This window comes from Gossypium raimondii, chromosome 13 (assembly GCF_025698545.1).
Source record: "Gossypium raimondii isolate GPD5lz chromosome 13, ASM2569854v1, whole genome shotgun sequence".
Classification (NCBI taxonomy): Eukaryota; Viridiplantae; Streptophyta; class Magnoliopsida; order Malvales; family Malvaceae; genus Gossypium; species Gossypium raimondii.
Genome location: NC_068577.1, coordinates 35,830,868 through 35,902,956, shown reverse-complemented (window position 1 = coordinate 35,902,956; position 72,089 = coordinate 35,830,868). Strand labels below are relative to the sequence as shown.

Sequence of the window (72,089 nt, the reverse complement as noted above, 5' to 3'; positions counted from 1 at the left end):
TGTCAGGCGAGGTTGACCAGAAAACCATTTCACCAAAATAGGTGTGGATGTATTTCTGTAAAATACTTAGTTTTCTTATCTTTTTATAAAAACAATGAAAATAAACCATTTTTTTTAGTTTAGGTTAAACTATATCATTAGTCAATAAATTATGGATAAGTTTTCATTTTAATCACTTAACTAAAAAAGTTACAATTTAATCACTAAACTTTTTGAAATTGTTTTTTCAATCACCCTATTGTTAAGTGACACTTTTTAGTTTGAATAATACTAATTTTAGTACTTAGTTTTTATACTTTCTATCAATTTGACTTTGATTATATATAAACTAATAAAATTGAAATTCTTTTACAAAATTTAAAAACTCTAAAAATTAAAATTAAAGTAAATAAAAATTTTAAAATTGATAAAGTGAGAAAATGAGATACAATACCCATTTTTAAAAAATAGAAAAAAAACATTAAGAAATATTATTGCTTTTCTTTTACCCTTTTGTTTCTTACCATGACTTTTTTAAAAAATTAGAATATAATTTTTATTTACAGTTTGGGTTTTGAAAATTAATTTAAATGAATTGAAATTTTGAATTGAATCTGAAAAAGAAAATTTTATATTTTTTTCTAAAAAGTGGTATCAAATTCTATTTCACAAGCTTATATAATATCAATTTTGGATGTTCTTTAAGGCATGGAACTTGACTAGAAGATGTTACTAATTTGGTTTAGAAACATTGAAGAAACATGTAATGATTTAACTTTTTGTTGTGTTTTGTTTTTATTTGTTATTGAATTCTATTGAATGATAAGTTTTTTTTATTTCCCATATATATTAGTTTTTCAACAATAATATTTTATAGATTTTATTTATCTACAACTTTTATATAGAATTTTCTATTTTTAAAATAATTTTAAGTTTTTTATAATTTTATATAGAACTAGGGTCAAATTTGACAAAAAATATAAAAGTTAAGGACTAAAATTATTATACCAATTAAAAAGTTCCACTTAACTACTGAGTAAACACAAAAATAATTTTAGAAAATTAAGTAACCAAAGTGTAATTTTTTAATTAATCGATCAAAACAACATCGTACTCATAGTTTAATGACTAATGATGTAATTTACCCTTTAATTAATCTAAATCTCCCCATTGTTTCTTTTGCAAAGTTAGTGTTTTGTATTGTTGAACAATTTTAAGAATAATATAAGATATTAGGAAAACATCATTTTGAAAATGGTTAGACAATTTTAAACATTTTGATTAAGGAAAGGGAGGAAGTGATAAACTTCATTAATCTATTCTTGCGTTTTAACATGTCTTTAGCATTTTTATAGGAAATCTTATAATGATTTAGTGAAATGTTGGCTGAAGTTGACATTTGTGTTCAATTATTTTCTTAGGGAAGTATAGAATTTGATGTACGATTATTTTCAGAGAAAAAAGTTTGTTGTTACTTTGTTGTTCCTATTTGGTATTCTTGATAATTAATACCCATTTCTCTCTTCAATTATTTCATCAGGTTTCTGAAAATGATTTTCTTATGCTTAATGCTTCATGCTTGTTTACGGTGATGATTGTTTATCTTTCATATCCTCTTTTATTTGAAATTATTTGGATTAATGTGTATTTTCGAAGAAATTTCAAATTTGAGAGGTCTACTTTAAACTATAATTGTTAAAGCTAAGGTTGTCCAACAATGCTTGTTCAGTTACTTGATCAATTAAATACATGGTCAGTCAAGATACGGGACAGTCTGGGCATATTTATATGTTGGCCTTTTTTACTTGAGCCTTATTGGATACTGTTTCAATAAACAAATGGGCTTCTTGTACATTCTTATTCTAGTCGTTAAAGTTGAAATTGAAGTGGTGTGTATTTGTGAAGAGTTTAAAGTGTGTTGAAGAGTTTAAGTTCGATTTGGATTATGGTAAGAGTTTTTCTCAATCTCAATGACATGTTTCATGGTTGATTTAAGGAGATTAATTTTAATTTATATTGAATAATTATTGGAGATAATTTAAGAAGTTATATTCAGATTCAAATTGAGGGTTTTACTTTATCAAAGACTGTATGGAGAAGATGTCGAATTTAGCCTATAAATAGGTTGTTGTGCACACACATTTGGAGGTAGGTTTGGAGTGGTTTTGATTTGTTATTTGGTTTTTTTTTACTTGGTATTTTTGCACCCTTGTGTTAGGTTTTTATTAGAGAGTTTATATTTGATGTAAGTGAGGTTTTGAGGGTGAGTGATTTGTAACAATTAGGGTCGATGTTGAGGCTACAATTACTTCTTTGTATAAGGGTAGATTGGGTTTAAACCAATAAGTGATTTGGAAGTTTTTTGAATATGAACCATTCGCTGGATTAGACTCCACAGAGTAGCATTGTTTCCGAATTGCGTTAACAAATGACTGTGTGCAAAATCCCTCTTTACTTCTCTATTTTTTGTTTCTATTTTTTTTAATCTGATCAATACTGTGACTAAACATGACATTAAATAATCAAACTAAACTTGCAGCAAACTAATGTGTTTTTTCAAGTGGTATCAGAGTAGGCTTTAAGAGTTATTTGAAGGTCATCATGTGTTTGGTTTGCAACTATAGAATCCATTAGGGAAGGTAGTTCAATTGCTCGATTCCCATTGTTACTTGATTCGGAAAATTATGCATATTGGAAGGCTAATATGAGGGTGTTCATCATGTCTAGTAATGAAGTTGTAACAACCCATTTTCGAATGGTGTTGAAAACAGTGGTTTCGGGACCACAATTTCGACGAGTAAGTCAGTAACTATTATCTATTTAATTTTTACAAGTTAAAAATAATGTTATAGTACAGCATGATTTAATTGATTTTATTAAATTAGTCAGTTAGTTAAGGTACAAGTGGTATGCACCGAAAGTCAGTGGTTTTCGAAAATGAGGTGTCAAGACCTCGTTTTCATAGACCAAGCTCGTAAATATTTAATATTAGTATAAGTGGATTGAAGTTTGGTCCATTAATTTTGATGTTTGGATTGTTAATTAATGAAAAAGAATTAAATCGTAAAAGTGATAAAAGTTCAATCACTATGAATTTTTAATTAAACGAAGGACAAATTGGGCAATTGGACCTTATTATGTATGCCAAACGGTGGTGAAATCCAATTGTTATCCATTAACTTTTTTTATTTATTTTAATATTATTTAAATATATTTAATTAAATAAACTATGATTAATTAATTTTTAATTAAAGATATATATATTAAATAAAAAAAGGAAAACAACCATTTTTTTCCTTCATTTGCTCATCTTCTTCACGAAGCGAAAGAAAACAAAGTTCTTGGAGCTTTGGACGTTTGGTCCTTCAATTTGGTAAGATTTCAAGTATGTTTTTTTTGTAATTTTTATATTTTTAAGATCATTGCAACTAGGTCAAGCTAACTTGTACCTTCGTTTTTTAAATTGTCAATGTTTGGAAAACATGCCATTGATAATTTTGGAACTTTTTAGTTGCTAATGGTTTAGTTTGATGCTTGATGTTGAAATAGGACTATTTTGTAAAATGATTTTGTATAGATTTTAAGCTTAAGGATTAAATTTAAAATATGTTAAATTTGGCATAGTTTTCTTGTAAAATATCAGTATTAGACGGTTGATTGTGGATGTTTAAGAATTTGGCTATATGAGTTTATGGGTTAATTGTGAAAATAAGCTTATTTTGATATTAGGGACTAAATTGAATAAAAAGTAAAAGTTTAGGGCAATTGTGAAAATTTTAATAAATAAGTCATATGCATTAAATGGATTATTATTAAGTATTTGGGCTGATAATTGAAATAAAATACTTTTTAGATCAAGAGTCGATAGATAATTGTGGAAAAGAAAATTTATTATTAGTCTCTCGCCATTGCAATTTTTATTGTTTAGCCTGGTAAGTTCATACGGTATGGTTGTGTTAAATTGCTATGCATTTAAAATTATATTTGTAAATATGTTTAATTGAAATTCTAGTTGTTTACAATTCGGTACAAAAGTTACGATAGAAGATTAAATTGAATGTAATTGAAGATAGTATAATTTAATAAATTAAGGAATTGACTTTGAATTAGACCTAAATAGGATATGTTATTTGATAAAGTGACGATTTGATAAAAATAAGCTGAATTGATTCCATTTAAATTGGTTGTATGCGAAGAGAATTGAATTGAATGAATTTGAAAATATTAAATATTATTTGAAATATGGAATTATACAAATGTGGTGATGAATTATGATATATATATATGGAATTCTTGATTTGGTTGATTTAGATTACGATATTGAAATTGAGAATTGGTTTAAAACAAATATGAAAAACTTGTTACCCTATTAACTGTTCGGGCAGGGTCGGGTATAATTGGCATGCCATAGGATAGAAAGAGTTCAGGGTTATACGACACCCTATTTGTTGGTTAATTGGCATGCCATAGGGAATGTTGGACACCTTATTTGTTGGTTATACCGAGCAGTGCTAGACACATTTATTTTTTAATTTTACCAGCCAGCGCAGGGCGCAATTCATTATTACGAATTTATCTGTCAGGCACTGGGTGCCAAATTGGTGTGTTGGTTGGATTCGTGTATCCGTCCAAGTTCGAGTCAGGTTAATAGGGATATGTATAATGTAATTGGAATAAATGATCTTCAGATTGATTTGATACAATGATCAGATTATGCATATACATATTGAGAATCAGTTATATAAGCCCAGGGGGCTAATATGAAAACGTGACAAATCAATGAATGTGAATAGATATTCATATTATGAAATGAAGTAGTAATTGACTATAAATTGACAATTGATTTATATGGTTCAAAGATGAATTAATATGAAATGAGAATGAAATTCATATGGTTTAACATGATTTGGTTTAAGAATTTAAATTATGAAATGAAAATAATGTTTTGGCAATTATTTGAAATGGGATGTATTATAGGTAAATAGATTGTATGATATGATTAAGATAATGGATTGATTAGATGATTATTTGTTTTATGAATGATGATGAAATGTTAAATTGAATTGTTATATGATTGAGTTACTATATAGTATGATAAATGTTGAACTCACATTTTTTTTTATATTTGAATTGCCATAATAGGCAAACTTTACCAAGCTAAGTAACATGTAAGGTATAATTATAACCTAAGGTAAGTTATTTGATTTTAAATACTTGTGAACTTACTAAACATTTCTAATGCTTACTCCTTTGTTTTCCTTTTTCCCTGTAGATGGTCAACTTGCATAATGTTTCAAGTGGATCGTCAAGAAGCTCACACCGTCCCAGTATCAGTTTGGTAGACTTTTGACCATATTAAGACTCGATTATGTGTGGCATGTACTTAGGATTTGTTTTGGTTCACTTGTATATTGATAGGACTTGAAATCCTTGTTGGTCTGAGTATGACAAAGAATATGCTTAGTTGAAAACTTATGCATATAATAGATGGTTTAAATTGTGCATTTGGTATTTGAATTGGCATTTTGGGTATGCAATTACATAGGTAATAAGATTTCATGGTATGGATAAAAGACTTGGTTGATAAAGTTGAGTTTATTTAAGTAAATTTGATATGTTTTAATGCTAAATTGTGGAATGTTAGATTAGTTGGTTTGAAAGGAGATTTATGATAATTTGGCATGTATATAAGGTTTATAAATGAATAAGGCTATGTTGGGTTTATGTTTTGAATTTAAAAGTTGAAATTTGTAAGGTGTTTATAATGATTGTCTTATAAGATTGAACTATGAGATTAATATGGTTTATATGCTTATGGTAGTTGTGATGTTCGACTTATAGGTCAAGATGTTATGAGATATGGTAAGTTTTATAAGATTAAAGGTAGGAATTGACAAGTTATATATTGGTAGAATATCTTTTTGACATTATGAAATGTTTGATAATGTAAAACATGTTTGTGATGGTGCATTGAGGCATATTGGTTAGGCATTAATAGGATGATATGTAATATGTTTTGGAATGTTTTAAATGATATTATGTAGATGTGTGTGTCTGTATTCTCGATTTAGTCCCTGCTTTACTAATAACTTCTATTATGCATTTATTTGGATTAATTTGATGATTTTAATTGAATTCAATGTAATAATTTATGTGTGAATATTCTGGTGTTTACTGTAGCATTTCGTAACTCGAGTCTGACAACCGAGATGGGTGAGGGGTGTTACAGAAGCCACTTGAAAAGCTATTGAAGAAGGGCGGACTCGACCCATTATGACTTTTGTTGATGGCACCACACATCCCAAAGATAGAAGCAAATACACTGTTAGAAAAAAGAAAGGTTGCTCATGAAAACCCACAAGCTCTAAATGCTATATCCAGTGGAGTTGACATCGAGCAATTTAAGATGATTTCCACCAGCAAAACAAGAAACATGAAGGGGCTACTATTTTCAGAATGTCCAAACTACAAATCTTGACTACTAAGTTTGAAAATCTGAAAATGCAAGGAGATGGAACTATTTCAGATTTTCATACAAGACTATGCGACATATCTAATGATGCTTTTTGTCTTGGTGAACAATTTTTTTAAGGTGAAACTGGTAAGAAAAGTTTTAAGGTATCTTCCAGAATATTTGTTATTAAAGTCACATCTATTGAAAAAGCCAAGGATATCACCACTCTCGAATTGGATGAATTGATAGGTTCTCTTAGAACTTTTGAACTAAATCTAGAATAAGGAACGCGTGACAAATTGAAACCTCAAAAGAAGACTGCCTTTGATGTTCAACCTATTGTTCAGGCAGGAAAGCAGACTAAAGAGGCTATTGATGAGATCAAGAAGAAATTATCCTTGCTCACAAAAAGCATGAAGAGATCCTCTAAGAAGGGAACAAAATCAGGTTCTGGTGAGACAATGAAGATTCATATGAAGGGGGAGAATTCTTAGTTGAAGAAAAAGGTTATTCAATGTTTTGAATGCAAAGGATAAGACCACATTTAGTCCAAATGTGCAAATACCAAGAAGAAGAAGAAGAAGAAGCCCTTAGTTGTTACCTTGAGTGGTTAGGAGGATAAAAGTGAATTTTCAAACTTTGATGAAGAGATAATAAATTATGTGGCCTTCACTACAATTATTCAGTCACTTGTTCAAACAGATGATGAAAATCCTGTTGAATCAGACTATAATATTGGTACCCTTGAAAATGAATATTTCGAAATGGTTAAAAAATGGAAATTGTGTCAGATGAATGATGACTTAATAGATGATGTGCACATTTTGAATGAAGAAAATGAGAAGCTCAAAATGGAAGTAAAAGAGAAAGATATGATTGTTGATCTCAAAAAGGCTAATGAGATGCTTGATGAAACTATCAAAGAAATTGATAAGATATTTTTTGTTGAGAGATCCAAATATTGTCATGATGAACTTGGTGAAAAAAAAAGAATATAACATATGTTTGTTACTATTGTGGAAAGGCTGAACATATTAGATCTCATTATTACAAGTTGACAAAATACCAAAAGTAAATAAAAACAAAGTTTGTTCAATCTAATGTTGCAACACTAAACAAAAAATCATTTAGACAACAATATGTTTGCAACAAGAAGAAAGGGAATACCAAAAACAAGAGGATGATTTGCCACTATTGTAGGAAGGCTGGTCATATCAAGCCTTATTGTTACAAGTTGCAAACAAACTTGTGGAAAATTAAATCTAGTGCAATGATTGTTCAAACAATTTATCAAACAGTTGCTCTAACAGACAGAAGAACAAGATGATTTTATGTGAAACAAGTCTGGTTGAGAAAAGATCGGCCATATTTGAACTCTAAAAAGCAGTAAATTATTGATGCTCATGTGAAGTATGAGGTTGTAGCTTATGTTGATGATATCGAAGAGACTTTAAATATCAAACATAATCCATCTCTTGGAAAGGGTACTTGTTATTCCACGAATTATAATCCTTGTTGTTGAAAAGGTTGTATCTAACCCCCTTGAATAAACTTGAGGAAAACAAACAAGGGGAGCATAGAGTAAAAGGGAGTAAGTTTGTTGATTTTGATAATGGTATGGTTGATGTTTGTGTTGACTATGGTTTAGGAATTTGAGATTTATGTTAGTTTTCTCCTTGGTATCTCTTATGTACTGATGGCATATTGATAGGGAGAATATACACCATTTACTTATGTTTTGTCAAAAGGCCAAATATGGTATATTGTTAGAGGTAAGGTTGTCCAGCAATGTTTGTTCAGTTACCTGATCAGTCAAAGACCTTGTCAGTCAAGACACGAGACAACCAGTGTAACAATCCGTTACTTAGTGGTGTTGAAAACATTGGTTTTGGGGCCACAAATCCTATGAGTGAGTCTATAAATATTATTATTTAATATTTATAAGTCAAATATTGTATTATATTTTATTTTGATATGGTAAATTATGTTATTTGAATGATAACTAAGTTTAAGTGGTGTGTCCCTAAAGTTAAGTGGGTTTAGAAAATGATGTATCGGGACCTTTTTTCTATAAACCGAGCCAATAAAATATTTACAGAGTGTTATTAGGGTCATATTAAAATTTGGTTAAGAAATTTTAATGTTTAGATAGTTAATTAATTGAAAAGGACTAAATCATAAAATATACAAAAGTTGAATTCCATTAGTCAAATAAAAAGCTTTAAAAGATAAACTAATGAACTTAAAAGGTAATTATACAATATTTAAAGTTAGTGGATATTCATGGATAGGTTGCATGGTAAATTTCATGAATTTTAAAGGTTGCATTAGTAATTAAACAAATAATACAAAATTAAAAGAAATTAGAATAGGTTATCATCTTCAAAAAGACTATCACCACCGAAACTAGGAAGAAAATTCCATTTTTGAGTAGAAAGCATTAGACCAAGTTGATTCTTGATGCATGGTATGTGATTTTGATCCTATTTTTAATGATTTTTATGTTTTTGAACTCGTATAAGCTTAATCTAGCTAACCCGGGGGTCAAATTATAAAACTGTTAAATTTTATAAACTATGCAATGGGTGAATTTGATATGTTTTTCACGTTTTGGTAGATTGTTAAGCTTGATTGTTAAATAGACATATTTTGTTAAATAATTTTGATGATTTTAAGGTATAGGGACTTATTTATGAAAATGGTAAAATTTAAGGAATATATTGTAAATTGATGATAAATATGGGTTTTGTATGATTAGATAAAATTGGCTAGCACGATTTACGGTTAAAAATGGTGAAATTACAAGTTTGAGTTTAAGGACTAAATTACATAAAAGGTAAAATTTGAGGGTAATTTCATAAATTTTTATTATTAAGGGTTTTAAGTTAAATTAATTATTTTAAATGCTAGAACGAGGGTAATTGAATAAAAATTTTTATCTAGATCAAGAAACAACTTGAACAGACACAAATTGAGAAAAAAATCCAAAATAGCGGATTAGTCATTAGATCATGTTAGGGCATCATTTTGGTACAAGTAAGTTTGTATGGATTTAAAATTGTTATTTTATGTTTTAAATGAGTTACTATAAACAATCATGTGAATTAAAAATCTCGATTTGTAAATTGTTTGGTAATTGATAATATGGATTGATTTGTAAGGTTAGTTTATTTAAAGCTTGTAATTGAAAATTGTGAAAATCATAATGATATACAGAAATGTTATAATGTAATGGAAGTAAAGGATTTAAGACGTAAAAGTCTCATTTGAACCTTAAGAATTCTTAGGATACAAATGACATGTCATTAGGGTTTATATGGTTTCAGGTGTTGGTCTTAATTGTCCTATCGATGGCTGAGGTCCTACATTTGTTGCAAATTCTCCACAGCTCGTGTGAGCAGCATCTTGTAGCTAACATTCCGACCCACAGCTCATGTGAGTAGGCTCATTTTACAACTCGTGTGAGCACTATTGAAAAGGAAAGGTTATGATTACATGAAAAGATACACTCTATGTGAACATTCCCGAGTATCCGATGTTACTATATTCATATGAAATGGAAAGATGGATATGCATATATGAAATGAAAATGATGAGAATTTATCATGTGATGGATGAAATATGCATGGAATTTATTTCTTAATATATGTTACGTTCCATAGATGTTATGTTTACTTATCATCCCTTAACTATGTGGATTCAAATGAGAAGAATGTGTAATGGATATATATATGTGATGGATGATATAGAAAACCTAAATTCTTATTATTTATATGCCATGATTTACTTGGAAATTACATGTAATGTTATACTTACTAACCTTATGAGCTGGTGTGTATAGGAAAGGAAGTTTGACATATGACATGATGAAAGTATGTTGGTTGTTTAAGTTAATATGTTTAGTAAGTTTAAGTCTCTTTTATATGAGCTTACTCAGCACTAGTTGCTTATATAGTTGTTTTCCTTGTTTTGTAGATCAGTAGAAGGCTTGATCGGTTGGAATCTTCGTCGGAGCACAATCACACTATCCATTCACTATTTTGGTAGCTTTTGAATAAGTTGGGCTAATGGTTATAAATGGAATGTATAGGGTTGTATATTAGTTTGTTATGTTTTGAACCTATGCCTAACATACTTGCATATATATATGTTTTGAAATAAGTGGTATATGCTTGTGTTAATAGGTAAGTTGGGTCTCTTATGTATGTCTTGTGAAGGAATGTGACTAAGTGATATAATTTGAGAATGAAGTAACAAAATGGTGAGCGTGTGATGTGTGTTTGGCGTGTATAAGGCTCATATGTAAAATGTGTCATGAATATGTTACTTGGTCCACTTGGTTTCGTCATATCTTTTGGAGATTATGTTTTGTGGTGGACTTGCAAAGCTTTGTATATAAGTGTCTTTTGGTCACTTTAAGTGACATGTAAATTTATGTTTTAGACATGTTTATGGTTGTAGTGAAGTAAGCTTAGGCTATGGAGTGATAGTAAATTGTTTTAAGTTGAGGTGTCTTTGAATAACATATTGGTTAGAACCTACAGGTTGATTGTTTTGGCATGTTTTAGGCTAGTTTAAATGTGTTTTTAAAGTATGGGAATGGTTGATTTTGATTTGGCTTGGAACCTATGTGTTGGATGAAAGTTTGCCTTGTTTTAGAAGCTTTTTAAGGTGCAAACGGCCTGAGTTGTTCCACACGGCTATGTGAGACATACGGCCATGTGTCTTATTAATTTTTAGGTGCAGGATTTTCCACACGGTCACAGGTAGTTACATGGTTTGGCCACACGGGCGTGTGGGGAAGCCACACGGCCTGGCCCCATGGCTGTGTGACCCCTGTTTCCAAAATTTTCAAATTTTTTACATACTTTTTCTATTTTGATTCAAATTAGTCCCAGATTGTTCTCAAACCATTTTTAGGGCCTCGTAAGCTTGATTTAAGGCCCGTAAGTGTATTTTTACCCTGATTTTTGTAAGATATTGAATGGTATCATTTATTTTATATTTTTGTTTCTGTTTGATGATAAATGTCTTGATTTGTAATGTAACGCTCTGTAACCCCAATTCGACGACAGAGACGAGTTAGGGGTGTTACAGCCGAAGCATATTTATATGTTGGCGCTTTTTATTTTGGTCTTATTGAATGTTGTTTTAATAAGCAAATGAGCTTTTTGGACATTCTACTTCTAGTCTTTAAAGTTGGAATTAAAGTGGTGTATATTTGTGAAGAGTTTAAATATGTTTAACAATTTGAGTTTGACTTGATTGTGGTGAAAGTTTTTCTAAATCTCAAGGATGTGTTTCATGACTAATTTGAAGGATATTAATTTTACTTTATTTTGGATAATTATTGGAGATAATTCAAGAAGTTTTATTCATATTCAAATTAAGAGTTTTACTTTATCAAGTCTATATAGAGAAGATATCGAATTTAGCCTATAAATAGGCTATTGTGCATACACATTCGTAGGTGGATTTTAGAGTGATTTTGGTTGGTTATTTGTTTTATCTTTTACATGGTATTTTTTCACACCTATGTTAGGCCTTTATTCGAGAGTTTATATTTTATGTAAGCAAGGTTTTTGGGGTAAGTGATTTGTAGCAATCGTGGTCAGTGTTGGGGTTGCAATTACTTCTCTATGTAAGGGTAGATTAGGCTTAAACCAATAAGTGATCTCAAATATTGTTAAATAAGAATCATTCACTGAGTGAGGCTCTATAGAGTAAGATTGTTTCTGAACTGCGTTAACAAACGATTTTGTGCAAAATCTCTCTTTACTTCTCTATTTTGTTTTTATTTATTGTCTGATCAATATTGTGACTGGATATGACATTAAACAGTCAAACTAAGCTTGCAGCAAACTAGCGTGTTTTTTTCAATAATTATATGAATTGTGAAATTGTGATAAATGGTCGTGCTTTTAATGTATGTATTTTTTTCATATTAAATTGGTTCTTATAAATGGTTGTGATGATTGGAATACTTTTAACGAATTAACCTTTTTCTTTGGCTTGCTTGAAAATATTAAACTACTTATGCATATATTTGTTTTGTTGGGATTTTTAAATATTTTTTTAGATTTGATTACTGGAAATTAGGATATATATGATAACTCTGAAGAAAATTCCAAAACAAGAAAATTTTGCACATAGATGCATGAAAGAGAAAAGGAGTTACCTAATTTGACTAAATGACATTCTTTTGAGTATCAAATTGAAAATGAAAGCAATAGGCAAATACTTAGAACCAAAAAGCTTCATTGCCAATGATACAAAAGGCTAGCATGGATCATATATTGGCCAACAATATATTATAGATATGCATAGAATGAAACCAATAATTTAATGATATTTTCATCCATTGATGTATCATATTTGTAACACCCTTCACCCAACTCGATTGTCGGGTTCAAGTTACGGGATACTACAGTCGTTTTCGAAGTAATTACTGGAAACATGAAAATTTGCACATTTTTATATACCCTTTTTAACTTAAAATCATACAATTTCGATAAAATTCTTGTCGAAAAAATAATTAATTTTTACAAAATAATTAAAGTGCACTTAAAATATGAACATGCTGAAATTTAGTTAATTTTATAATTAATTTTGATGAATTTTAATTATTTTTGACAGATTTGCACAAAGGGAGAAAAATGGCTCGGCAGACACTACTAAAAGCACAAAATCGAGTATCAATTTGAAGTATCGAGGTGAACTAAATTTCAGCCTAAGACAGTCCAAAATTATATGTATTAATTCATAATATAATTAATTTTAATTTATATCCAATTTAATTTGGGTTAATAAATTATTATTAATTAATTATGAAAAAGTGGTCCAGTTGAACTAAACCGAGTGAACCGAACCGACCAAGAAATGGACAGCCCAAAAACCGTTCCAAGAGCTGAACCAAATCAGCTTATTAGTTGATTATTTAAGCTTGCAAAGAGTCCCTTGAAGACTTGTTCAAGTTGCATTCAAAGCCCTCCACAATTGGTGGCTTTATAGATTTTCCCCAAGCCTAAATTAGCAAAGTTGAAACTATCAACCTTGCCACATGTGTGGACGGCAAGGGGGGGGCTCTTTGGCTGATAATTTTAGCTATTTTTAGCAGCCCTCCTCAGCTATAAAAACCCCTTAGGCTGGTCGTTTTAGAAACACACCTCAAACCTTCACATCTTTTCCTGTCTTCTCTCCACTTTCTCTTTTCTTTTCCATTCCAAAATTCCCCTGATCTCATGCCGATTTCTCCTCTTGGGAAAGGGGCATTCATCAGCTGTTTGGAGCAACAATTAAGTGTTCATAGCAGCCTTGGTCGACGAGGACAAAGGAGAAGGAAGAATGGAGCAACTAGTCAAGCCACGGAAAAACACCGGATTTTATTCTTGTTCCCTATCTCTTTAATTTTTGTTGTTGTTATGCTGAACATATCTATGAATATTTATGTTTTTGGAATGGTTCATTTCATCAATTTAGATTGAATTTAATTCTTGTTAAGTTGATTGCATTTCATTTGTTAAAATTATTGAAATTGTGTCTATGTTGTTATAGGCCTCGATAAGATGCTTGATTAATTAAAATCATGACTAAGTTATTCTTGCATTACAATTGTTAGGTAACTAATGGATTAATTATTTAAACGGATTGAAATTGTGGTTAATGGACACAGTACTTAATCAGTGCATGTTTAATCGTCGAAGGTAGCTGAGGGTTAGATTAGCAACGGTATCTGACGATACATTTGCCGTGCATAACGTGCAAGATTATTGTGATTAAACTGTTTCAAGGAAAGGATACTTTGTTACCTCACATAGTCTTTTATGTGCTTATTAAATCGAGTTAATTGTTTGAATTGACAAAAGGATATGTACAAAAGATTATTTCGATTTAATAAGTATGTATGTGCAATAACATATTTGTCTATTAAGATTTGTTTAATCGGTTGAATTGACATAGGGATATAGTCAAGAGATAAATGGATTTTGGTAGGTGAGTATGTTCATAAGTTAGTAAATTACCGAGTTGCCGTGAACTTATTCGTAACAATATAAACATGAGTTTAATAATTCTAAGTTAATAAATGTAATTAATCTAACACAATTATGTCATCTTGATTAAAATTGTATTTGGAAATCGTGCATTTGAGATTTATTTATTAGTTCACTTAGTTTAAAATCTTAGTTTTTAATCACCCTCTTCAAACAAAATATTTTTCTTCACCAAAGTGTTTTAAATAGCATTCATAAATAATTCTTTTCACAGTCTCTGTGGGTACGATAACTCGACATTTACTTGTCACTTTATTACTTGTTGCGATTGTGTACACTTGCATATTTCCGTAGTTCCAATTACCGTAAAAAATTTGATAATAAACTATTCAAACGTATAAAATTTCAAAATTTCAGTCATTATACGATCAATAGACTTTCTGGAACATAACTGAATATACAAAAGCTTAATTGTTAACCTGAACATGAAATAGGGCCAAATTGCAAATTTTTAAACTTTCAGAATAGGTACCGATACCCCTGAATGGTGCCGATACTAAATTTAGTTTTGATGTTTGGAAAATTCATCCCTGAATCAACTAGTATCGATACTAGAATTATGGTACCGATACTCTTTTTACAAGTATTGATATTGAATTCTAGTATCAATATCGTTTCACAATTTAATGTTTGAAAAATTAATTGAAAAATACTAAGTATCAATACTTCATCTACGATATCTATACTCCTATGCCAAATATATCAAAATCATGCATTGTGGTCCATTTTTCATGCCCAAACTATCACAAACTTAATTTGTGCTTGTAAGAACATTACCAACCTGCATAAACCACTTCAGAATATGCATAAATCACATAAACACTTAATCACAACATTTCCAATTTACAAAATTCACAATTGAATAACAATTTGTACACCACATACCATGTTCTAACTCAAATGCTTTGAACAAGCTAATATGCTAAAATTCGGTACAAAACCATACAATCAACTTAGTTTAACCATGCATTTAGCCTTTTCATGTCATTCTTTTCCCATGCATTTCCATTCAACGCTATCCTATCCATCCAACTAGACCATTATTCAAGCAAATTTGCCAACTTGAATCCATGACAAAATCAAATTTATATATTCACATATACCATATCAAAGCCATATTGCAATTCACAAATACATATACTATAAGTTTAGCTAACATTACAATACACCTATATATATGCCACCTAACCGGTTCGACTCCTATATATACACCTATATACTATAAGTTTAGCTAACATTACAATACACCTAACATTACAATCCAATTGACACGTTTCGCAAATAGGCAAACTACAGAAAAAGGAAACAACAAAACAGTAAAAATTTTGAAATACTTAGTAAGTTCATAGGCATAAAATAACAACTTATCTCACTTTACACATAAGTGCAATAAGTAATTTAACTTGACAAATAGGCCTAAACATGGTAACACAATTCAACAAGGTTACGTGATCGTATAACATATCTTAGTACAATATAAACATTTAACATTTCAATTCAATATTATTCACATGAAGTCATCAATCCAATACCATTTCCAATATTCATTCTATGTTCAACTATCTATATATATAAAATATCATATCATTTTTGTTTCTCAATTTTCATATACCAATTAGCTCGATGAACTCTAGTAAGTAAATTCGAATATACGGGTAATTACACTACACCAAAAAGTACCGAAATGTAACGCCCTCAACCTGAACTAATTCGTCAGATTCGAATCTTGGGTGTTACACCTTTATTTACAGACTTACTCAAAAAACATAACATACAAAACTTTTTTTTCAACATTCACATCTTATTGGTTCTTATAAATGGTTGTGATAATAGCCCTTTTCACCACCTCTGTCGTAGCCTTGGCATCGTCTCTCCTGGCATAAACCCAATCAACTTACCTATAACACAATACACAAAGGTAAGTTCATGAGAACTTAGTGCGTTAAACTCCATTTACCTGTATTGTCTCAATACAATGCATCTAGGAATTTCATTATCATCTCATTGTTCTTCATTCTTCAACTTGACTTTGGCGAGTACCTCTCTTCTTCATACCATAGACGTCATACCTTGCTTTGTGACCATGCCAATTCCTTCGGATCTTTAGTACATTACTTACATTCTTCACTCAGTCCTCTTGTGATTCCTTAACTGTTCCCATTTTGGGACTCATACATACAAAACACTATTGATCGAGTTGTTCTTCTAGCCTACTTGGTTCTTACTATGATTTCGCTACATAACTTGGCACGTTCCATCTTCTCTATTCATATCTTAAGACTATGCAGGATACACCACAACATTTACTATAGAACCGTCCCTTCAGAGTTCGCCATACGTGCTATTCCTTCAGAGTTCGCCATATATTCTGTTCCTTCAGAGTTCACCATATATATCATTCTCTTAGAGTTTACCATATCTACAGTCCTTTAGAGTTAGCCACACGCATCATTCTTTCAGGTTTTATACTTACCATTCTTCAAAGTTAGCCATACATATCATTCTTCTAGGGTTTGCCGTATTTATCATTTCTCTATTTTAGGGTCATTCACAAAAGTGTTCATTTAAGATGAGAGCCATTAGTGCCTTCCTTTAGAATCTGCCACGAAGGCATTCCTTTCCATAGATCGCCACAAAGACTTTCATTTCATAGATTGCCACAAATGCTTCCTTTTTATAGCGTGTTCATGATAGAGATTCGCCTAGACTCACATTACGTGAGGTTTTCCCCATATCATCTTGGGTCACACATAAAACCCTATTAGGTAATAACTTTTCTTTAGTTCTTTCCGTATGATGCCATAACCCACCAGTTATGGTCTTACTCAATATGGTGCCATAGACTTTTCCTTCCAAAGAATCGATTTTGAAGTCCCGATGGACCCCTTTAAATGACTTCGCGGAGATAGACACAGACTCATCATACTCTGACTCACTCTTGACAAACATAACTCATAACATGCCCTCAACATATACTTATACAGTCCAATCATTCATATACAAGCATCCTTTTATTTCTAGATTCATATCATATACTTAGTTTATCATATCTCATGCAATTTATACATACACAGTCCATCAAACATTTATTATACACAGGATCATCACACTATACTTTTCTAGCTTCAGTTCCATAATTTATTTGCTTTTCACAGAAGTTTCTAAGATGCACAATCACATATTGCAAAGCCCCAAAATTTCTAATTTCGTTATTTTGAAAATATGACACAAATATCTGTCAGCTTTAGTGGTTATGTGTTCTGGGAGTGTTTGAGAGGTCCCAGGTTCAAGCCTTCGCTTGGGTAAATTTTGGTATTTTGAATGAATTAGACCTTACTCTTGTTCAGTAGACTTTTATTTGATTGTTGGGTAAATTACATCAGAATGGGTCTGCTGGTATGGTGGTTAAATGGTGTGTTATTATGGTGGAGGTCTTGTGTTCGAATCCCTAAACAGGCAAGGGTATTATTTTTTTTGCTCAGATTTCAGGATAGAGTTATGTAATAGGGGAATTCTGAGTAGTGGATGTGTAGTGGGAATTAAGGGAGAAGATTAAGGGATTTTGGGGGTTATCGAGATTTTATTTTATTTTTTCCCATAACCAAATTTTGACTCTCTTTTCCAAAAAAATTCTGCCATCTATTCTTCTCCCTCTCCTCTTGCTGAAATTCTCTGAGTTTTTCCATCTTTCTCTTCTTTTTCTTCTTCTTGATTTTTCCTTAATCCATTTATTCTTTTTCATTTTCGCACGCAGTTAGTGCTCGCTTAGTTTCGGTCCATGTTTCTCTTCGTTTCTGTCATGAATCTCTTAGCGACTAAAGTGGTAATATTTTTTCTCTATGATTTGGGCGTAAAGGGAGGCTCAGACTGGTGAATTCAGTGTTCTCGTCTTAACAATAGTTAAACACAGGGTTATCGTTGGTGGTAAATTGGGTTTCTGTTCGTTCTTGGTTGTCAATTCTCTTGTAAATCTGTTAAATTGATGTTAAGTATCTTGATTATAGGCTTTGGAGTGCTTGGAGACTATTTTAGCATCAAACAAAACCAGCTGTGTACCCGAAACGTAAAAAATGGGATTTGGCAAAAAGCCTAAATTACCTTTTGTTTGGACAGCATTAGTAGGCTAATTTTGAAAAATCACCATAAATTTTGGAAATCGAATTAGAGGATGAAAAAAATATGGAATTAAATCTTATTGAGCCTAGTTTCTCATAGAAGAAACGGTGTAAGTAATGGAATTTTTAATCGTGAGATATAATAAGTTTTGTGAGACAAGACCAGAATGAATTCGGGTTTCCATGTTCTGACTTTGGAAAATCATCAAAAATTGGATAAAAATAATTAGGGGTTAAAATTTACATGTTTAAATTAATAATGAGTCTATTTTCAATATAAACAAATGGTAACATTATCAAAATTTTGTACTAAGAGATAATTAATTTTTAGCAATGAAAGGTCGAAGCTGTCAAACAGCAGAATAAAGGTAAGATTAAAGATTTTACTGTACTTATTGGCCAAGCAAAAAATTCCGAAAATTTTATGGTTGAAAGGTATTTGAGTCTAGTTTCAAAAACATCAAGCAGACCTTAATTTGAAATTCTTTAGCTCAAGATATAAATAATTTAGTAACAGTGACTCAAGTAGATAGCTTTGAAGGAACATATAAGTAAATAGCGAAAACATATATGAATAATTAACTAGCACGGGTTACATTAAAAATGGATCACGTGGCCAAGGCCAATTTGGGCAGAGTGGGCCACATGGGCGTGTGAGCCCATTTTTCTGAAAGGTTATGTAAGGTTGCACGGGTCACCCAAGTCGACTGTGGTCCTACTGTAGGGTCGGTAAGCTTTACTTAGACCCCTATATGTGTGATTTGTCTGTCTGATTTCTATATCGATCATGACTTATGATATCTAAATGTATGTACTATTAATTGCATAATGGCATGACATATTTTGTATGTTGCATTGCATCGGGTGGGTTGATGATATTTGAAGGAAGTGTCTGAAAGATTATTAAGCCTGTTATCTAGCAGCTCAGCTGCAACCTTCTGATTATGTGTCGCATTTCGGTACAGCATGGTGTGTAAGGATGGGTGGGTTGATTTAATCCCCATATGGTGTATATGGTTGGACAAAGATGATGTGTAGAGGCTGGTGGGTAGGATTCTAATTTACTATATTTGCATTCTATATCTGATATGGGCCAAGGCCCTAATGTATTTTAGAGACTGTATCTGAATAGGCTAAGGCCCGAACTGATTCTGTGATGGGCACGAGCCCCAGACTGTATCTAACTAAATTTTATTGATTATCTGTATGCATGTTTTATGTGGGGATTACACACTGAGTTTGCGAAAACTCACCATTTTTCTGTTTAATCTGTACAGGTAATCCCCAGACTTGACGCGTCGGTACAGCGGAGGACTCGACAGTGACCACACGTAAATTTTAGACTGTTTTCCGTTAATGCTTAGAATTTATTACTTACTTGGGTTTTTTAATGTATCTTCTGGACTATGGACTGGTTGGCTTTAGATTTGAGACTTTATACTGTTTTTTATAAAAAAATTTAAAAACTGCAACTCCACAAAACATGGTTTTTTTCTAAAAAGTAAGGTTTTTCGTAAATAGAAACGATTTTCCCTAAATTAATTGGTTACAAAAGCTTCAACTAAGAGACAAGTTTTAAAGCAATTCAACTAGTTTTTTTCCCGAATTAAATAAAAGCTAACTTACTGTAACGATTTTTAAACTCGACAATCTTGTCTTCAAATCTCTTACCATGTGGCATCGCCAGATTCGGTCATATCGTCTAGGCCGGGTTTGGGGTGTTACACATATACAATAGTCAACGTAGGGACTCGCCTGATAAGAATGTATAGTAGCTTGAGCTCTAGATCCATGATCCTTTCAGGAGTTGCAACAACCACTGCCTTTTAAAACAAAAGAACACCATAAAACCTCATTCGAATAACATTTCCATTATCTTAAACACAAATAACCCATAAACAAAGCCTTACTTCTTTTGGTATTCATGCAGATCTACTTTACAGAGCCATAAAACTCACCTCGAAATGGAGAAATTTCTAGAAGAATCTAGAGCTTCAGATCTAGCTTAAAGAAAAATGCTTCTCCTTTCCTCCAGCCTTATATTTCAATATGTCAAAAGAGAATAAGAGAACTCCTTTTATTTCAAATTGAAAACCTATTAAAGTAGCCCAAGTCTTTATTGGAACTTGACAAATGTCACATCACTACTAAATTGTCTTATCAAGGGTTTACAAATTTCAAGGAAAATAATTGAGTACATTCCCTTTCTCTTTTAACTATCTTGGTTCATGTTCGATTAGTTCCTAACCAACTTACCTTATAACTTAACCTGTACAATGTCATGGGGAAAATGGCGTACTACTTCTGACGTGAGCTCATACCTTTAAGATCTATTTACCATACCACATCCTTCTTCCAAAAAATCACAATAACCTGGCGTGGAGCTCTCATCATCTTGAACACACAACTATGTCCACCCCCATAAATGCTAGAAAGAGCACTTGGGCGATTATCAATTCGCCAATTGTATTTTTTAAAGAGTACGCCGAACCTTGTGCCCACCAAAACCGAGGCAATATAGGCTTGCTTAAAGAATTCTTTATTTCGTCAATTTTTTATACTTAAAACACACTCAAAACTTACTATTTCTGTCTTACTTCCATAGACATCATTTGAAAACTAGGGTTTCGCTAGGCGGGATATTACAACTCACCCCCACTTAAGGAATTTTGTCCCCAAAATTTTCTTTTTCCCTAAGAATCTCAATTTCCAAAATTAATTAAGTTGTCCTCGCCAACCAAACATCAGCGATGGCATAAATTCCCTTACACACGTTTCAATTTTTTTTCTTTCTTACTGTCATACTCCGCAAAAGTCTGAAAAGATATTATCAGACTGCTCTCTTGAACGAAATCAAATTTTTGACGGATAACTCTTGAGTATGGACACATCACGCTTACCCTTTTTTTATAAATGTCAAACTCCCATTGGAGAATTCAAACAATTTTTCCTAGAGTGCCTTCTTTACCCACATGTCCATCAACCAACCCCCTTAGACATTTAGTTACTTATGATAAAAAACTGAACTGATAGGCATAAAAGAAAGAAACATGGTCGCAATTAATGTAAAGCTTAAGAAAAATAAGAAAGTTAAGATTTTGAACGGAGAAAACTTAAATGCAAAGTAAAGATAAACATCTAATAGTAACATAAGAAGAAAGAAACATTAAAGATGAAAGCTTTAACAACTAAAACTAAAGGAAACTAAAAATGCATTAAACAAATATGAAAATGTCATTAAAAAGAAGAAAAGGAATGAAAGTGCAAAAAAACCCTAGCTACAGTAATAACTAACTTAACTAATACTAAGAATAACTAAAACAAGAAGGGAATTGTAGAAAGTTTAAATCTACAGCTAAGGAAGAAGATGAAAAATATGAAACCCTAGAAAAAGGGAGAACTAAGACAAAACTTAAAAAAACTAAAGCAAAAACTATCCCAAGTGTGGCCTCCTCTCTCCTCAGCCAATTTTTGTTGATTTTAGCAGCAATTTTGACCCAAAATTATGACCAAAATGCCCTTGAACAAGCCTCTCCTAATTGGTGCTTCGATTGGACAAACATTGCCTCTAGTGTCATTTTTTGCCCCTTGACGACAGTGATATCGCAATATTGTTGTTAATCTTGAAATGGGGGGTCTTCTTGTCACTTGGATATCACGATACCTTAAGAGGATATTGTGATATCACTACTTCATGCCTTGATCCCGAGGCTGATAAAGGTATCGAGATTTTAATGCCTTAATGCCTTGATATCGTATGGGCCTTTAATAAGTACCTACAACACTCAAACGAAGGTTAGGGCACCCAATGGTACGATTGCCAATTTGGGCCTCAAAAATGAGTAAAATGAGGCAATTTTCACTTATTCATTTGAAACCTAAAAACTACTAAAAACTACGAAAAAGACGTAAAAATACTCAAAAATAAGCTCCTTAAGTATAACGGGGAAGCGTAATTTGACATATCAAATTACGACAGATCAAACTCCCCCACACTTAACTCTTTTCTTGTCCTCAAGCAAACACACAAAACATGCAAAAAGACGACCCTTGGACTAAGCCAGGCACTTAGGTCACATAGGGGTAAAACATCAAACTTGTACGAGAATTACCTCACATACAACTTGACCGACTGCGCACGTGCGCATTAAAACAACTAATTTATGAAACATTTTTTAAAGTTTGATTTTGCTGCAAGCATACAGGTCAATTGTAATATTTATAGTCTTACACTGAAACACCAAAGTATTCCAAGGATTGAACCCAAAGGAAGAGGCGATTAAGCAATAACTAGTATACACAATAGAGGCTAAGTGGCTACTAATATGATTTTATATTATGACGATTCGTAAAAGATAATTTTGCAAGAAAATTAAATATTCTACTCTAGGGACTAAATTACAAGAAATGTAAACTAGATGGATTATCTAGCAAATGACTAATGGGGGTTGGTTGACTTTGATGTGGTTCACCAAATCTTGCACAAGAAACATAAATCACGTAAATTACCAAATGGCTTCATTTTATCTTCCGATCTAAATTTTACCGACTTAGACGAATTAGGTCTAGTTTATCTTCTGAACTCGCCAATTGATCCGGGATTAACGAACAGGTGCATGACAAGATTACCTTTCAGTCTAAATTTATCTTAATATTCCCTTAGGGGCGTCACTACCTAAGTTATTAGTTCTATTCAAATTAGTCCAATTTGTTACAATTTAGTCATTGTCCAAAGATTTTAGTTTATCTACATCTTCATCAACTAACTTCCTTAAGGATTTAGCTATACATGCTCAAAGTTAAGAAAATAAACATAACAATGGAAAACAAAGCAGCAATAAAAGTAAAACTTTAGAAAAATGTGAAAGTTGAGATTTTTATGTAAGAAAACTTAAATAGCATGAAACTAAAAGCATTTAACAAAGAAATCTAAAGCAAGAAACATAAAAGAAACAAGCTTTAACAGATTTGAAGTGAAATAAACTAAAATACATTCAACTAAAGCTTAAAGAGTCTTGAAAACAAGGTACATGGTTTGGAAATGTAAATAAACCTTAGCTACAGCGTTAACTAACTTAACTAAGATAAAGAACATTAAGAATAATAAGTAAATGCAGAAAAATAAACTCTAATCTAAGGTAGAAGAAGAGAAAAATAAAAACCCTAGAAAAATGTAGAGAAAAACTAAGGAAAACCTAGAGAAAACTAAACTTAAAACTAAGATAAAATGTTGTTATTTCCTTCTTAGTAATTTTTGGTTGTTTCGAAGGGTGTTCTGATGACTTTTTGATGCCAAAATTGGCCCTACACGGGCCTTGTGTGATTGTTGGGTAGGGTAGACAAAGGTTGCCCTTTTTGTCTAAGTTTGCCCCTCTAACAAAAGCGATATTGCGATATCCAAAAGAGGATATCGCGGAATCTCGAGCAATATCAAACAAGGGGGTCTTCCTTAAGAGGTGGATATCGCGATACCCAAGAAGGATGTCGCGATACCAGTAAAGGGTCTCATTGGTCTTCTATAATACCAGAGGTATCGCGATTCCAAGGGTTGGATATCGTGATACCCTTGCCCTAGATGTTGTTCTTGCTCGTTTTTGACCTCTAACATGTCCTTACATCACTCAAACACACGTTAGACCTCCTAATGGAATTATCGGCCAATTTGGGCAAAAAATTAGACAAAACGAAAGATTTTCACTTATTGCCTGAAAATATAAAAATACAAAAATAACGAAAAACTAAACTAAAAACTCTATTTTGTTCGAGAAAAAACTCTTTTAAATGTGTCGAAAAAGACTAATTTGCCACATCAGTTTGTGGACGATCACAACTTAGGAGGGATATCTAGCTAACTTAGGTATTCTTAATGCAAACACAATTAATTCAAGAAGTTAAAGTGCTAATAAATATAGAGGCAATTAAAATGAAAGTATGTACAAATGTTGTCCATCAAAATGGGTTATGTGGATCACACATAGATATTTAAAAAGAATTGGTCATGTTCATCCTCACAAATGCAAGCAATTCAAGAAATATTGCGTTAGTGAATTATTCGGGTCCCAAAGGTCTTCTAGGCTTGTAACATTCTGCAGCTTAGGACGATTCGAAGTTCAAAAAAAATTCATATCAAAATAGTTTGAAGCACTAGAAATGGTTAATCACATGAAATTGTGTTCCACTCGTCCCTGCTTTATTTACAACTCGCCTCTATATTTCTCTTTCTCTCGCCTACCTTATTTCTCTAAAATTTCTGAAGATACCATGCAATGTTTTTAATCCTTACCTTGGTTTTCTCATTCAACACACAAATTTTTTTTATTTGACTTAGCAAAGCTCTATACATGCTATATCACATAGTCTCTTCTTTTTCTTTTATCGCACAAGAAGCCACCGATATGTCTCTACCTAACCTTCAACATCTATGGCCTCGCATCTATTACATAGTGCATTTTGGTGTAAGGGACAATGAAGGGTTGAGTTCTTGACTCGTTTAGGCTTAAGGCTTCCATATTAAGGTCTAACAAGAAAAGGATAATAAGGCTCAAAACATGGGAACTAGTGGTATATAGAAAAAGGGTAAAGCTTTTAGGCTCTAGGCTAAATCAAACAATGCCTCAGGTCTTTCCTGAATCATTCACAAAACATAATTTCAATCATCCATACATCTATTCAAATGAACAATGAACAATTCAATTTATTTATCTACAAGGATCCACACACTTCATTCATCCTACGACACATTGTTGGGAAACATTTCGTACAATTTCATTTAAGGCTATTGTCTCTAATCTATTATATAGATCAACTAAAAGAACTAATTAGTCTACAATTAAGAATATCAAATTATCTAGTATCATTCAAACTTTACATGCTTGAAACTTCAAAATACTTATTTGATATTTACAACTAATAACCTAATTTCCAATTATTGTCCAAGCAGGATGATACACAAAAAATAAAGAAAATAAATGAAAAATATTTTTGAAATTTTTGAAAAATTGCATAAAACAGAAGATAAACACACAAAGCACATAAAAACAAGGAAAATGAAAATTATGCGCATCCCCCCACACTCAAGCTATACATTGTCCCCAATGTCTTCATAACTAAATATTAAAAGGTTACCGGACTTCCCTAGATGGAGCTTTAAACTAGCTCAGGTCATCCACCTGTTCGCTGAAGCTCGAAAGTGCAGTGTAGCTTCTAAGTTGAGTGACTACACATAAGACAAAAACAAACAAAAACATACAAGAAAATAATAAAAAAATAAAAAACCCACAAACAAATGCAAAAAATAATTTTGTTTTTTAAATAGTTTATATGCCACATAAAAATAAAATACAAATAAAAATGCAAAGGCATGTAACTAATCGTCCTCATCTTCGGAACCCTTGCTCGGTCCTGAAATTCCTTTTACCTTGCCCTTCACAACCTGGCTAATCTTATGGCAGAATTTGAATATGATCTAAGTAAGACTTCTAAAAAAGTCTCTAGCAGTGCTATCTGAAGGGTGAATCAGCCATATTAGTCTGTCAGTATAGGAAATTGGCGTATTCATAGTTATGAAAGATTTAAGTGTTTGCTAGGCTTGAGTTTGACTACGCTATTCAAGGAAGTAATCTGAGTTATCTGGTAACCACCAAATCTGAATAATCTTCATGCCATGTATCAAGACCATCATGAATTTGAGTTGCTTTATCAAGTTGAGCGTTCTCGTGATATGTTATATAGTTGTCTGGAATTCTGTTAAATAATTTAAAACGTTTCATTATGAGTATAAGTTATGGTCTTGGGTTGATTTCAGATATGATTTGATTGGTATTCTAATAGTTATCGGAGTTAGTATGAGAATCCGCCAAGGGTAAGGTCAGTGTGGAGTTTTTCTTAAACAATCAGCTAGATTAATTATCTACCAAGAATAGTGACTGTAAGTAACCATCCTGGGAGAAAATTATTCAATGTATGTTTGAAGAAGAATCTATTGATGGTAGGTTCTGTATGGATATTCTTTTGTGACATAGATTTGCAAAGAAAGAAATGAGATTAGTAGTAATCTAGAACTAGTCAAAAGGGTGATTTGTGAATAGATTAGTCAAGTGCAAAAGTTGATGAGTGTGTATACACCGATATAACAAAGTATCCACCAAAGACAGAGATGAAATCCAAATTCTTCAAGATGAGAAGTTCAACTGGAAAGGTTTCAAGGTAATTTTGGATAAAACTCACTAAGTTTGCGTGGACTTACAAGTGTTTATTCTTGTCACAGTTTTTGCTGTAAGATTGAGTTCGCTTGAAGGGACCAAGCCAAGAATGCGCTGGGGTAGCAGCAAATTGGGATATTATGCATACAGAGGACATTTTAGGAGTATGGTGTATAGTTCTCTGCGTCATAAAGAGTCTATTTTTAATAAAGTTTATACTGTAACGATATACATTATTTGATACTGAAATGTAATTATTGAATATCCTCTTTTATATTAAATAACAATTCAAAATAAATAATGAATATGTTTAAATATAATTTTCGATGGTAGTTTTAATTTTCTGTTAAGGGTTTTGAGTTGTAACACCCAATATCTGGATCTAGTGATTTGGGTCGGGTAGAGGGTGTTATAGTGTTTATGCTTAAAATTTTTCAAGGAATATTTTATTAATGGGGAGTTATGTTTTGAAAATGACTAAATGACTTAAAAGAGATTTTTCAATATGAAAATTTCTCTTAAATTTTTGTTATATCAAAAAGGGAAAGATTGTTGGCTTTGATCTCCCAAGCTTTTGGAATAACAATATTTAAGACAAATTTTATATGTATTATATGTCCTAAATCATTTAGTGAAAATACGATTGAGAATTTTATCAAACATTTTCAAAGAAATTTCAAAGACATGCAAAATACTCAAAAATATGTTTTAAATGTGTCCCAGTTTATCTAATTGTTTTTGGATTAATACCAAAGTGTACTAAGGTGTTTAAAATGTTTTAAGGGACTTTGGTATGCAAGTCTTGAGACATACAACTATATGTCTCAAGACATGAAAACTTCGAAGCAAAAATCTACTTCAAGAGCTGCCTATCTTGAGACATTGTGCAGTATTCTAGAGAACAATTGGCAGATTGTCGAGACATGACTTGCCAAGGACTATATAACTGCTATTTTTCAGCCATGTCTCGAGACATCTTGCCAAATCTCAAGACATACATTGCAGAGACTGGTTTTTAAGCTCAAAATTAATGCTTATGACAGCTAAAATCCATCCCCAATGACCATAAATGTCCACGAACTTATTCATTGATATAAAGACAGTTCAAGAACACTTCAAGACTGAATAGAGAGATATCCAAGCATCAAGATCAACATAAAAGTATTCAAATCTTTATTCTTTCATTTGTCTTGTAAATATTCTCTAGGAGCTTATTGTTGGGTCTTTTACCACTCTCATTTCATTTCTTTGAGAGCTTAGTTTTTGTAAACACATACCTTGTAGAGGTCTCTTTGTTTACTCTATTTCATTTCACCAATTATAAATTGGGAAGGTTTCTATTTAAACCATAAAAACTAGGTGGAAGGTTCTATCTTAGCCTTGTGAAAAAGATAGGGATTGTTAAAGTCATACCTTGTCCTTGAATGATATCTATTCAAGTATAGTGAATTAAGAAATCCTTGGTTGAGGTATATCAAGGGAGTGGAGGTAGGCAATTGGAGTCGAACCACTGTAAATCGAATTGTCCAAGTTTTTCTTCTCTTTCCTCGTTATTTAGAAAAGTTTGCAAAAAATTTTAAAATACCAATTCACCCCCTCTTTTGGTATTTTCAGGCCTAACATTGACTTTCCTCTTAAAATATTGTTCTAAAATTTTATATTCTATTCATATAGTATTTTGAAAATTTTATTTTATCTTAAACTAATTAATAATACATGAAATACATACGATATTAAAATGAAAAAAAGGTAAGATTAAATTATGAGTAAAACAAAATCTAAATACATAAATATGTTAGATTAAGAATAGTAACTCAATACAATTGTTTATCATGGAGATATCATCAATCCTAAGTTGGTGTCGAGTTAATTTGTGACACTAACTCAATCAATGACATCATTAATAAGAAATTTCATCACACGCGTATGTGTTTGAAAACCACGTATTCAGAACATATAGGTGTGTTTAAAAGTAATACACAATAAATAATGAAACATATAGTTTGAAATTAATTAATGATAATACAACAAATATGTACAATATTATAATGGCAAAATAGATTAAATTTTGAGTAAAATAAACTTAAACATATAAACACATCAAATTAATAATACTAAACTAATACAATTGTTTATTACGGTGTTGTCATGCATCTTTAGTTGGTGTTGAGTTAATGTGACACCAACTCGAGAAACAATATTATTAATATTTACAATTGATGGAGGTAATAAAATGTACATAATAAAATTAAAATGTATAAAAATATTAAAATAAAATTTTGATTGAGTGGTAAATTTTAAGTTTTTAATGCAATTAGTTTGGGTTCAAATGCCACCGTTTACAATATTTAAAAAAAAGACTAAAGTAATCTTGAATAACATAATTTATTTAAATACGAAATAATATTTGAATAGTTTTTCTAATGAAGTTGGTACCTAATTGACTCATAACACCGACTCATTCAAGAATTTTCTAAAGGAATTGGCATGAATTCAAATTTCACCACATGCATATTTTATATTATTTTCAATAAAAAGATTAAAATAACTTTGAATAATAAAACATATTTTGAATAAGAAAAATTATTTTAATAACATCTTTAACCGAGTTGATGTCCAAATGAATTATTATACAAATTCAGTTAGGGATCTAAATAATAATATACATATATAATTGATGGATGTTATAAACTGTGCAAAATAAAATTAAAATATAAAAATATTAAAATAAAACTTTGGTTGAACCTTAAATTCAAGGCATTTTCGATACGGTTAGAAATTCAAATATCATCATATGCATATTTTTTATTTTTTAAATAAAAAATTAATCCAACCTTAAATGATATAACCAATTTTAAATACAAAAGACAGTTTAATATTTTCTTAACTAAATTGATGCCCGATTAATAGAATAGATAGAAATAAATATATGAATATCAAGCAATGCAGGTGACTAGAACAAATGTCTGGCCAAAAAATAAAACAAATTTGATTTAAAATAATGTGAACAGATAACACCATAAAAGCATAAATCATCCCTTTCCGCAAAAGAAAAAGTTAAAAAAAAAAATACAAAATACAAAATCATCATTCCAAACAATAATGATCTTTCTTCTCTCAAGTTACCTATGATGATGCATTATTAGACAACGACATATCAGTAGACACTATAAAATTTTGCTCTTCATACATTTCACATGAGGATGAGACTGACCTGACAGCAGAAGAAAACATTATCCTAAGTAATTGGATGCAGCACATCAATAAGATAAACTAATTTCTGTATCCAACTTGGTAGAATTCAATAAATCTAATCAAACTATGGCTTATGAGCTCAACTACAATTTGTTTTTCTTTAAGTGTTGAAACAACTATTCTTTCAAGTCGGCTTTGCAAAAATAACAAAATCAAAGTTTATGCTTTCCTAAAGAATAACCTCCTCATTCTATGAGCAAAATACCATTTAACAGATTCCACGTCCTAAAGGATTAAGCAAAACATGATTTAACAAATATCAAATTAAAAAAAAGAGGAGTTGCATATCTTGAGCTAATTCACTAAATATAATAATCTGACCGGTGTCATCCTTTTCCAAAATCATTAGTAGAGGGAGAATTCTCTGTTCACTTAGACCAGCTTCTTCTCAGAACTAGCAGCAGCCACACGTTGGCGCTTCCTCCAAGCTGGGATTTTACCAGGGAATGCCCATCTTAACAACCTCTCCCAAGCATAGCAGCACAGAAACATTAGTAGAGCCCATAGCAAGAGCTTATCCCTCAATCCCACAGGCAAAGGAACCAAGCTCAACCAATCATTCAAATCCCTAAATAGATCAGAAGTTATAACCACAAAGAAACCGGCAGCAGCTCCAAGAGCATACAAGAATGGTTTGTTTTCAGGGATGCTCTGGTTGAAAGGATGACCCATGTAGTTCACTGCAAATGTTGCTACCTGAAGCATCATGCTCACCATGTATGAAACTGTGTTCACTAGATTAGGGTGAAACTCTGATTCTGGCTCAATGCATTCCTCAGGCATGTGTTTCTCAGCCTCTTTCACAGAAGAGATCAAGAATAACAGGTGCATAGCAAACTGTCCCATGAGAGAAAGGAAGACATAGGAGCAGAAAATATTCGGGTGGGGCCGTGCAGCTGAAAGGGTGGGTAGTGGGCGAGCGTGTGAGATAAACAGGAAAAATGCAGCTGTAAATACACCACTAATAGTTGCCTGAACATCACCCAGCTTGACACCATCTAAGTACATCACACTTAAAACATAGGCTGTAGCAAGGCAGTTAAGGCCGAGTATCTTGAACATTTGAAGGGTAGTCACAAGGGTGCTGCGTCCTTGACGAATTATGTCAGTGGTTGGGGCAACTGATGCATGCTTTGCAGTAAATGGTGATGCCATTGAGGCATCCCCCAGTTTGACAATAGGAGCAGAGCGACCATCACCCTCCTCATTCAGCTCATCCATCATCTTCTTCAGCTTCTGTCGATGCTTCTCTGCAGCATTAAGATGCCGGTTACTGGTTGCATTGTTGCTAGATTCTGATCTGGGGACTACCTTTCCTTTTGAAGAGGCTTCTGAATTGCCCGTTGCTTCTACAGTGGGCTTAGATTTCTTTGACTTCAATGCCTTTGTGTTTTCATCTTTAGATGTTCCCGATGAGCTCTCACTTTTAGTTGGAGGCACTGCATTCAATAGAGCAACACCTACATGGGCCTGAAAGAAGAGGTAGAGTATTACATGCCCATGCTTTCCTGCTATCTTAGATTCTGGGAACAATTAACTTTTCTGTTACCTTAAACCAATCTAAAGTAACTAAATATGTAAATGATAAAAATTAAGAAGCAATTCAAATTAACAACTGTATGCATAAAATTTCTATCACCAAAAACATTGATGAATTGATGTTAATTTTCTTAAAGAACAAACTTATTATTGGATTTAATTAAAAAACACATGTACACAAAATCAATCTATATTTGTGTAAAAATAGAAAACAAGCAGTACAAGATAATTCATAATAAAATACAGATATAAAATGGTAATATGAAAATTAAAGCTGTCTTTAGGGAGAGAAGGAAAAAAACCTAAGCTCCGTCATGAAAATATATTCATTTTATTTTCTAATTTTCATTTTCTATTTTTGATTATTGAAAACAAGAAATAAAATTGTTTTAAATAATGAAAATATGATAACATGTTTGGTACCTATTTTCCTATAATAGAAATAAAATAAAAAATTTCCTACATTCATATAGACTTGAACCAAGGTAAAAGATTTGATATTTAAAAATTGTTGAAGAAAAATAATATTTTAGTGTTTATACGGGTTTGAACCAAAGCCAATTCATTAATTAAATTTAAAGTTAAAATCTTTGTTTTCAACTTTATCAATTTTAAAAAGCAGATCGTATCAACTACTTGAGGCTTAATTGAAACGATCTCTCTGAGTTTTTTCCCCTCCATTTTTGGGTTAATAGTAGATTGACAAGTGATGGCAGTTGATACATTGTGCTAAATACGGATGGAAAAATAAGTTCACAAACCTGAAAGGCCTTAAACATAATGGCTGCGCAATAAACCTGTTAAATAATATAGCCTACATATATAGGTAAAATGAGATACCAATTAAAACTCCTTGAGTAAAATATTACCTGCTTAAGAGCTCCAACATCATTGGTCCCGTCGCCACACATTAAAGTCAACCTTCCCACTGTCTTGAAAGTGGTCATGATCAGTTCTTTCTGTTCCGGAGCAACTCTTGCAAAAACCTACAATGACATTGTGGTGCCAATAACTTAGACAGAGTTATGCAGAAAACCAAAAACAAATGGATGGTAGAGTTGCAACCTTAACAAAAGGAATGACTCTTAGAACAGCAGAAGTCTGTTGTAACATTTCAAAGCAGTCTCCTCCAATACAAAGATCATGAGTCTCAGATAAAGCTTCAACCTCGTTCTCACTGATATCAGGTAAAACCCTTTGATCAGTCAAGTTAGCCAGAAGAATGAAAAGTTGATGAGTACAACACACCTAATCAGCAGATCAATATGACTAGTTCCGGAAAAGAAAATGTATGATCGAAACTTGATACACATGCCCAAAAATAGAACCTAGATATATATGGAAGAACCAAGATTTATGCTCGGTGAGTTTATCAGAACTTAAATCCACTAAAAGCCTACTAGGAAATTATATGTCAGAAAATAGAGTTGATAGTAACCAGAGAAACATAACCTGTAGGGAATCCTCTCTGTTTCATCCGGTGATACCCACTCATATCCTTTACTATTCTTCACAGCAACAAGAATCAATGCTGGTTTTGATACAATATTAACTTGGCCAGCAACATGGCAAGCTGTTAAGGCTTGGTCACCAGTTATCATCACCTAAATTAAGAAAATTTATTTTCAGATAGAAACAAAGTCCCTGATCTAGGACTTCACCACTTAAAGAAGGAAGGTGACATGGTAATGCATAAAGAACACGCTTGCAAGTATTTTCCACTAACCCTAAAAACCTAACAGCGATATGTTACAAAAAAATGGAACAAAGTATTTTTCAAAGGAAAACATGTTTGATAGGAAGACCAAATGGAAGATGGACAAGGGGGCCCATAACCCAATCTAGCCAAGTTTTGGTGATATGATCTGGCACAGTTACCTTTTGGAGGTCTACAAACATATATGTATTCATCATTGACTTCACATCATTAAGGTACTTCAGAAATTAATTCTTTCCTTTTTATATACATGCAACTTAATGCAAATTGGCAACAAAATTGTATATCGTGGTAAAAGGGATCTAAATGTTGATGTAGGCATTACTGATACAAACCAAAAGGATCTAAAGATTTCATCTTCTTTCCTACTAATCTTCTACCCTAGCAAGCAAGAAAAAGAAATCTTTTCCCTTTCCATTTATTGTTCTATTTATCCTACCAATTACCAAATACACAAGCCGACTTTTCAAAAGTCATCAAAAGTCCTATAGCAAAGTGACTTAAATGATTTCAAAATTCCATAACATGTTTGCATTCCAGCAAATACTTCTTACAAACTCTGAAACCTCAAGCCAAAAATCTAATAAGCAACTTACATGTTGCATAAATGGAGGTACAAATGAACTTGTGTGTGCATAAAAAATCTATAACATGTTTGCATCCAGTAAATACTTCTTACATACTCTGAAACCTCAAACCAATACTATAATAAGGAACTTAAATGTTCCATATATGGAAGTATAAATGACCTTGTATGGGCACAAAATTTTTCAAAAATCCTATAGCAAAGTGACTTAAATGATCGCAATAAAAGAATTTCCAATATTTACAATTTGCAAAACCAATCACTTTTCTTACCACATCTTTAATAGTGGAAGAACACCACAACATTTAGGGAGATATGTCCGGAAGATAATGCTACTTACCAAATCATGTGAAGAATTCTTTAATTCAGATAGAACAGTGGAAGAGTCTGCTCTAATAGGACAGTTAAATACCTGAAAATTAAGTTTCGAGAAGTTGAGTGAAAATAAGGTAACTAGCATTAGAAAATTGATCTAAACATCTAAACAGGGCAAATGTGTCCAGCAAATAAACCAAAAAAAAACCATACAAAGATGAAAGAGTTCATTGCTTAATGCTTACCGCAAAACCAGCAAATGTAAGGCCACACTCTACAGTATCTCTCTCCATGCTTCTAGCTTCACTAACCTGCAAAGACATAACAAAATACCTAAACACTTGAGGTCTGAAGGTCATAAAATCTACAAGAAAAAGGAAGAAGTCAAAAGAGCAAGTGATTGTGAAATGTAATGCATTCAAACCAACTTATGATCTTAAATAATATATTGATAAGCTTCATTCTTTCCTACTTATGGTTTTATCCTCAGGAAGACGGTGTCTAAACAATTTTAATGGTCAAGGTCTCTTGTCTAGATTTGAGATCATCTAATAAAGTCCTCAGATATAAAATGAGAGAACTAATCCCAAGTAAAAACTAGTTTCAAATCATCTAAAAACTAATTAAGTGTTGCAAGAGTTCAGCACCAGAGTGAGCCACTGGCCAAGTAACTAAGTGGTTAAGACTTAGGAGTATGACCATAACCCGTAAGGAATATAGTCGGTTTGGTTAAAACTAAAAAAGGAGGTTCATGTTATTTTTCATAACCTATCACCAAACAAAAATTCTTTGAAATCTAACTTAAACAACTGAAATGTTTCATTTAATTCAGTCACGGTTTTCATATATGTGAATTGTATTGACATTTTCACTCTAGTTAGAAGAAAAAGAAAACACGTTCATGAAGTTCAAAATTTCAACAAATTCTAACAAATTGATGTTAAGTAAAACTGATAAACTCGAACAAATTGTGATTATGTAAGTAGATTAAGCACATTTAGATATGTGTTTTACTAGTTTCAGATAAATTTTCAGGCCTTTTGGCTTTTCAAATGATCAATTTATCCAGAAACCGATACTCCTAAGATTAATTTCGGTAACTGGCAAGAATAAGATCAGTGATAGATGAATTAACTCAGTTAAGTTGGCAATTGGTTAACCGAATTACACAAGCTGATGCTAGTCAAATCTCTTCACCTTTTTTTCCCTACCCTGAAAAGAGGCCATGTTATTGCAAAGGGACTGTCCACCGTGCATGAAATTTGTACAGAATGTTACCAAATGTTAGGAACAAATAACTCTATTACCAACAATTTCAGTTATTTTTTAAAATAAACAGATCTTAGATTTATGGAAATTCTCACAAAAAAAAACAGAATTTCCAAAATTGGGCCAGAAGCGCCACCCAGCAATCAGTTTTAATCTAATTGAAACAACATTGCTAGCAGTGTTATGGGATTCACAGCTATTGCACATCTTACTTTGCTTGAGAAAAAGAAACAAAAAAAAGACCAGAGGGGAGGGGGTGTTCAATATTGAATCCAAAGAACACTTACTGTCATATCTGGAAGAGACTTGTAAGCAAGGGCCAGCACACGGGACCCTTGGCGTGTATATTTCTTGTAGGTTTCAACATATGTTGGAGGCAAATCAATGAGTCTATCTTGGATAGTCTCAGGTGCACCCTACAAGCATAAGTTCACACTAATGAGAAAGTTTATTAAATATTTTCTTCTTTCTAAGGAAGATCCAATTATTACCCATTAACAAGATGGCACACCGTAGAAGAAAGGGAGGAAAAATTGCTTTAACTTTAATATACATAACAAATGTCAGCCCTTAATGGGTAACAGTGCTCCAAATATTCCTAAGGAAAAAAAATTTGTGACAGGTGAGATGCTTCTTATTTGGCATGGAAATGTTTACGGTAGTTTTATTGCATTTCAGGAACCTATAACACCTCAGCTCCATGAACAGGGTATGGTTGGCACTTGGCAAGAAGCTGGTAGCAAAACCATACATCTTTAAAAGAATAAAAATAAAAGACGATAGCTAACAGACCTTGACGAAAGCAAAAAAGTCCTCCTGGACACGAACAACAACTGCCATTCGCTTCAGGTGCGATGCGAAATGGTGCCTCTGCACAATCTGCACAGGATTGCCACTACCTCTGAAGTTCATACGATACAAGAGAAGAGTGTCTTAGACCATAACTTCATAAGGAAACAGCTTCTAAAATAATGATTGATTAAAATCACAAAAAGCAGGAAGAACAAGATGCATTCGTGCATGAAACATAAACAAACATGCAATATCATAATTGCATCCCACTGACACTGGTTTTATATATTAACATCTAAAGGCATATTGCATTCGTATAATGCATGAAACATAAACAAACATGCAATATCATAATTGTACCCCACTGACACTGGTTTTATATATTAACATCTAAAGGTATATTCTAAATAATATCAACCATTATTCATCAGTCCAGTCAAAAACAATTAACAGTCAACTGCAGGTTCCAAACATAGAACAGTGTTTTGTAAGAAATTTTGGACCACTGAAATAATTACCCAGCAGGTTAGATAAAAATTAACATACATAAACATAGGTAAAATGGAGCTACTAAAATTTGTCAATCCTAATTTTATCAAAGAGACTTAATCCATCGAATCAGATACCATCTAGGAACCGCCACCCTTTATGAGCTATTATTTATATAAACTTTAGTGACAGTAACTTTCTCAAATTACACTTATATTTGTTTTTGTTGTTCAGACACAATACATCAAGCTGCTGTTGCACCCAAAAAAAAGCATTTATATGTTGAATTATTGTTAATTCTTCTTTCTTTATCTGAAAAAAGCAGGTCTGAATCAACGTTTCCTTGTCCATCAGATGCCTTCTTTGGTTATCCCAAACTTTCCTTCTACCTTATGATCTGTATATTCTTCTTGACAATTATTTTTATCACCTCTCTGTTCAACTTCCAGACCACATTTACTTCACCGTTAACGATTTGTTGTAAATTTAAGCAACAGTTAACTGGCACACCACCCAAACATGGTACCCCAAAAAGTCCTAAACATATGAATCTGCAAAGCACTACGTTATATTTGGATATTTTCCTTAACTTTATAAACAACATTTACAAGCCTACTTTTTTTTAACCAAATGATGATTTATTTAAAGGAACAACCTTTTTTTCTTCTCTAGAATCAGGAATCCCAATTACTAACATTAGAGTTCCAGTAGCTCAAGTCCATAACTGCAAAATGTAATTTTTGTTACTGTATGAGATGGGGTCAGTTCAATCAGCACAGTATCTGCAAACAGCATCCTCACAACCTTAACAAATGAAAAACATATGCAACACTTGCATAAGTTCAGGCATTTTCTAGGATGAAATTTTGTCCTCTTCCATGGTCAGAATTTTTCAGGAATCTCTTTCTTACTATTCCCTCTTTCTTCCCCTAGAAAGGGCAGTACATTAACTTGTGTGAAGTATGAAGAGAATCAAGAATGCATGAAAAGGCATCAAAAGTTAGAAGCCAGCTCAAAATAAACAGTAGAAAGAAATTGCAAGCATATAAATTAATAAAAAAAACAACATTAACTAGTGAGCTTGCAAATTACTTTTTTGGAATAGCCTTCTCATCAGATTTATAACTCCAATCAATTCCTTTTAGTGCAGCCTTCTCAAGAGGATCACCTACCTACAAGCATTTGCAGAACTAAAAGTAACTTACAATTGTAAAATATGCATAACTTTACCAAAATCCTACGAGTAATAGACAACTTAAGGAGAACCCAACATGAGGCTCTCAAAGACATTTAATATGCTCACACTCAAGAGCAGAATACATCAAGACCCAGAATCCTGATGTGAATGAATTACATAGTTCTATGGGAAAAAAAGAAGAAGCTAAAAGTAGATGCACAGGATTGTTATAAATGCCTTGTTTAAAAGTCACAAATTTCATAGACATTCTGGTCTTCTAAATGTTTTAATATGTATTAGATAGGTAATATTGCGCATTCCACAAACTAAATAACCTCTTTGTAACAAAAGAAAAAAACTGTCCCCAAAAACTAAATAAGCAAAACACAAACTAGACATTCAACAAGAAATACTGGATTCTCATCATCTCTAACCATATTTCAAAAAACTACTTATCATCAGATACAATGAAAAATCAGCATTCCAAACAGTAATTACAAGAACCTAAAGACAGGGATTATAAGTTTTGCTTATTAAACTCGCGTACCAGCTTGTTGTCTACAAATACCAAGGCATGACAAGAAGCCAAAATCTCAACAGTGCGGGAAGGAACTTTAGTCATATCAGATTCTAATTCTGAACTGTCATTTAACCCAACAACTCCAGAGAATTCCTGGAGAAAAGCAAAGAAAAAGGAATTCATTAAATGAGAATAAATTCTTACAAAAAATCACTTCTAGCTCTATTAGTAGCATACCATATCATCAGATGTCAGTGTTCCAGTTTTATCAAAACAGCATATGTCAACCTGTGGAAAGAAATAGAAGTACTGCAATCAATACAATGTAGAGAAGGATGAAGGTATTGTAAAGCATCAATTACCACAAAATCTAGCCAAAACAAAGAATTGGAGAAGTACAAAAGTATATATATAGCCTGCAACCATGGATGCTAAAGCTACAATCTATCTCCTCTAACTATTTCATGCAAAATTGCCAGGCCTTAGCCCAGAAAAAGAATAGATTGTACAAACCTTTCCAGCAAATGGGATGCGAAAAGGCTCTGTGCAAAATATTCCACGGCGTGCAAGGGCGATTAAGGATGTATTAACAGCTATTGATAATTCCATTGGTAGCTCTGGGGGAATCACAGAAGTAATAATAAGAGAACAACTGAGGAAGAGCTTGTATTTGCTTCTCGTAGGATCTTCCAGCCCCTACACGTAAAAAAGACATCATTATCATGCACCTAGCAAACATGTACAGCTAATATAGTCTCCAATACCTCAAGAATTAATTTACCTTTTTAAGTACATACCCAGCCGCAATTATTGCAAATACAACAAGAAATAAGATAAAGAGGCCACTTTCCCAGCTGTTAGCAGTAACCTACAGCATGTAATTGAAAATAAGCTACTTAAAAATAAATACAAGATGGATACAGATAAACAAAAAACTCAAATGTATAATTGAGAAAGCATCAATAAGAAATTACCCTCTCTGTAGAAAACAAAATTGTCCTCATAAGTTTCCCTTGACTTGTTTCAAACCCAGTGCGCAGAACTACAGCCAAACACCCACCATCTGGAGTTCTCAGGGGGAAGCTCTGGCTCCAATTAGAATTATAGAAATATAAATAAAGGGAAAAAACAAATGAGATATGTTAATAAATTTTGGTATAACCTACCTTATCAGCTGTGTGCTGCAATATTTTAGTCCCACCAAACAACATATGATTCTTGTCACGTTTGGCAGATAGCTTCTCCTCAATTCCCCTGCCTGCTATAGACACCTAAGAAAAAATTTTATCTTGTGTAAACTGTTACTGTTCAGATGTTACTCAACAAGGTATTGCTCTTTCAGCTTTAATGAGAGAATGAATCCAGAAAACAACCCCATATGAAGTGCAAGACATACACACCAATTGATCTAATATACAATCTAAAGCTATAGGGAAAGCATTTAAAGGTAAAAGGCAAAAGTAAGCTTAGGCGATACAAAATTTTCAAGACGAAATAAGTTTACATTACTAACCATAAAAGAGTTATATAGCTAGTTTTACTACAGAAACTTTACATCCAACAATTGAACATCCACAAAAAAGATTTTATACAAGTAAACATCAAATATCAGATGCCTAAGGAGAGATCATTGTTGAACACTAAAATATGAAACAAGAAAGGAATTAAGAAGAAGAGATCCACCTTCCATTGGGGAGTAGACTCGCCTGTGAGAATGGCTTCATTCACAATAGCACTTCCAGCTAGTATAAGCATGTCTGCTGGAACAGACTTATCTTCTTCATTTTGACCAGATGACCGACCAATGGAGACAACATCTCCAGGCAATAGATCTGTTCCAGAAAGTTTTACCCACCTGCAGCTCCCAATGTTTAAACGATAAATCTACGACTCTGAATAATAACAAATTCCCACACAAAAAGAAAACTATACAAAACAATAAATTCATGTTTATAGAACCATACTTCCCACATCGATGCACCATTAGAGTCTGGCTGTCCACTCTAACACGTCTTAACTCGCTTAAAGTCTTCAACCGACTTTTTGCCATTGTTGACTCAAACATGAACAGCATGAATAAGGTGAACAAACTGTAATACCAATACTCATCCAGACACCAAAGACCAACACAGAAGACCTACAACAGACAAGATGAAATGCCAAAACGAAACTTGATCATCAAGGAAAAAAGTACTAGACATATTAAAGACAATGAACTAGTAAAAAGGAGAAAACCTGAAAGACAAAAAAGGGCTCCATGCAATGCTCTTTCATTAATTTCTGAAAAGTAGGTTGTGGATATTCGAATCTGCATCAAGAAACACATCCATGTGAACGTGAAACAGTAATATCATCATAAAAAATTAAAAGATAACCAAAATTGGCATTGTCTATAAATGTTGTTCACGACTGATATGTTTGAAGAATCATAGAAAGTTGGAAGGGGTAAAGTATCGTGCTCTGTAAATTAAATTAGGTAAGAATCAAGACAAAATTAAAACATTAGAGCAAGGAAACATTGACACTCCAAAGAATCCAATGGTAAAACCATTAGTTCATTTCCAAGGGCAGTAGACTACAATCAGAAGGTTACTTTCAATAGTCATACATAACCAGGGAAAGTCAAACCGAAACAATTTAAATGGCTAAAGTGAATCTTATTATGATAGCAACATACACATTCCGGCCCCATTTTTCAGTTGCAGCAAGAACTTTAGCATCAGAACCATGGCCAGAACATTTTAGGTAATAGCCAAATGTTTCCTTCGTAGGATACGGAAGCTTGCAAAAGGTATCCTCCTCCTCAGAATAGATGAAACACTGCTTCCTGAAATCAAAGTAAATCTCCTCCACATCTTTCGCAGATGAAGAACTTGCTATCTATGCAATCAATCAAAGAAAAAGAAAATAAGAAACCAAAGCAGAGGGGAAAAGTAGGAGCACAGGAAGCAAAATCTGAATCGCACAATTTATATGTAATACGAGAGAGTAGAATGGGGGAGAAAGTCTTTAGATCCAAATAAGGGGGCAAAAGAAGAAGGGCAAGCAGAGAGGCAATAATTAAATCACACAGTTTATACAAACAAAAGTCCCAAAAGGAAAAACTTAATGTAAAACCATTTCTGGCATAAATATTTTATATAAAACTAAAATCATGCATTTGGTTCTGCGGAAAAAAGGAAACTACATACTATTGTTATTATTGATAATACTAATACAATTCATTTTTCCCACTGAAATGCACAATTTGATTTTCTACTTACATAGTAAAAAATAAAAAGCAAGAAAAAAAAAGTAAACTACCTAGATAATTAAAATAAAAACAAACATATAAATAAGAAAAACTTGCCTGCTTACGAATATGAAGCGGCACTACCTCTTTCGAACCACAAAACTTCGCCGGAGTAACTTTGCAGACATCAGCAAGGCGAATATTATTAACCTGCTCATACCATTATAGTCCAAAATTCAAAAAGATAAAAAAAAAAAACAGTAAATCAATCCTAAACTTGTAACAGACCGGAATTGCAAAAGAATATGTATTACCTTGCTATATTGAACAAAGCACTTGAAATCAACCGACCATGTGGTGAAAAGCAAGACCAATATGTGTGTGACAGCAAGGCCGCCCAAGACGATGGCTGCATCAACGAAATCTATGCTGGGAACTACCATAGTTAACCAAAGGAGATAGAGCATTGCGAAAGGCCAAACGTCTAATCGCCATGCTGCGTGTTTCTTTCTAAGCAAATCGACTTTGTCCACTACTTTTCCACCAACATGGAACCTCGACATCTCAAATCAACTGCCCTGTTTGGTTACTGATAAAGTGGGCGCAAGAAAACGGGAGGGGGGGGGGCAAAGGATTAGGAAATGAAGAAAACAGATCGATTTGGGAGTCGTTAAAGTAATTATCAATCCGAAAACTTGATAAAGGAAAATTGATTTAAAGGAATTCGTAAAAATACCTGAGAAGAAGAGATCTGAAACCCTAAAATCAAAACGAATTAAAGTTGAAAAGAGACAGGACAAGGGAAAGAAAGAATATAAGCTTGGGAACATATATTAAAATGAAGTTAAAGGAAAAACAAATTAATATATATGGCTTAATGCCTACTTTGGCACTAAAATATACCTTTTTTACACTTTAGTCCTTTATTATTTTTTTCCCACTTTAGCCTCCAACATTTTCAACCATTCACTGAAAAATTGACTTTTTAAAACTTAAAAATCATTGTAACATCCAAAACAAATGCCATGGTAAAAAAAATGTGGAACTACCACATGTATTATAATGACATCATTGTAACATCCACATTAGAAAATTTTTAAAACTTAAAAATCATAAAAAGTTATATACTAAAAATGGTAACTTACGAGCTTTAAGAACTTGCTCAAAACCTCTCCTTGAATAATGTCTGCATTTATGAATTAAGAAAGATACAAAGTTCATGCAAAACAAATGCAATATAAAGTGTCAAGGAACATCACTAGACACGAACAATCGTCCATCCTTAAAACCCCCAAATTTTCTTGCACTTTTTTATGCATGCACAATGGACTCAAAGGATTCAAATCCAAGTTCTCCTCGTAGATCAATCAATAAGGTCAAAGTCGAAGCAACTCAAGCCTAAATTGAACATTTATGTACAAGATTTTGTTTCAAAGAATTTTCAAGACATTCAACTAAAAGAATCTTGTAATTGGAGGACCCTCACCCAAGTAGAGCTTGTTGATGTTTTTCAAGTCTCAAAGATCAATTGACTTGCAACGCAATTTGGGAGGTGATATAGGCATTTCTGTTAAGATGTCTTCTAATCGATGAAAGAGTTGTTTGTTAGTTTTGAAACGTACTTTAAATCACCTCATTTCAACTTCAAGAGCTCAAGATATGGTTGTTTTAGTGAAGACAACATATGTAGGATTTTCTATGCATGAATAAGTTATGAAATTCAAGTTTTATATGTTGGATCAGCTTTTAAAGCATATTGAGTTCAATTTTAAGGCTTTATTTTGATTACATATAATCTAAAGAAGATATTTATCAAGTGTTATATTTTTGGATTTTTTCATATTTTTAATATTTTAGATTAATAAGAGTTTGACTAGGTCTAAGAAGGTTTATGTTACTTTGCAAAATAATTGACTAAATCTTAAGAGGTTCAAGAATTGCTTAAGGTTCAAATAGGACTTAAACATGCTTATAAATAACTAAATATGACCAGCTACCATAACATGTATTATGCTTGATTTTTATTAATAAAATACTCCAAATGAGATTTTCTTACAAGACTAGTTTCTTATTTCTTTATTGATAAAACTTTTGCTTCAATTTTAAAGATTGTTGATGAGGTTCATCATAACTTCAACTTGCCTAATTCAAGTAAATTAAGAGGATTGATTAAAGGTTAATATATTCTTTGTTGGTCCATGTCATGCCCAATTCTCCTAAGGATCTGGATTTAAAGAAGAAACGGAGAGCTTATTAAATAGAAATAGAACTTGGCGAGCTCTATTGGGAAATTTAGAATTTTTAATGGCTGATGGGTAATTAGTTAGGTTTCAATTCTAGTTTGGTTAAGATGAAACTGACTGATTTCATAGTGGAAGACATAATGATTGTCGGTGATTAGATCAAAAAGATTTGAAGACCGTGTAGAGGAGTTATATATTTAGGTGAGAAAGGATATTCCTGCTAAAGGAATTTCTCTCACTTCTATTTACAATTTCCTCCCATCTACATCATCTTCTTCAGTTGTTCCGAAGAAGAGGAAATTTTAAGAGGACTCTGCATGAAGCAGTAGTCATGAGATATGAAGTCTGGAAGTAGAGAGTTTGAGGAACTGATAAGCTTTCCTACCTTTCTATACTAATGGAATTTGGGGGAAAGTAAGAGTAAGTATTTCCTAACAAGTTTTTATAAAATGGGTTCTGGGTTTTAAGGGTTGAATGCCTTTAATTTAATCGATATCTGGTTATCGTGCTTAGCTGCCATGACAATGGAGGCTCTAGAATTTGGAAAAGCTAAGCTGACGAGGAGAAAAAGTTTAGGTGAATTTCTGTGCTTTGCCCCTCGGTGATCGTTGATAATGCACTATGTAACAGTCCAATTTTAGTGGTGTCAGAAATAGTGTTTCAAGACCACAATTTCGATGAGTGAGTTATTATTTTAATATTTATTCAATGCCTACAGGATCATTTTAAGGTCGTATTAAAGTTTCGCTAAAAAATTTTGAAGTTTAAATGATTAATTAAGTAAAAAGGACTAAATCGTAAAAGGTGTAAAGTTGAATTCTATTAGTTAAAAGGGCTAAATGGCTATGGAAAGGAACACTAATGGACTTATATGGTAATCATACCATGTTATATGTTAGTGGATGTTTATGGATAGGTTTTAATGAAATTTCAATGGATTTTAAAGGTTAAAATGGTAAATAAGTAATTAGTAAATAAGGTAAAAAGATGATAAAAATGCATCATCTTTCTTCTTTCTTTTTTCTTGTTAAAACCATACAAGCCATAGCCAAAGGAAGAAACTTGGTTCGGCCAAGCTCCTATCTTGCATATCAAGATAAACTACAATTGGACTTAAATAGAGGAAAGGCTAAATATTCGGATTAGTTTACAACTCTACTTCTATGACCAAAGCTATCAAGGTAAGTTCGTATGAATTATGATCATATTAATGTTAGCTAAATTGATTATTTGCTATGTTGTTTTAATATAAATAGACTTGAAATTGTATATGTATCGATGTTTGAATAATTGACGGATAACGAATCTTGTTTGAACCTTAAGAATTCTTAGGATACGAATGACATGTCATTAGGGATTTCATATTTTGGGTGTGGGTCTTGAATGTCCTACCGATGGCTGAGGTCTTACATTTATTGTAGATTCTCCATAGCTCATGTGAGTAGCATCGTGTAGCTAACATTCCAACCTACAGCTCGTGTGAGCAAGCCCATTTCATAGCTCGTGTGAGCACTATTGAAAAGGAAAGGTTACGATTATATGGAAAGACACACTATGTGTGAGCATTCCAGAGTTTTCGATGTGATTCCAGATGGCTCAACGAGTAAGTAAAAGAATGACATGGTAAATACATAATGGGATATTGAATCATGATCTATGAAAAGGCTAATGAAATAAATGATGTGCATATGGAAATCTACTTACATTATGGTTGAATTCATATGTATCATGGATGAACTTACTAACTTGTGAGTAATGATGCTTGTATAGGTTTTTACTAAGCTTATGGTCTTGGTAATGATATTATGCTTTTTCTATAAATTCTGCTAATGAAATTGTAAGATATGTTTGAGTTTATACGAGCTTACTAAGCACTAGTTGCTTACGTAGTTACTTTCCTTTGTTTTATAGATTATCGGAAGCCCAATCACTTGGAAGTTTGTCAAGGATTAATCCCATTATCTAGCAACCATTTTGGTAGTTTTCGGGTACATTTTGGAAAAGCTTATAGATGGCATGTATAGGATCTTATGTATGGTATTTCTTGTATGTGAATGGTTGATTTGGTTTGTATATGTTTTTGAAGTTTATGACGGTTTTGATGAGCTTTAGAAACTTGCCAAGTTAGGTCATTTTGACCATTCTTAAGTGCTTGTATATAAAACTCTTTTGGTAAGTTTGTGATGGCTTGGAAATGGTTATTTGTGATATCATGTGGTAGTTAAATGAACTTGGTTTTGTGCTTGAAATATGGTCAAATTGATTTGTTGGTTAATGATGTTTTGATATACATATGTTGCGCCTTTGAATGACATATTAGTTAGATGAAATAGAATGTTTGAAATGGTATGTTTAAGTGTGTTTGAATGATGTTTAAGTCTCTTGAATATGTGCATAAATAGAATGGTTGGTTAAGTATGGTTTGGCCTTATAATGGCTTGAATTTAGGGTCAATTTATAGATCACACGAATGTGTGACACACACGACTTGGCAACACTATGATGATGGTCTATCAACTCTATGAAGTGACACCGTGACAACAGTTATCAACTGGTCCTTTAGGGCAACACCGTGTAAACGATATATAGGTCATTCGAGGTGACACTGTAACATCCCAAATTTCTTTTAAATAATAATATGTAGCATTGTATCAAGATTGAGTAATTGACCTAGTGGTAAAGAGTTAGTGAAATTGACCTTGAGACTTGAGTTCAAATCTCTTCCCTTGCAAATTGTTAAATTTTTGCTATTTTTTCCCTTCCCCTATTATTGTGTCGCCCTACCTAGTTAACCTAGGTTTAAATACCACATTATTGTTTAATGATTAGTTTACTTTCTTAATTGTTTCACTCTCATAGTCTTCACATTCCCTCTTCTCTTCCTCTCATATTTTCTTTTTCCTTATTCCCACTCGTTGTGCTGCCCTAGGTTTATTATTTTCACTATAGTGTGTGTAACAACCTTTTTTAGTGAAGTCAAAATAGTGGTTTTGGGACCACAAATCTGAGGTTGAATTATTTATTTTATTATTATTTTAATTTATACAGCATGATTGTAGAGTCATATAAAAATTTCGTTAAGAAATTTTATCGTTTGCATGCTTAATTTGATAAAAAGGACTAAATCGCGTAAAATGTAAAAGTTGTGTTCTATTAGCTAAAGGTGTCTAATATCTATAGAACTTTAAAGTAGAAGTCCTTATATGATAATTTGACCATAAATGTTGATAGTGGAATATGATGGCTTGGTATAAGTGAAATTTGTAATGTTTTAAAAGGTTATAATTGTAATTTGGTAAATAATGATAAAAACAAAAGAAATAAAATATGCTATCATCTTTTATTCATCATCATCAACCAAAAAATAGGTTTTGGGAAGCCATTTTTGTGCTTAAGCTTTTGGCAACTTCATCTTGCTCTTAGGTAAGTGATTTTTGTCCCGTTTTTAATGATTTCTATGTTTTTGGATTCGTTGTAGCTCTATCTAGCTAGCCCAGGGACTAATTTGTGAAAATGTTAAAGATTGAGGGTTGTACCATGAATTCTCTTGTATGATTCTTGATGCTTTGTGATAGATTATGAGACTTTGTTGTAAGTTAAACAAGTTTTGTAAAGTTATTTTGATTGAAAATGTCAAATAGAGATTAAATTGAGAAAAGTGAAATGTATATGATGAAATATGTGAATTAATGAAATATTTGGGCTGCTATAAGCTTGTAAGAAATTCAGCTAGCATGGGTGTGGACTAAATTGCATGAATTTGCATTTTTATTAGTTTATGACTAAATTGTAAAGAAGTTAAAAGTTTAAGGGAAAAATATTAATTTTGCCATAACATGATTTTGGATTTAATTGAATAGATTAATGATTAAATGAGTTGAATTTAATTATATAGATCAAGAAATGCGAAGTACGAAATTAGATCGAGGGAAAGATAAAGTTATCGATTAAGCAATAAATTTTCGTCGTACGAGTTCAAGGTAAGTTCGTATGTTAATAAGCTTTGAATTATATATGTGTTTTAATGCTTATTTGATATAATTGCGATGATATGTTACTACGGAAACTCTCGATGAGATATTGGCAAGTGTATGAATCCCGGTTGAACCTTAGGAATAGATAGAATACAAATGACATGTCATTAGGGGTTACCGTGTTTGGGTGCCGGTCTCGCACGTTCTACTGGTGGCTGAGTTTTTCGGCATGTGTTGCGGTTACTCGTCAGCTTGTGTGAGCAGCACTATGTAGCTATGTTTTGACTGTCGGCTTGTGTGAGCAGATCTAGTGATGACTTGAGAGTGAGCATCTATATGAGATGAGATAGAGGTGGTTTTAACCATGCATGAGCACTTAGTGTACGAGTTACCCGAATATCCGATAGTATTCCAAATGGTTCAACGGGTACAATGTTGTTACGAGAATATATGAGTTGATTCGAATTAGTACAAGTATGTATGTGAATTGTGGAAGTGGATTATATGTGATTTATGATTACATGGCTAACTTTGTTGATAAATTTGTGTTAGGCTTGTGAGCCAAAATGAGTTGTAATATGCCTAAACTTTACTTACCTAAGTTGTGGTAGAGTGGTAAGTTATATTTCTAGATATACGAACTTACTAAGCTTAATTGCTTACTCTGTGTTCATTTCCGTATTTTATAGTGATTAGGAAGCTCACTCAGTTTGGAAGTTGACGGAGATCGTGTCGCACTATCAAACTCTCATTTTGGCACTTTTAGGCTTTATGTATATTGGTTATGTAACACCCCTTACCCAAGACTGTTGCCGGAGTCGAGCACGAGGCATTACCTAACTCAACTTACTAGTTCAGAGCATAAAAATTTTCTTTTAAAATTAATTCACTCACGTTCATTCATTATGTCCCTAAAAAGGAATCTCGAGACCCTAAATCATGCAATAGAAACAGTTCGGGTCCAAATCGGGAACATTAATAAATTTTCGAATACTAAAACAAATCAAAACAATTCATTTCACTATTCATAATAAAGCTGTCCACCTGCGTAACAGTCACTAATTTAATTATAACTCAAGTTACAAAACTCAAAATTTAGATCCGTAAATTTTCCCTAAAACTAGAATCATATATCTTCTTACCATAAAATTTTCAGAATTTTTGGTTTAGCCAATTAGTACAGGTTATTCTTTAAAGTCTCCCCTATTTCATTATTCGACAGCTCTAACCCCTATTCACTAAAAATTAATTATCTCATTTTACAGGATTTAGATAACATCATCATTTGTTTCTATTGAAAATAGACTCACTACAGAATCTAGACATATAAATTATAACTTTCAATTCTTTCTGTACAATTTTTAATGATTTTCGAAAGTCAGAATAGGGGATTTCAAAAACTATTCTGACCCTGTCTCACTAAAATTTAAATATCTAAAAATATACAACTCTTTTGCTTACTCTATTTCTTTCATGTGAAAATAGACTCATTCAGATTTAATTTCATATCTCACTCAGCTTCTAATTCAATTTTCACCATTTTTGGTGATTTTTCAAAATCATGTCAATGCTGCTGTCCAAAAACTGTTTTAGTGGAAAATGTTGATAACTAAGTTTATAACACCTTCACTTTCTTTCAATTGAACCCTATACATACTATATAAACCTTAATATGCACAATAAAATTTACCGAAGTAATCTGGATAGTGTACCCTGATGTGTTGATCCGATCCACCGATTTCACATCAATCTACAAAGAACATTAATCACACAGGAGTAAGCCTCTGTAAGCTTAGTAAGTTCATAGGCATAGAAAATAATTCTTACCGAACATCTTATAACAATTATACAATATATAATTTCACTAATTCTTCCTTTTCTTAATCATTTTAGGAAACAGTTACGGAATTGAGTACTTTGTTTTTTAAAATGCCATAGTATAAATATGGTCTTGCACATAATCACATATCACACACCGAAGCTATAGCACAGCCATGGTCTTACATGGAAGCATATATCACATCGATGCCATATCCTAGATATGGTCTTATACTGAAATCACATATCACATATTGCCATAGTCCAACCATGGTCTTTTCCGTCAATGTGTATGAGTCACTGAACGAAAGTACTCAATCCAATGTTCCACTAAATTAGAACTTTTATTCAAACATTTATATTTTCACAATTATCCTAGTTTAATAACATTCATATAAAATAACATACCATAACATTCATGAAATTTCAAAGTATAATACAACATTTCCTGCCAACCACAATCTCAAACAATGAATTTACTCAATTGAGCTCAATATCAAATATCAACTTATATTCCAACATTTAGCTTCAATTGCACTTACAAATACTTGTCAAATTAAGGATCGTCTTACGGATTTGAGTACATCGTTTGCCTGGTGCCACGATTTGCTTGAATATTTTACAATGCTATAACTCAGTATGGTTTCCTTCACTGAAATACCATACCTACTTTTCACAAATCAGTATGGTTTTCTTCATTGAAACACCATGCCTACTTTTCACAACTCAGTATGGTTTTCTTCACTGAAACACCATACCTACTTTTCACAACTCAGTATGGTTTTCTTCACTGAAACACCATACCTACTTTTCACAACTCAGTATGGTTTTCTTCACTGAAACACCATACCTACTTTTCACAACTCAGTATGGTTTTCTTCACCGAAACACCATATCTACTTTTCACAATTTCCCATGGATTCACCATGGACTTATTCGCCAATTCAACGCTGATTACCGAACGTATGTACTCAATCTTGCATATCCCTTAATTTGAACTAACAATCTCATTTTTTTTCATTTTTGCCATAATCATAATTCAACTACAGTTTACGAATTGACACAATCCATCATTCCCACATTAATAATTAATCATAAAAAATTCATCCGTATGAATTTACCTAGGCCAATTTGTAGGATTTGTAAAAGTTCAGATACTATTTTGATACTTTCTCTTTTCCGCATTTATCTTCAAATTCCCGATCTATAATATAAACTTTTCCATTCATTAGCATTTAACTCAATACTAATTCTCTTCACAATTTATGCCCTTCAATTTTCAAAATTACACTTTTACCTCAAAACTTACAATTTTTATAATCTAGTCCCTACATAATTAACACTTTAATTGAACTAATTTTTCCTCAAATAATACTTTATCTAATAATTTTAGGCTATTATACAGCCTTTGGTATTCAGAATTTCAGTACAAAACCCCAATTCCTAGCTTTTTCACAATTAAGTCCTAAAAATCATTTTCTACTAAAATCACTTAATAAAATCATAATATAATAAAATTAAAGCTTCAAATCTATGATAATTCATCATAAAATTCCAGTCCTCACTCATGGTAACTTTCAAAATCATTCATAGAATCAAAAAAAAAAAAGAATTCAATAGTTGGACTTAATTGTAAAAGTCACAAAACATGAAAAATTACAAAGAAAAAGCAAGAATTGAACTTACATGATGAAAAATATGAAAAACCAGCTTGAAAACTCTCTCCTATGGCATTTTGGCTGAAGAAAAATGATGATATCTCTTGATTTTTCAATTTTGTCTTTATTTTATATGTTTAATTTGCAAAATTTTCAATTTTGCCCTTATTTCTCCTCTCTTCTTGCTGATTTTTTTTGCCCAAACCGTCCAGTCCATATACTTTAGGCCTAATTGCCTTTTAAATCCCTCCTTATTAGTCACTTAAACTATTTAATCATAATTTAACAAATTTTTACACTATTTTCAATTTAGTCCTTTTTAATTAATTGACTATCCAAACGTTAAAATTTTCTAACGAAACTTTTATACTAACTCAATGACACTTCATAAATATTTATAAAAATATTTATGGATCGACTTATGAATTCGAGGTATCGGTACCTCTTTTTAGACCCAATTTACCAATTAAATTCTTTTTAAATCACAAAATTCACTAAATCACAGAATTCACTAATTCAAAAATTCTTTTAAATTCACATTTGACCCATAATTATTAATTTATTAAATTTTCAAGCTTACTTGTCGGATTTAGTAATCCCAAATCACTGTTTTCGATACCACTAAAAATTGGGCTGTTACAGGTTATATGGCATGTATAGGTTATTTAGCTAATGAAAGCCTATATGTTTTGTTATGTAATTAGCCATTTGATTTGGCTTGTTTTTGTATATGTTGGTTTGTATATATATGTGTAGCTAGCTTCATTTTGTGTAATGTATGGTTGCCGTGATTATGATTTGCAAATTTGAGTACCATATTGTTGAGATTGAGAAATGGCATATAGGTTATGTGTTAGGAACAGAAGTGTATATATATGCAATTGACCATTTAGGTAGCTTTTGGAGGTGATATTTGCATGTTTTATAATGGCCAATTGTGATGCCTAAGAGTACTTGGGTTAATGGTATTGATTTTGTATGTTTCAAGCTTGATTTTTGTTAGTTTGAATGCCTATTGATGATATGGTCATATGCTATTTGATGTGTTTAGGCTGATGCAAATTTGGGTAAGGAATGTGGCTTGGAACATAGCCTATTTTGTCCACACGGGCGCGTGTCTCAGCCATGTGTGACACACGGCTAGGTGACATGGTTGTGTGTCCCCTGTAAATTCTAAACAAAGCAATTAGGTAACCTCACACGGCTTAGCACACGAACGTGTGGTTGGCCGTGTTGTACAAGTTAGTATACCCTCTAGTTTTCACACGGCCTAGCACACCGGTGTGTGGTTGGCCGTGTGACCCAAGTCAGTGAGTTACACGGGGTCAGACACGGGTTGGGACACGGCTATGTGATCCCATTTCGAATGCCCACACGGCCTGAGACACGAGCGTGTTGACCGTGTGAGACACACGATCTGGCCACACGAGCATGTGTCCCCTACACTTTGAAAATTTTCAATATTTTCTCAAAATTTTTATGAGTTCTCAATTTAGTCCCAAATTGTTTTTAGTGTCTGTTTTGGGCCTCAAGGGCTCGTGCTACGAACTATATGATTGTATGCGAATGACTTTTGTTTGGAATTAAGAAATGAACATGAAATGTAGGATTGTTTGATTTATAAATTCGGTAATGCTTCGTAACCCTATTTCAGCGATAGATACAGGTTAGGGGTGTTACAGTATGTCGCCCTCTTCTCATCCTTAAACCGGTGTCATTCATTCTTGGAACCTCTTTTTTTTCTCCATTTTTGTTCCATTTTGCTTCTATTATTTTGAACTTTTGAGCTGCCCCTCTTGCTGCCGCTTGTACTGATATTGATAATGATAGAATAGTTTGATCACTGATTGAATGCCATTTTGCATCTACATGGGATAGATTATTGTGGTTGACAGAGAAGTTCCATGGAATAATGACAACAGATTAAGCCTGTATTATTATTGTCAGTGCACTGCACCAGAAGCACTGAGGAGATTGGAGAATTTATCGCATTACTGGTGGCTTGTCCATGACATTAGCAGCTTGTCTGTATATTTATTTGTAGAATATCTGCATTATTATACTGGTGGTTTTCCCACTTTGAGCTTGGCTCACATTGTTTGGTGTTTGGCAGACAAGTTCTGGGGAACTCGTGGTGTGTAGCGAATTGATGAGTAGGAACCTTATTACATTGCATCTTTGTAACACCCTAAACCCGACTGAGTAGGTTCAACCTGAATTTGGCGAGCTACATTAGCCATTGAAATAACCTCATTAACTCCCAACCTAACCTCCAGCACACCACTTATTTACAACATATATTGTGATAAGTTATAACATAGTAGCGGAATAATGTCATACATAGAATGTAAAGCATACAAGCTTCACAAACAAATAGAGAAAGGGTTCACGTACATAAGTTCGCATAGAAAAGTTCAACATGAGTTCGCTCTACAATAAGAGTTCGCACAAAAGCACAAGTTTGCAAACTACCTAAGTTCGAACGTAAACAAAACATCATAAGTTCGCAAGAAATCGGGCTTCGCAATAAAAGAGTTCATTCATGCAAGGGTTTTCATGCTTTAATATAGTTCGCTAAATAGCAAGGTTAACATTCCTAAGGGTTCTCATGCACATAAGGGGTTGCAAACATATAAGGGTCGCAGAAAATAATACTTCGCAATAAAATTGGCTTACATATGATATTAATAAATACTTTGGCAAAATTGAAAGAATACAACATGTTACGCATGCACGTAGAATTAGAAAAACATCAAGCTTTTATTCATGCTTAGAAGAAACTAACAACAAAGGTTTAACTTTACGGTTGGCAAAACAAAAAAAAAAACTTAAACTTTAAGGAAGTTGTTTTAATAACAGAATCAATTTATCATAAATCTAAACCCACATAAATAAAACCTAATCACTGATTTCCCAAGTTTGTGGATATTTATTTAGGGATGTGCCTCGTCAAGTCATCTACCTGGTCACTACCATCTGCAACCTACTTACCTGCAAAGTAAGAGAGGAGTGGGTGAGTTCATTGAGAACTCAGTGAATATTCAGTAACATTAGAGTATGCTTAAAATATTGAGTTTAAAATAGTGGGAAACTTAGTTTGTAAATCATTCCGGGTGCTGGGTTTGTCGTGAAGATGCGAGACTTAATTTGTAGATATTGCTTGTCAGAAAACATATAAGTTTGTAAAATAGTTTCAAATGTGCTTGTTGAAAATCGTACTTAAAAACTCAACACCTATCAACACTTGTCTTATCTTTTTTGTTGGATATACGGATCTCCTTATAACGCATTAGAATCACTCAGAGATTCCTTATCATGTCCCATAAGTGTAGTATAAGCTAAACACTCTCTTTTATGCCAACATGTCCCATAGAATGGAGCATAGCTCGACACTTCCTTATCTTTCCACATGTCCCAAAGCCTCAACACCCAAATCACAGAACTTGGGGTGAGTACTCACAATCCTCTGGCATACTAATATATCAAACATAATGGCTAACGAAGGAGCTCACACAGAAACTTATCACATAGAGCTTGTAAAGGGAGCTTGCTTCAAAACACTAGTTCATAAAGAGGTCGCACAAAAGCTCATAAAAACATGGTTTATAAAACCGTAATTTAAAAACATATCTTTAAAACATAGGCTCACATAAGAGCACATATAAAACATAACTTGAAAACAAAGTTTATAGAAAATCTTTCTCTTGGAGCTTAGTTTAAAACTTTAAGTTTTTTTGAAGGATAACAGTACACACATACTGAAAAACATAATAGTTAACACACATCTGGCAATCAATGGACACTCACCGAAAAGCTGAGGACTTTAAATGAGTTTTGCTTTGTCTTTATCCTTACTGGTGGTTGGTCTAGCTGGTTCACAAAATACATAAACACACACAAAAATTACTAAACAAATAGAACACACACTAACACATAAGCGAACCTAACTTTTTGGACAATCAAACCTAGGAAAACAAAGACTTACCCTGGTTGCTACGAACTTAATTCTGAACAAAGACTTGACAACAGAATAATCGATAAGGGAATTTTCATGGAAAAAAAGGCTTATTTACGGGCACTAAGTGTCTTAGTATTCTTAGGGTGCCTTACTTGACTTAGGAAACCCTAGTTAGTTTAGAAGAAGGTTACGTGCACGAAAAGTATCCTAAATACACAATATCTTAATTTCCTAATTTAAGTCTAACTTGACTTTGACTGGTGAACACCAATTCGCTAAACCATCTGGCGAACCCCAACTCGCCAAATCAATTGGAGAACCCCAGCTCGCCAAATCAACTGGCGAACCCAATTTGTAATGAATCTGATTAACCCCCTTACCGTATCTTTTGGCGTACACTACTTGGCATACTTCTTATTTATATTATTTTGGAAAACCCTCAGTTTATTAATACATTGGGAATCCTCACTTGTGAGGCCGAAACTTCCAGGCCCTATCTGGGGATGTTACAACTCTCCCCCCACTTAAGGCATTTCGTCCTTGAAATGTTCTCTTTCAAAAAATTGAGTATATTATTGCTTCATTACTTCTTCTATTTCCCAAATAGCTATTGGAACTGCTGGTACGCCTCGTGGCACAGTGGAAAAAATATTCCGAATATCAACAACCTTCTTTACTGAAAACGATGCTGATTTGATGTCGATTCCAAGCCATAACGAAAACGTCCCGGCCTCTACGTGGTCCACCCCGTAAAAAACAAACAACCACTTTCTCTTGAACTTTTCAGAGAGAATTAAAAAAGGTTGCTAGACCTTTTTAAATTATTAAGTTGGTAACCTTAATACACTAAGGGATTATCATCATTTTATCCTCTTTGATATCACATATTAAAAAGGAAAACTAGGATTATTCTCTTATTAATAGAGAAGACAAATGGAAAGTTTGAAAAATGAATTATATTATTTCCAAAAGAATATATCATTATTTCTTTATTAATAAAGAAGGCAAATGGAAAGTTAGAAAACAAAATTATATTCTTTCCAATGTCTTTTATATTTTGATCAAAATTAATTAATATAATTGTTAATATTAATAAATTCGGTAAAATATATACAATTAATATTTTGTATGAATCAAATTCATATATTAATTATATTCTTTCCAAAAGAATATTAATTTCCACGCCTTTTATATTTTGATGAAATTAATTAATATAACTGTTTATATTAATAAATTCGGTAAAATACATACAATTAATATTTTGTATGAATCAAATTCATACATTAATTATATTTATGTTCTCTATTTATGTACAACAAGTTTGTACATATAATGCGTTTAATATTTAACTATCAAATTAAATTAATTCAACAATTAAATTAATTCATGTGACAACTAAATACAATACCAAATGTATTTGGATTTTGTACGTTTCAACTATAGGGTGTGACATTGTAGGCTCTTGTAACGTTAGTAGTAATACTAGAACATTTCTAACATTACAAGCAATGAGTGGCATCTAGCAATGTATCATTGCCACCCAAGTTAAAAGAAGCCGTGATTCGACCTAACCTTTCTATGATAATCTTTTCATGTATTATATCCTTTTATCCTTAATATCTAGATTGGACACAAGTCATGGAATAGTCACACTTGTATAGTCCAATATCATATTTCTTGATTTTCTGAATAGACTACAATAAACAAATAAATGTGATATCTCATATCAATTTATTTGAGCATGGTCATGCATTTCTAGTCTCAGTCCATCAAGAGGCCTAAGATATTGCTCCCATTATGTAGGAAGGATAAATCCTTTCTTGATCAACCATATCCCACTACATGGATTGTGGTATATCCACCATCAGTCTTTATAGTACAACATGTTGCGGTAGATGTTTTGACTATATCAAAATATACAACTCACAATGTTGATCTCAAGTCTGAGGATCATATACTTAGTTATCACTGTGATTAATATTGTTACTATTACATAATAATCCAAGAAACATATTTATAGCGAGTTAGTCCAATATGTTGTTCTCTGACACATACTCATGTATTGATTTTGACATCCCTATGTCAATGAAAATTCTTTGTCATTAATCAACTACACATTAGTCTCAATGCATTATTGTTGTCGAAGCCTACAATAATACTTGACTAAGGACCTTTTTAAGAATAATCATATTTTTATTACAATTTGTTTATTTATATACATAGAAAAAGAAACTGAAATAATAATGGCAATGCCTTATATTAGTAAACAAGGTAAAACAAGTATGTGATTACAATCATCTCATGATTGGTCTTTAGGCATACTCTAATAGTAAAGTCACTAGTCTTGTGGTTTTGCCACAACACTTTCACCAAAGGAATCTTCTTGTTTCATAAGACTTTCACCTCGCAAGCCACAACTTTCACTAGTTCCTCCTCATAATTAAATAAAACTATACTTTACTGGCATCTGTTGATACTACATGAGATGGGTCTACACAATACTTCCCCAGCATGGATACATGAAACTCATCATGAATTCGATCAAGTTCGTTGGGCAACTTAAGTTTATATATTACAAGACTAATTCTTTCCACTACAACATAAATACTAATGAATCTCGTGGGCTTAAATTTCCTTTACGTCTAAACCTTAGGACTTTCTTCCATGGCGATACATTAAAAAACACATGTTCACCCACTTGGTATTCAACATGTCACTGTTTCAAGTCAGCATATGAATTTTGTCTATCTGAGGTAGCTTTTAACCTTTCACATATCATCTTAACTTTTTCCTTTGTCTCGCAAACCAGCTCAAGTCCAACAATTCTTTTCTCATCCAACTTAGCCCAACATAGGGGTGTTCGACACCTCCTTCCATACAATGCTTCAAAGGGTGCAACCTGAATACTTGCTCAGTAACTGTTGTTATATGCAAACTCTACCAAAGGTAAATAACGTTCCTAGCTTCTTGCGACTTCTAAAACACAGCTTCACAACATATCTTCCAACACTTGTATCACTCTCTCATATTGACCATCTGATTGAGGGTGATAAACAGTACTGAAGTTAAGCTTCGAACCTAAAGTTTCTTGCAGACTCTTCCAAAATCTCATAGTGAATCGAGGATCTCGATCAAAACTAATGGAAATTGGCATGCCATGACGTTTCACTATCTCAGCAATATAAATTTCTTTTAACCTTTGCAAAATGTAGCTTGTGCAAATAACTAAGAAATGTGCACTCTTGGTAAGGCGATCTATAATAACCCAAATAGCATCCTTCTTGGTTGTAGTCAATGGCAAACCTAACACAAAATCCATGGTGATTCTTTCCCACTTGCACTCTGGAATCTTGAGTGGTTGAAGCAGTCTTGAAGGATATTGAAGTTTTATTTTCACTTTTTGACAAGTTAGGCACTTCTGCACAAAGTCTGTAACAACTCGCTTCAATCTTGGCCACCAATACAGTTCACAGAAGTCATGGTACATCTTGTTCCTTCATGGGTGCATTGCATAAGTAGTATTGTGGGCTTCACTAAGGATAACTTGTTGCAACTCCTTATTACTTGGCACATAAAATCTTCCACGAAAACATAGTACCCCTTCTTTATTTAGTGCGAAGTCCCTTTTCACTCCTTGTTCCACTTGGCAAACCCTTTTCGCCAATCCCTCATCTAAGGCTTACTTTTCTTTAATTTTTTGTGACAATGTTGGTATCACTTGCAGTTTTGTGAGCAATCCCCCATCACCTACCATACTTAGTTACGTGAACAGAGCTCGCAGCTCACTTACGGACTTTCTGCTCAGTGCATCAGCTTCTACATTAGCCTTGCCAGGGTGATACTCTATCATGCAGTCGTAATCCTTTAGCAACTCTATCCATATTCTCATTCTTAGGTTCAACTCTTTCTACGTGAACAAGTACTTGAAACTCTTGTGGTCCGTATAGATGGTACACTTCTCACCATACAAATAGTGTCGCCAAACTTTAAGTGCTTACACTATCGCGACTAACTCCAAATTGTGGGTTAGGTAGTCTCACTCATCATGCTTCAGTTGCCTGGAAGCATAAGTGGAACGACGAAAATGTGCAAGTGTACACAATCGCAACAAGTAATAAAGTGACAAGTAAATGTCGAGTTATCGTACCCACATGGACTGTAAAAAGGAATATTTATGAAATTAATGTTAAAACACTTTGGTGATGGAAAATATTTTGGTTTAAAGATGATTAAAAACTAAGGGTTAAAAACTAAGTAAAAAAATTAAAAATAAAAAGGTTCTAGTGCACATTTCAAATAAGGTTTAATCAAGATGATATAATTGTGTTAGATTAATTACGTTCCTTTAACTTAGAATTATTAAACTTATGTTTATACTGCTACAAACAGATTCACGGCAACTCAGTAATTTGCTAACTACTGCTCATACATACTTATTAAATTAATCAATCTCTTGAACATTTTTCAATGTCAATTCAAGCGATTAATCAATCTTCACAAGCATATAAAAGATCAAGTGAGGTAACAGAGTATTTATACCTTGAAACAATTTAATCACAATAGTCTTGCAAGTTATGCAAGACATATGTATCGCCAAATACAATGTTAAATTAACTTCAGCTACCTTAGAAGAATAAACATGCATTGATTAAGTATTGAGTCGATTAATTACAATTTCAATACGATTTAATAATTAATTCATTAGTTATCTAACAATTAATATTGCAAGAATAACTTAGGCATGATTTTAGTTAATCAAGCATCTTACCGAGGCCTATAACAGCACAAACACAATTTCAATAATTCAAGCAGGCAAAATATAATCAACCCAACACAGATTAAATTCAAGCTAGATTGATTAAAATAACCATTTAAATAGCATAAATATTCATAAACATGTTTGTCAAAACAACAAAAAAATTTAAAGAGATAGGGAACAAGAAGTAAATCTGGTGTTTCTCAGTGACTTGACTGATTTCTCCGTTCTTCGTTCTCTATTGTCCTCGGCTATCAAGGTGGCTTATGAACACTTTAATTGCTACTCAAAAATGGCTGATGAGGACCTCTTTCCCAATATAAGAAATCAGAACTTCAACAAAAGGGAAAATAGGAAGGAAAAGTTGAGAGAAAGTGAAAGAAGAGAAGAGAGAATGAGAGTGTGAGGGATGAGTTGAATGATCAGCAAGGGGTGGCTTTTATAGCTGATTGTGGCTGCTAAAAATAGATAATTCCATCATCCAAAGAGACCCCCCTTGGCCGGCCACACACATGGAAAAGTTGAGAGATTCAACTTTGCTAAAAATAGCCTGGGGCAAATCCATAAAGCCACATTTTTTGGAGGGGTTTGAATGCAAGGTTGAAAGTTCTTCAAAGGCTTCTTTGCAAGCTTATTTAGTCAGCTAGAATGCTGATTTGGGTCAGCATATGGACGGTTCTGGGCAGCCCAATTGTTGGCTGGTTCGATTTACTAGATTTGGTTCAACCAATGCGGTTCATCTAGACCCTTTTTTTTCCATAATTAATTAATAATAATTTATTTAGCCCAAATTAAATTAGGAATCAATTAAAATTAATTATATTACGAATTAACACACATTTTTAAACCATTTTAGGGTGGAAATAAATTTTCCTCGATGCTTCAAATTGCTTCTCGGTTTTATTCTTCAAGCATTGTCTGCCGAGCCAATTTTCGCCCTTTGTGCGAATCTGTTGAAAATAGTCAAAATTAATCAAAATTAACTATAAAATTGATTAAAATTCATCATGTTCATATTTTTAACATAATTTAATTATTTTATAATATTTAATTATTTTTCGATAAGAATTTAACCGAAATAGCATTATTTTAAGTTAAAAATAGCATGTAAAAATACATAAATTTTCGTGTTTCCAATAAGTTACCACATTTCCTTCCTGTATTAGCACACAACCCAAACCCGTGTCTGAGACATTACTATACACCACAAATGCCTTCCCTGGTTCTAGTTGAATCAATCAACACGGGTGCTTTGGTGTGTATCACTTTAAGTTTGTCTAAGATCTTTTGACTTTTTTTTGTCCATTTTAATTGTTCTTTCTTCTAGAGCAGCTTAGTTAAGGGTGCCACTATAGTGGCAAACCCCTTAACAAACCTGTGATAGTACCTTGCGAGCCCTAAGAAACTTTCTACTTCAGTAACACTTCTTGGAGATCCCTACTTCACAATGGCTTTGATTTTCTTTGGGTTTACGCAACACTCTTTAGTTAAAACTATGTGCCCCAGAAATGCAACTTCCTTAAGCCAAAACTCACACTTTTTGAACTTTGCGAATAGTTACTTCTCTCACAGAATTTGCAACAAAGTTCGTAAATAAGTATCGTGCTTTTCCTCAGTTCGCAAATACACTAGAATTTCATCTATGAACACCACCACAGAATAATCCAAGTATTCATGGAACACTCGACTAATCAGGCCCATGAATGCAACAGGTGCATTTGTTAACCCAAAGAGCATCGCCAGAAACTCATAATGCCCATACCTCGTTCTAAACACTATCTTGAATACATCAAACTCCTTTACCTTAAGTTGGTAGTAACCAGATCTCAAATCGATCGATCTTCGAAAACATTGTGGTACCTCACAGTTGGTCAAAAAAATCGTCAATTCTTGGCAAAGGGTACCTGTTTTTTAGAGTCAATTTGTTCAACTGCCTGTAGTCAATGAACATCCTTAGGCTAGCATCATTTTTCTTCACAAATAGCACTGGCGAGCCTTAAGGCGATATGCTTGGTTGTAACAAGCCTTTATTGAGTAACTCCTAAAGTTGTATCTTTAGCTCCTTAAACTCCTTGGGTGACATACGATACGGTGTAACCGAAATTGGTGAACTACTAGGATACAACTCAATGGTGAACTCTGCTTCGCGTTCTAGAGGTAACCCTTGCTGCTTAAATGTAGCGATCTCTCTCCTTAGTTGGACTATTTTGCTAATAGTAAAAAAAATTTATAAAAATTTCTCCGCATGTTCATTCCATATCGTGATAGATCCTGGTGCATGCGAGTCTAACTAAGTAACGATGTTATCAACCAGGGAGATGGGGAATAGTCGAATATGTATAGCATCATCGGTAACCCCATTATATTTAAATGTATCACAAATCTGAAGGAACTATTTTAGATACTGGTTTGGGTCCTTCGTCATTGTGCCTTTGAATTGAAAATAATTTTGGATCATTTGGATCATGGTCGATTTTATTTTGTAGTTATTTGTCGTGATAGCTGGACTTGTGATGCTTCCTTGAACCATCTCCAGATTACGTAGCGCATAATCCCTTAAGGTTTTTTTTGCTTGTGCTATAGGTGGATTTGCTGGTAGTTGAGGTGGTGGTGGTAATTTTTTGATGTTAGCGTTGTTAACCTCGTCAAACAATGGGTTCTTGCTCGGTGGATTATCTACAACAGGCAGTTGATTTTGCATCTACTGTTGTTGTTGACGATTTCTACTGATTATTCTTTTTGGATCAATGGCTGGCTCTATCGGTGTTCCTTACTGCGAATCATACACTGACCAAAAAAAAAGATCTTAGTAAAAATAAAAATCATATCTATTATTTAAATATTTACTAATTATTCTATCAAACACAAAGGTTAAAATCAACTTAGCAATGTTTCTTCGTTGGAAACGACACCAACAACTTGGCCGCCCCCGAACGTATTAACGTCCAAAGCGTGAATACTGCAACTAAAGATGTGGAATTGAGGCGGTGTCTACAAGTATACGGGTCAAGTTGTAATATAGTTTTACAACGAAGTAGGCGAGTATTCTGAGGATCGTACCTAAGGGAGGCTAGTACTAAATTAAGGTTAACCTAAATGCAAATAGAATTAATTAGTGAATTAAATAAATTATATTATGAGTAAACATAAATAAGAGAATTTTGGTTTTTATAAATAACGAATAAAAATTGCATAACTAAGTGAACTTCGAATAACTAAAATCTGAACTTAATCAAATCTAAATATGGGTGATTAGCTCGCTTTGGTAGTCATAACTAATTCCTATTTAGGGTTTCTATTCAATGAACTAGTTGTTACCCTCGCAAGACCTCTCAATCTTCCACTAAACTAATGAGTCAACAAGAACTACTTAACTCTCGAGCTCACAGTCCAGACCGGTTTGAGGTTAAGGTGTTCACAGATAGGCCATACCAATTTTGGGTTAATTCCTACTTAAATGGCTTCCTAAGGTCATCAAGCCTAGGGTTTAAGTTCTTCCTATCCTAAACAGTTGATCCGCTAAGAAAACCTTACATAACAATTAGTCAATTACACATCCACTCGCTAATCCTCCATAAGAGGATTAGTTCATCATGGAATCCATAAACATAATAAACTTGATAATAAAAATATGCATAAAGAACAAATCAAGAATAGAGTTTAGAGAATCCCATTTGTATTTGATTGATTTAGTTCAGTAATCCTTAAACGTTTGATTACATTTACAAAGCAAGTTCTTCGAAAAACACAAACTGAAAAGGACTAAAAATAAACCTAAAGCCTAAAAGAAAGGGAAAATGAAACTAAAATTACAAAGAAAAACTTAGAATATGAAAAGTTGTCTTTAAATAAGTGTCTAAAGAACTTATTTATATATTTAGGGTTGACTGTCGTCCTTAACCCTGGGCTAGCTAGCATTTTCGTGTTAATTTCCATTGTGTAAACCGAAACACCCCTTGCTCATAATTGTTCCCGTACAGCGCCGGTGTCGTTCTAGTTCAAGTTTGGCTTCAGGGGTATGTCGCGACATCCTATGACTGTGTCACGACATAAGAGGCAGACTTGAAATTCTTGTATTCTACTCCCTATGTTGTGACATTAAACTTCCCAGGTTGCAACACGACGACCAACCTTGAATTCTTATGCCAACTAATCGCTCTTGAAAAACTCTAAATACTTCATTAATCACATCCTCATCCACTCGTTAATCTTCTCTAAGGGATTTAGCCACTCATGTTATTCATAATCTCAATTTCTGTTAAATAAACCATGTGAGAAACACGGTCGATTCGAAGAAGAAAAGATATTTTTATAATCGTGGATTGAATATCGAATATGTAACATCGGGATTGTTAATAACCCAAAAAATTAGAATGAATAAGGGACAAAAGTGAAAGAGACTGCAAGTTGGTGGCTTATATTGGGAGAAACTGAAAAGCTAGAAACTAGATTGGAAATGGCTGAGATTCGATTCTAGTTTGGTTAGAATAGAACCAGCCAGTTCCTTAGTGGGGGACATTATAATTAGCAATGAATAGTTCTTATAGGATTAGAATTAACACGGGGAGGGCTACAAATAGCTGGGAGATAGGTCCCAGGGATGATTTTATTCCCTACCTTATTCAATTTCTCCCATTCTTCATATTCTTCGATAGCTCGAAGAAGGAAAAACCATGGAAGGTTCTACATAAAGGAAACTTCATGAGGATGGAGCTAGAAAAGTAGGGAAACTAGCAAGCAGGTAAGGTTCTTAACCCTTCTATGTACGTAGGATTAAGTTATGGAACATTAGAACAATTTTAAGGGTTCTTGTTCTACATGCTTATGAAAGCTTAAGCTTTTGAGATGTAGTGTAAGTTTAACCAGTGGGTTTTTGGTTGGAAGCTACTACCTAGAGAAAGAAAGCTCTAGTATTCGAAGAAAAGAGATAAGCTATGGAAATGATAAGGATTTCAGTGAGTTTCAAACCCCAAACCTGTTATTTAGTTTACGCTGTCTAGGTATGCCATAATTGCATAAGGATAAAATATGATGTATGAGCATGCATTGCATTACTGTGGGAAACCTCAAAGGGTAGATGAAGATAGGAAGGGAAATGGTAAGAGAACCCATTAGTTACCGCCTCAGGTGAAGCTCCAGATCTTGCGGTGGAAACACTGCGGTGTTCAAAAATCAAGGTTATGTGGTGTAAATGAGGCAATGAGTGGAGGATTCTAGAAATTAAATAATAGAATGATATTTACTGCAATAGTGGTATTGAACGGTCCTTCAGGGTGACACCGTAATGATGGTATGTGGCATAAAACCATAGATTAAAGAGGCTATGACAGTCTAGTATAAGGTATACAGTGTAAAACTATAGATAAAAGATGTTATGACAGCTAGGTATGATGAGTAAGACCATGGATGAAAGACTCCACGACATCATACGATGGTACATCAGGATGGCGAAACAGTGTAAGACCACGAATGAAAGACTCCATGGCATCTACATAGATAGTCTGTTGGGACAATAAACACGAAACATATATAGTTCATCTGGACAGTAAACACGAAACAAATATAGCCCGTCTAGACATTAAACACGGAAAAGAAATAATCCATTGAGACAATAAACACAAAATAGAGTTAGTCTGTTAGGACAATAAACACGAAATAGAAATAGTCTGCTGGGACAGTAAACATAGAATAAAGATAGTCTGCCAGGAGAAAATGTCACACCTCATATTTTATTTATTTTATTGCGTTAGTTTATAATGTAATAAGTTAAATGGCTTTGTGGTTAAGTGTGAATTGTTTCCAAAAACGCTCATGTTCAAGCCCCCACTACATTTTTTTATTTACACCCTATTTGGTTCAATGTAATGACTATGCCATTACAATCAATTCCATGGCCCACCATAAACCTTTGTTTGGTTCAATAAAGGGTCTATTACGGACGTAGTTGTTGTTTAGTTTTCTATTCTCCCTAAACACTGAATAGAGGCTGAATAACATTCTTTACCTCACTTTCTGAATTCCATTCAGAGCACGGTAGGAATGCTAAAAGATTTTTTTTTCATTTTTGCCCTCATTGTTTGATCACCATTTCCTTTCCGCAGTTTCAACTACAGCCTCCATGTTCACCACCTTCTCCATTTACAAAGCTCTAAACAACAATTCCCCTCAAGAACTATCTGAAGTTCTTTTACTTTGTTTTTCATTTTCTTCATTCCTACAGTTTAGTTTAGTAGCTCAAGTTTTTCTGGCTGTGATGAATCAAACTCCTTATCTATTTGTTTTATGATCGCCTTTTGATATTAAAGAAAGCATTACCTTTTTTTCTTCTTTGCTTAAATTTTGTTTATTTTCCATGCTTTAACTTTGGTTTCTTTATCTTTGATCTAAACAGTACCAAAAAACTTACCTTTCCAAATCCGAGCTAGCGCCTGAAAATCTTGAAAAGGTTAAAAAAATCAAATAAATCAAAAGCCTTAAGGCCTCAGTACCGTCGAACCCTGTTAATAGCCTGCTTCTTCTAAATATTTAAATCGTGAAACAACAAAGATAATTCATTAGCTTAATCAAATTGGTTATCTCTTATATTAACCTAAAATGAAGGTAAAAGTTGTGTGCAGGAAGCTATATGACTACGTCTGATACAATCTCAAAGAAATAGCTTTCCATTCTTTATTGCTTAATCCTCCTCACATAAAAAAAGCACCGCAAATTGAGTTGGCACGAGCGCTCCTTGGTACTTTTCTTTTCCAATTTCTCTTTCGCAATAAGAGTTTTGCTTGCTTTTTTATTTCTAGGTTTTAATGATGAATGTTTTTAGATTTTGGGTTCCCCCCTTCCTTTTTATAATTGTATTTTTTTATGGTTTATGTGATGGAGAAGCTATATTAGTAATGGATTGTAGTTTAGATATTACTTCCAGTTTAAAATTATGGCTCTTTCATTTCCCCATCATAGTAAAACATTATAGTGAGCTTGGTTTGTATTTTTTTTTGCGTCGTTGCTATTGCTGTAAGCAGAACATTTTAGAATTCTGAAGCCATTTTTTGGAAAATAAAATGCATGGTTTTTTTACTTTAAATCAAGAATGTATGTTTGGAAGTACTCTACGTTTGAACTATTAGCAATTTCTACCCAAATATGATGATTTTGCCACTACCTTTCTATAACATATATAATTTTTGAAATCTCATAAATGCTAGCTGGTGTTCAAGTGGAAATTAGATCATTGGGATATTGAAATGATTAAATGACTTTTATGTACTGTTCTACTTACTTGATGGTTAACTTAACCACTTGAATGTCAAATAATGCTCAAGAGCCTATTATTTGCCTATGCATTAGGGAATAAGAGGCATTTATTTTTAGTATATAATTAGTAAAAACCTGTCATCCTTCTTTAGGTCTTGAAGGAGGCTTCTAGGCTTTATACTGCAAGTTGGGTAAGGGATATTGGTCCTAATCATAGACCAAACGATTATAAGAAGGATGATGGGATTGAAGGTAAATCCAATGGAGATAAGAGTAGGAGTACAGAGATAGAACCTTTAACCTTGGAGGATATTGGTGGGGAACTTTACTTTGTGGTTTCTTATCTTGAAATGTTTTGATGTGTAAGTTGTCTGTAATGAATCAAGAAGTATATAACATGACTTGCAAAATATACGGCATATAATATGTGCAATAAATAGTTAGATTCGTGCTTGAGACATCTTATGGAGGTCAAGGAACAAAGTCCCATAATACTTAAGTTCAGTTAGGTTTTCATTTCAATTTCCTTTTTTAATAGAACTTGTCTAGAGGTAGCATGGAATTTATTCTTTGATTTCCTTTTCCCATTGCTACTCAGAGTCATCTGTGATTGCATTTTGTTTTATTATGTTATTGGCACCTGTGTTCAAGTCTTATATTTTACACTTCCATTGGCATATTTTTGGTGAATCCCTTCTTCACCAGGCCAAGGTTCAGTTGTTAAGGAAGATATTAAATTACTGTTTCCCAGCAGTCTTAGTTATCTGGGTTTCATTGTCTAGAGCCATTATCGTGACGATCATACCGTTATCTTATGCTACCTAGGTACCTTATTTTCTTCTTTTTGGTATCACTCTGAAGAATGATAGCTTGATGTGCCATCTACTAGCATTCTATTTTTTGAACATCTTAATATATTTCTTTAATTGATTTTAGAAAGAAATTTTTTTAACTCATGATAATTTTTTACTTATTCTGTCATCATTTACTTTGTTGGTACAACTTCTCTTTTTCAACTAAAATTTTTTAGGCCAAATTTCTCTCCTCTCACCCTTTTCTTTCTCTTATTTTCTTGGTATTATAGTATTCTAACAGTCTAGCTTCCATATTTGATTTGAAGTAAATGTGCAGCAGTCGTGAGTTGTAGACTTCAAGGCTTAATCCTACATTAGAGACTATCACTAACATGAATATGATATGACAAGTAATAAATCTCTTTGTTGATTCTTTCCCACTATTTAGCTCTTTGTACATTAATAGCATTTTAACAATGAAAGATGATGGTATTCTATGTTATTAACATGTAAAAGGGTATCAAAACATGGCTATTCATTATGTTTTATCATTGAATTTAATTGTTAATGTTGTTCATTTATATTGGTATCAGTTACAATCTTATGTTTTGAGAATACGACATTTGAGCTGACCATTTGACAATAGTTCCCATTTCTTTCTTTTGGGGGGCCAGTACACAGATAAGGGTTCTTTAGGGGCTTTCCTAAAGTAAGATTGTTGTTAATCATTCATTCATCTTCTTTCTATATTGATATTTATATTTTTTATAATTAAATTTAAATGTAATATATTTTATTAAATTAATAACAATTACTTGCGGTCTAAATTTATGCCTTTCCTTATTATTGAAATGATCACACATATTCCCATTGATTTGATGAATTAAAGTAGAATAGTTTATCTGAATGTAGTGTTTAACATTTTTTCTGTCACAATTTAAATGAAATGAGAATGTGAAATGTAACATTATAATGTTTGTTATATGTAACAAAGTATCGATTAAAACTATTACTTAACTCGTAAATTAACATTTAAATTATATCATTATTTCTATTTCAGGTGTCTAAATTTTTTAATCACAATCTATTTATTACTTCTCATATTTTTTATTGTAGAATAATTAAATTATTTGTTTCACTAATGATATTTTAGGACATTAAATATGTATTACAGTTTAAAAATAATAAAGTAGGTTATATATTATTTTATAATATTATATATTATGATTTTTAATTCATATAATAATATTATGAATGTTATTAAATTATATATTATTTTATTGAATTTTATTTAATAATAATTATGTTAAAATATGATTAAATTATTTATTATTTATTTATTAAAATATATTTAACAATAACTTTATTAAAATTTAATAACAATAACAATGGTCATCTACTTAAAAAAATTCTGTTAAGGGTACTTTGGTCATTTAAGTCTTTTTCCTTATACTATTTCAACATCTATTCCATTCAACCAAACACAAGAATACTATTATAGCTCTATTTTATTCCATTCAACCAAATAATGGAATTACTAATTACAGCTTTATTCCATTACAACTTTATTCCATTACAGCTCTATTCAATTATAGCCCTATTCCATTATAGTGAATCAAACATACCCTTAATTTTTGACAATTCCAAGTGGGTCAAACCCTTTTCACCTTCAACCTCACTTGCCTTATGGGAAAGGATTCCTTTCCTTTTCTTTCAAGTCAACTTCCCCTACTTAGCCCCATTTTCACTCCCATGATCCACTTTTGGTGCCTTTGTCCCCCTATTGTCTTTTTCCCTCCATTACCATACCACGGTCGGCCATCCACCTAAACATTTTTATTTTCTCATTTTTTCTCTTCTCCTCTCCCTTTAGCTGCCCCTCCTCATTGCTCCTCCCTTTTCTCCTATTTTCTTTTGTTTTCACCGCGCCTTCACCTTATTTCTCCTTCATTCCACCACATCTAAAGGCCACCAAACCATCGCCTCACCACCATTGTTCTTCTTTTCTCATTTGCTTCTTCTAACCGATTTCTCTAATCCCTTCTGATGTTTTGTTCATAAAAGGGAGTATATCACATCCTATTTCTAATTTTTTTTATATTATGTTATTTTCTGTCTAGTTGCAAATCCTCCTCTCTAATCAACTCTCATTGGGAAGTTGTTGAACCATTATTCCTTCGATATTATGTAAGTTTGGATGATCCTTCGTCTATGATATTCTTTCATTTATTTATATATATTCGATAAGGACAATACTAACCATTCGGTTTATTAGATATTATGAAGTATTATTTGAAAATCCTGAATCCATACCCCCACTTTTGGAAGTGTGCGATTGTACAATCAATTACATAAGTATTTCACCAAATCGTAAATTAAGGGTTATTCATTTAAATAACTTGTTCTAATACGATATGAATTGTTTATACGTAAGGATTCAAGATTTGATCTCTTCCTTTAGAAGTTGGAAACATAGTCGTTGTCATTAGATTTGCAAAATCAGGTGTGGGGATTTTCCTTGATAAAATATATGATATTGTTTTTATTCGAGATATATATAAAAGGATTAAATCATTGTTTAATAAAATTTCTAAAAAGTGAAAATACGCGAATATGCAGTCACATGGATTGATGAAATCTGATAAAAAAGAGGATTCTAAGTAAATGATTCTGAAACTTCATATCTATGATGTTTGTATATGATTATGTGATTTTTCTGATAAATACGATATTATATGTCGTCCTAATACTCATGATATGTGATATAAGACGATATTGGTTATGCATGTATTATAAACATGACATTGATTTATTGATATTCTGATTCGCATGTTGAGCATACTATCCTTTTGATTATGACTCGCATGTTAAGCATGTCATTATTCTGATTTTGATTCCCATGTTAAACATGCCACTGTAATAAACTGTAATAAGATTTGATTCGCATGTAAAGCATGCCTACTAAAATTTTGTTCTGTATGCCACATCACATGTTTGGAGTTGGGATAATGTTGTACGGAGAAAGATTCTGGCAAATTAATAATCTGCAATTTCTAGTGGCTTGACCATAATATTCTGTATCTGACAGTATATCTATATTATCTGGTGGCTCAACCACAAGATTCTTTTTCTGGCAGCTCGCTGCAATATCTGGTGGCTTGTTCATATTATTGGTGTGTTATTGGATGAACGAGTTCTAAGGAACTCTTTATGGTGTGTAACAGAGATGGTAGGAATTATTTTGTAAAAAATCTGCACTATTTATGAAAAAAACGTTACATTGACATTATCATTATGCATTTTGATAAATGTGATTCTATGGTTGTATATTTATGAATATATGAGATTTGTTAAATTGATGATGTTCTGTATTAATTTCTGTTGATATGTTTTCTAACCACACTAGGCTTTAAAAAGCTCGCCCCTTTAAGTTTCTGACTTTTTAGATAATAATAGAGGGTAGGATGGGCTCAACTTACGGAGGTGGACTCAGAAATTTTCAGAAAAAAACTATTATATTTTGGTACTTGATATTTGGGATTTGTTTTTATTTCCGTGGACTGTGGCTTGAGACTTTCTTTTGGATTTTGGTTTCACTTGATTTGAATTTTTAAACTATAACCTAAGATGGTTTATGAAATTAATAAGTAAAATTGGATATTTCATAATAATGCCAAACTCAAATTAACGATTGTATTTTATAACTCAATACTTCATTTTCAAAACTCAACACTACCTACTCATTAAACTAAGATTTTACAAGATATATTGAACAAAAGTTTTCAAAATGAGAATGTTTATGTTATTTTTTCGCTGCGACATTTACTTGAAATAAGATTTTTTTTGTAAACCATCAATACTTGAATTTTTAAAAAGATAAAAAATTTTGACAATGCTTGGTTTTTCTTAAAGCAAATCAAAATGACATTTTAAAATGATGACAATATTA

General features: G+C 32.6%; 1 protein-coding gene and 1 long non-coding RNA gene across 2 annotated transcripts; both read right to left on the bottom strand.

The window, feature by feature from the left end:
- Nucleotides 1–30,077: 30,077 nt before the first annotated feature.
- LOC105782656 (probable manganese-transporting ATPase PDR2) lies at nucleotides 30,078–42,518 on the bottom strand. Its single transcript, XM_052625947.1, has 22 exons — nucleotides 42,428–42,518; nucleotides 42,006–42,280; nucleotides 41,805–41,901; nucleotides 41,137–41,335; nucleotides 40,695–40,767; nucleotides 40,424–40,596; nucleotides 40,143–40,314; nucleotides 39,626–39,730; nucleotides 39,434–39,544; nucleotides 39,241–39,327; nucleotides 38,973–39,155; nucleotides 38,697–38,747; nucleotides 38,487–38,612; nucleotides 37,855–37,934; nucleotides 36,274–36,382; nucleotides 35,769–35,897; nucleotides 34,458–34,523; nucleotides 34,238–34,309; nucleotides 33,047–33,198; nucleotides 32,660–32,771; nucleotides 32,464–32,580; nucleotides 30,078–31,525 (listed from the first exon to the last, which is right to left on the bottom strand). The coding sequence occupies exons 2-22, from the start codon at nucleotides 42,252–42,254 to the stop codon at nucleotides 30,428–30,430; spliced, it is 3,561 nt and encodes a 1,186-aa protein (XP_052481907.1). The 5' UTR covers nucleotides 42,255–42,280; nucleotides 42,428–42,518; the 3' UTR covers nucleotides 30,078–30,427.
- Nucleotides 37,297–37,843, bottom strand: LOC128035902 (uncharacterized). The gene is made up of 3 exons (XR_008192464.1): nucleotides 37,567–37,843; nucleotides 37,418–37,486; nucleotides 37,297–37,313 (listed from the first exon to the last, which is right to left on the bottom strand). It is a non-coding gene; the product is annotated as an uncharacterized LOC128035902 (long non-coding RNA).
- Nucleotides 42,519–72,089: the final 29,571 nt, after the last annotated feature.

What these genes read in the sequence shown, in the direction of transcription:
- LOC105782656 (XM_052625947.1), bottom strand. Translation starts at nt 42,254, where the DNA reads ATGTCGAGGTTCCATGTTGGTGGAAAAGTAGTGGACAAAGTCGATTTG. An exon ending in GAAAAATGGGGCCGGAATGT is followed by an intron (nt 40,768 to 41,136) that starts GTATGTTGCTAT and finishes TTCTTGATGCAG; the next exon opens with ATTCGAATATCCACAACCTA. An exon ending in AGAATTCTTCACATGATTTG is followed by an intron (nt 33,199 to 34,237) that starts GTAAGTAGCATT and finishes TTCTTAATTTAG; the next exon opens with GTGATGATAACTGGTGACCA.